The 71,034-nt window shown below is 37.9% G+C and overlaps 6 protein-coding genes, 1 long non-coding RNA gene and 3 pseudogenes across 9 annotated transcripts; 8 read left to right on the forward strand and 2 right to left on the reverse strand.

The window, feature by feature from the left end:
* Window positions 1–3,016: 3,016 nt before the first annotated feature.
* LOC117637535 lies at window positions 3,017–5,045 on the forward strand. The gene is made up of 3 exons (XM_034372444.1): window positions 3,017–3,299; window positions 3,796–3,955; window positions 4,582–5,045. Exons 1-3 carry the CDS (start codon window positions 3,162–3,164, stop codon window positions 4,773–4,775), a joined length of 492 nt encoding a protein of 163 aa, XP_034228335.1. The 5' UTR covers window positions 3,017–3,161; the 3' UTR covers window positions 4,776–5,045.
* Window positions 5,046–12,891: 7,846 nt separating this feature from the next.
* Window positions 12,892–14,932, forward strand: LOC117637663. Its single transcript, XM_034372621.1, has 3 exons — window positions 12,892–13,177; window positions 13,674–13,833; window positions 14,460–14,932. The coding sequence occupies exons 1-3, from the start codon at window positions 13,040–13,042 to the stop codon at window positions 14,651–14,653; spliced, it is 492 nt and encodes a 163-aa protein (XP_034228512.1). The 5' UTR covers window positions 12,892–13,039; the 3' UTR covers window positions 14,654–14,932.
* Window positions 14,933–15,914: 982 nt separating this feature from the next.
* On the forward strand, window positions 15,915–25,638 carry LOC117637118 (probable protein S-acyltransferase 23). 2 transcript variants are annotated; one of them, XM_034371918.1, is made up of 13 exons: window positions 15,915–16,434; window positions 16,881–17,021; window positions 18,037–18,149; window positions 18,641–18,720; window positions 19,643–19,806; window positions 21,734–21,872; window positions 21,972–22,071; window positions 22,432–22,489; window positions 23,755–23,832; window positions 23,965–24,063; window positions 24,167–24,245; window positions 24,327–24,475; window positions 25,245–25,638. In XM_034371918.1, exons 1-13 carry the CDS (start codon window positions 16,201–16,203, stop codon window positions 25,431–25,433), a joined length of 1,623 nt encoding a protein of 540 aa, XP_034227809.1. In that variant the 5' UTR covers window positions 15,915–16,200; the 3' UTR covers window positions 25,434–25,638. The 2 variants fall into 2 exon arrangements, with proteins under 2 accessions (XP_034227809.1, XP_034227810.1); XM_034371919.1 differs by having other exon boundaries at window positions 16,323–16,434; window positions 16,831–17,021.
* A 1,657-nt stretch (window positions 25,639–27,295) lies between these two features.
* On the reverse strand, window positions 27,296–29,658 carry LOC117636793 (annotated as a pseudogene). Its single transcript, XR_004587111.1, has one exon. The product of XR_004587111.1 is annotated as a putative pentatricopeptide repeat-containing protein At1g12700, mitochondrial (transcript).
* An 11,381-nt stretch (window positions 29,659–41,039) lies between these two features.
* LOC117636795 lies at window positions 41,040–44,039 on the forward strand. The gene is made up of 6 exons (XM_034371467.1): window positions 41,040–41,366; window positions 41,759–42,091; window positions 42,217–42,263; window positions 42,604–42,666; window positions 43,323–43,455; window positions 43,722–44,039. Exons 1-6 carry the CDS (start codon window positions 41,270–41,272, stop codon window positions 43,736–43,738), a joined length of 690 nt encoding a protein of 229 aa, XP_034227358.1. The 5' UTR covers window positions 41,040–41,269; the 3' UTR covers window positions 43,739–44,039.
* A 603-nt stretch (window positions 44,040–44,642) lies between these two features.
* On the forward strand, window positions 44,643–47,577 carry LOC117636794 (annotated as a pseudogene).
* A 294-nt stretch (window positions 47,578–47,871) lies between these two features.
* On the forward strand, window positions 47,872–51,509 carry LOC117636801. The gene is made up of 3 exons (XR_004587112.1): window positions 47,872–48,110; window positions 48,234–48,712; window positions 51,366–51,509. It is a non-coding gene; the product is annotated as an uncharacterized LOC117636801 (long non-coding RNA).
* An 8,911-nt stretch (window positions 51,510–60,420) lies between these two features.
* Window positions 60,421–61,023, forward strand: LOC117636796 (auxin-induced protein 15A-like). Its single transcript, XM_034371469.1, has one exon. The coding sequence runs from the start codon at window positions 60,573–60,575 to the stop codon at window positions 60,900–60,902; it is 330 nt and encodes a 109-aa protein (XP_034227360.1). The 5' UTR covers window positions 60,421–60,572; the 3' UTR covers window positions 60,903–61,023.
* Window positions 61,024–68,171: 7,148 nt separating this feature from the next.
* Window positions 68,172–68,675, forward strand: LOC117636799 (auxin-induced protein 15A-like). The gene has a single exon (XM_034371471.1). The coding sequence runs from the start codon at window positions 68,201–68,203 to the stop codon at window positions 68,471–68,473; it is 273 nt and encodes a 90-aa protein (XP_034227362.1). The 5' UTR covers window positions 68,172–68,200; the 3' UTR covers window positions 68,474–68,675.
* Window positions 68,676–70,257: 1,582 nt separating this feature from the next.
* Window positions 70,258–70,861, reverse strand: LOC117636797 (annotated as a pseudogene).
* Between the last annotated feature and the right edge of the window lie 173 nt (window positions 70,862–71,034).

Below are 71,034 nucleotides of genomic sequence, written 5' to 3' on the forward strand. Positions count from 1 at the left end.
CCAATTTTCATTTAAGTCATGCAAACATTTATCACAATCTCATCATATGTGTTCGGAAAGTGACTAAAAAACAAAATGAGAATACCTGTAGGATATCTATAAATGCCTGGAGAAGGTTAAACAAGCTACTTCCGATTTTTTACAATAAATAATGATCAACCTTTAAAGCAGGATTGATATGAGTTATCAATCCTGAGATGTGCAAAGCTTAAAATAAAAGAACACACAGATATTTATTTTACGTGGTAAAACCCCATCTATGAGGAAAATTCACGGGACTCCTTAGTCCAGAACGAATCCACTATATAATGGAGATTACAAGAAGTACGCATACACACTTGTCCTAGACTTAATCTAGACAATGTTTACCGACTTCTTCGTAACTCAGCTTCTGTCACGGGATGATCTTCGACACTCCTTATGTTGAATGCAATACTGGTCGCGATTGCTTCAAGCTTACCAGAGGATAAACGCACAAAACGTCTTGGTGTCCTCAACCATGTGAGACACCGACATGCATATGTATGCAATATGAATGAGGAATGAATTCGATTAATCACCAAGCAACCGAAGCACTTGATGACTTACCGAGTGAACTGAGTACAACAGCTTTTCCAAAATAGATTCAATATACCCCGATAATTTCAGACGTTGAAAAGCTGCCAATGAAAAGAAACAAACATCCTTTTATTCAAAGCAAGTTTCTCTCACAGGAGAGAAATTGCGAGACGACACTTCCAAAACAATTATAACTCTAAGACCAATTCAACTAAGACTCTTTGAACCTGGTGCAATATGATCTCCTCAATGAGACGCCACACAAGGGCCAAACAGTTATCCGATTAACAATATAAATTCTGATTCAATAAAAATACAAAGTCTGATTCATTAAGGACTCTTAATGATGTTACCAACCGTCCACTATTATGAAGAACCAATTGACTCCTAAAGCAAGGTAATTGGAATATAGGCATTGTGCACGTCACTTAGGAGCCGCTCATATTTTAACTTCAATCACAAAGACTCAAAACAAAACTTCAACTATAAGTCCTATCATGAATGCATGATATGTCATGATTTACCTGTTGTTAAGTTTCTCATATGGTCAGGGTATGCCTCGGAGGTATGAGATTGAAAGAGCAGTGCCAAAACGTCCAGTAGCAATTCCTCACAAACTAATTTTCAACCTATACTACAGTCTAGGAAATGCCAATACGATTTTCGTACTAACACAAAACAAGACTCAAATAATTATAAATATAAAAAAAAAAAACAAGCAAAAATATTGAAATTTTTTTTAAGAAAAACCAAATCTACTTGCTAAACTCCAATACCCCGAAACCTAGAAATGAACATTGTCCTCAATGTTTAAAACTTAGGAACAAGCAATGTCATAACCACAAAAGAAAGGTACTAAAGTAAATATATATCACAAAATACAATAAATACAATAATTAAAATACAAAAATAAAAATTACAATAACAAACAAACAAACAAACAAAAATGAAAGTAACCCTTAATCACACAGGCTTACGCAAACTGAAACTCGAACTATTTTTTAAGCACAACCCACTATGAAACCCAAACAATGGTGAAACCTGACCCATAATGAATTCTGAAGCCCACACGTTTTAATTTTTTTTTCTTAATTGAATTATTTATTTAAGATGAAACGTGAATTGGATTCTGAAATGTGGGTTCTAATGTCGTCTCGTGGTAAGTCATGGGCAGCAAGAAGGAGCCACGTGTCGACAGATAGAGGCACCGCAAATTCTGAAGCGAAAATTACGGGCGCCATGGAAAGTCGAGATGACTTTGCTGAATGCGTTCATTCAGAAAGGGTATGTCGCTACAAATTAGTTGGGGACAGTTGGAATGCCAAAAGGCTGTGAAGCTCGAGGAATGCTGGAAAATCAAAAAATGCTTAGACGCTGTAGTGGTTAGGGTTTGTAATAATTGACGTCTATAAAAGGAAATGGAAAAAAATTACAACCATGCAAAAGAGAGAAAAGAAAGAAGAAAAGAGAGAGGAAAGAAGAAAGAGAAAAGAGAGAAAAAGAAAGAAAATGTTGTATTCCTTCCCATTAACCTAGCTCCGCCAACATAGATATGGGGGCAAGGAGTTGCACTGGTCTGGTTGCCCTACTTTGCTTCCTGACGAGGACCAGTGACCGTAAACTATTCATTACTCCTTGAAAACGAAGTTGCCATTGGAGTTGCGAGGAGTTTGGTGACTCCTAGGGATGTGCGCATACTAGGAACGAGAGATGACAACCGGTTAGTGAGCGAAGTCATGGCACTGAGCGTGCAAAGTGCGGCATCTATCGCAAGTGTGGGGTATTGCTTCATTGCGAAATCTCATGAGGTGCAAGTACTGAGAGATCAGTTGGTGGCAAAGCAGAATTTGGTTGATGAATATTAATATTAATATTGTAGATGATGAGTCTATACTTTATAGGATATAATATGAACAAATATATACATGTTGTAGTATGAGTGGATTGGTAATATTATGTACGGTTTTATAATCTTACTGAAAAATTAATGATATCTGGCTGGCCAAGACGTAGGTGGGTTGTTATTTTTATATTTTAAAATTTCTTTCTCTCTCTGTATTTCCCATACAATGTCACAATCTTTAGATTTCTCAGTTACTCGCCACACATCTCTCTCTCAAGGTCCAAATCTTAAAAAAAATTTCATGGAATTATAGTTCAAGTGATTAAGAGAAGTTTCTTTTACACCCAAAGTCTTGTGTTCAAAATTCTTGACCTTCGCGCAGAGCAATAAAAACCTCCAAAACCCCACCCTCGGGGAATGTAGCTTGTGTTAAAAAAAAAAAAAAAAAAGAACGAAATTTTTTATCACGTTGTGCTTTGCGTATTGGTTTTGAGAAATGCTTTGTTTGAGGCTTTTGCTATCTTATTTTTTTTGACGAACCCAGCACTGTTTGGGTTGGGCTAGTTCAGCCCACCTACCCATGAACCCACGGACCTATGGATACCTCTTCATCTTCACCCAATTCGCAGCCACTCCACTCCGTCAGTTCTCTAACCTCTTTCTTCTTCTTCGAAATTCTTCTTTAAGCCTCTCTCTATATGGAAGTCACTGGAAGGCTAGAAGATTGGGTACAACGTGAGAAGTTAGTGGCGTTATAGAAATGAAGGTGAGGGTGGTGTGTAGGAAGCTGTACGATTACGTTCGCTATGATCTGAAAGAGATTGCATTTCCATCTTCGCTGCCAGACCCTCCTCATATCAAGAAGCGCCGCAAGCTCACATGGAATGAGCGGTTCTTGGTACGCCTTTCTTTGGTTCTCATTACACAAGTTGTGGGCTTTGCAGTTGATCAAATTCATACCCAATTGATTTATTTATCTAATTTATGATTATTTTGAAGTAATAATAAGTGAAGCTTGATTTATTGTTCATATACTTTATGAAGTAAAAGAAACAAGTCCCCGCGTACTCTGGATTACTTCTGGTGAAAGCAGTACTGATAAAAGTGTTATTGAGCAAAAGCGTTTATTTAAAAATGTGGGTTGGGTTCAATTTTTAGAATGCTTTGACATTCAAGGTGCTGTGTGTCAAAGTTTATATTTTGTTACTGACCATCTGAGCTGGTGAAATATTTGGCTGTTGTTTCTTTTATTCTTCTTTTAGGTTTAGATAGAGTTTTTGTTTTGTTTTCATTTGGATATGAACTTGTTTCAATGCTTGGAATATGTTAAAGCTCATAATGTGTGGTATTGACATGAAGGATGGTAATTTATACCTTCTTGTATTGGCTGTCAGGTGCTGAAGGAGGCTTCTAGGCTGTATGCTGCCAGCTGGGTTCGGGATATTGGTCCGGAACTGCGACCTAATGATTTTAAGGATGAAGAGAGTGAAGATAAACCTGGTAGACCACAGGGCCCGGCTAAAGAGAAAGAACCCTCAACATTAGAGGATCTTGGTAAGTAATGTCAACATTATGCTACCATATCAATCAATGTCATAATTATAACTTAATCAAAAGCCTAGTTGTTTTACATGGTGTATGCATACAGATGACTATGAAGATGACTATTGATGCATAAGAATCTTTGCTTTTGGTTTGTTGATTTGAGTCACATTTAGTGTCATGTTATATTTACACGCAAATTGGCATAAACAATAATAATTAAATCCTTTCAAATATTTTATGTGCACCAAATCTGCTGTAAGTACTTGAACTCAGTAGGTTAGAAAGTTACTTTTAAAAGTGGTTTGTATATCCAAATAACTTCGAAACATTATACTTATACTTGCTTCATCATGATTGAAAGTGGTTCATCTTTTTGAGATAATGCAAGGATGATGAAGTAAACCAGTTTGAGCAACAAATATCGTAAGGGTGGAAAATATAAAGCAAATACTTGTGTTATAAGGCAGTTCTTTCAGGCTGGTTTTGTGTCTGGATTTACTGTATACTGTGTATTGCCTGTGTCTCTAAACTTCTGTTTCTCCTTTGACCGTGTTGGAAATCTTTGAGTTTTACAGTTCAATGGGTTTGAAATCTGATTATGTTTAATGTTTTTGTCTGGCAATAAAAACTGATAGCTGTGGCTGCTAGAGGAGGAATGGAGACATTAAAGCCTGCTCTACAGCGTGTCTACATGACAAGAGCTTCTGCATATAAAGATGCTCTTCAAAGTTTTATACATGGGTACCAAGAAGGAATCCAGCAGGTTATGGAGAAAAAGGAAGATTCTAAATCTGAACAGGAAAGTGATAAGCCTGATAAATCTACTTAACATCTTCTGTAAGAGGCAGCGTTCTTAGGTTTCCTCCTGCACAGCTACTGAGGCAAGTTATTGCTGCACAAGCTAGACACAAGTTGTCGAGCGTTAGTTTTAGCTCAGTTTTAAGAACATCTGCCATGATCATTCATTTGAGTGTTCAACAAATGTGAATATAATGGAAATTTGTAGTATATTTCTCTTTTGGACACACCAAACATTATCTAGTTTTTCAGAGTTTTGTACTTTACATGTTCCTTTTCTCTTAACATATGATTGAAGCCATGTTGACATGCCTCTAGCTGTAGAAAATCTTGATTGTTGGCAAAAGTATCCTACATAGCTGGCTGATGGAGTAATTATTGAGTGCGGTTGCCACATTGGCCAGCCCTACAACATGCTCTCCGCCTGATTGGTACTGCCAGTTTCAGTTTCTGTAGCAAGTAGCATGTTAAAGAACACAAACAACAGCCCTTGATTCATTTTCCTCTTCATATTTCTTATTGTTGGTCTTTTTGTGTTTTGCTGGCTTTTGTCCTGGGAGTACCACACAACAGAGCAAGCTTTATTGTATGCAACTTACGTTTAACCTCGTGCAGAATGCACAAAATATAAAAATGGTGGGCATAAAAACGGATGAACTGAAATGAAAGGGTGAGCATGAAAACAGATGAACCGTCAACACCAACATCGGACTGAACCGGCCGCCTAGCTTTGGTTTTTAATGAAAACTTTTTTCTAATGAAAATATAACTTCCCAATATTAATTAAAACAACATTTGTAGCGGCCACCACCACTTGGCTTAGGGAATTTTTGGATTCAAGAGAGAAGAGTAAGAATTTTAAGGGAGAAGGGAGACATTTGTTGCAAATTATCGTAACATCCGTAAAAAAAAAAAAAAAGGGTATTCTGCTGAATTCCCCCCTGAACTTGTACATAATTCTCAATTTACCCCCTGACCTTTTTTTTTAGCGAATTAAAGGCTCGAATTAAATTTTATTATCAATATTACCCCCACCGTCAAAATTCGAACATTTCATCCATTAGTCCGTCTATTTGACCCACGTTGACGCTTGATTGAGGGTTATTTTCGGCATTAGGCGCGGGTTGAATTAGCAACCTCTCTTCTCTCACACACTTCGCACTTCTCTTTCACATTGGTGGAAATCGGTTAGAAAGGGACCGGAAATTGGGCGGAAAAAAGGACGAAATCGAAGGTTGGAATAGAACGAAATTGAAGGTTGCTGAGAGAGAGAGAGAGAGAGAGAGAGAGATATATATATATATATATATAGATGAGGACGAACGCACACAGAGGGAGTTCAGAGTTGGAAGATGGCAATCCATGGATGTTGCCATCACAGGTCTGCTACTGTGGGAAGGTTGCAAAAATTCAGACTTCGTGGACCTCTTCACATCCAGGACGAAGATTTTATGTTTGTGCACAGGTGAGTTGAATTTTGAAGTTTGGGTTTCAAATTTGCAGTTTTGAATTTCCACCTTTGAAAACTGTGTGTTTGCAGAAACGTTGTCAAATGTGGGAGTGGGGTGACCCTGTTATGTGCAATAGATCTAAGCAAATAATTCCAGGACTGCTGAGGAGAATTAACAGTTTGGAAGCAGAAAAAAAGAAAGGGAATTCGAAGCTGAAAAACCCATGGTTTTGGGTGTCATTGTGCATGTTTGGGGTTATTTTGTGCTTGATTTTGAATGAAGATAAAGGCACAAATGGGCAGCTGTAGAAATGGATGGGTAGTTGGCATTTTGTAAGGGCTAGAAAGGGATGAGTGCTTGGCATTATGTAATGGTTAGAAAGATGGGTAATTGGCAATTTGTAATGGTGAGAAAGAGATGGGTGATTGACTTTTTGTAAGGGTAAGAAAGGGTGTGTAATTGACAATGTAAGAACTGTTTTGGTGAATGAAAATGCAAGCTGTCATTTTGACCATTGAAATAGTAACTATCACACCAAATGAACTGCACTTCAAAGGCCAAAATATACAACATTTGAATTCACATGTGATTACATAAAAGCTTGTCCAAATTCTGTTTCAAAAATACATCTTCATCCATTCACTTCATATCAAAATCAGTTCAACAATATACTAGCAAATAGATTGCAAACCAAGATGATCTAGAACACCAAAATAAACATAACAACTCTTGAACCATTCACTTCAAATTACTGACTAAACTCTCCATGGCCTTATTCGTTTTGCTGGAGATTTTAACCTAGGCCTTTTTGGAGAAGTTACCATAGGTTGAGGTTGTGAACTTGAACCTTGATGAGCTTGTGAACTTTGGGCAGGTTGTGGAGGAGCTTGTGACCTTGGGGCAGGTTGTGAAGGACCTTGTGAATGTGGGACAGATTGTGAAGGAGCTTGTTTACTTGGGGCAGGTCCTGAAGGAGCTTGTGACCTTGGGGCAGGTCCTGAAGGAGCTTGTGAACTTTGGCCAGCTTGTGAATCAGCAAATACATTGGTCTTCCTTATGACATAGGGGGCCTGAGCTCCTCTTTTCACCTGTTCCAAGCATAGATCCCTTAAGCCTTCAATAATGCAATGATTGATTCAAAGCACACCACAATAATCCAAGTACTTACATTAAACTTTGGTCTGGCCTGAGTTTGTTGTTGTTCACCGACAACACCTCTGCCTCTCTTAACACCTCTGACAGTTGTTGTTCCACTTGCAGTTGTTCCACTTGCATTGACACTTGTAGTATCAACATCTCCATTAGCAGTTGCAGCTCCTTTTCCCCTTGCACCTCTTCCCCTCACAGCTCCTCTTCCCCTTCTACCGCATCTTGCTCTACCTCTAGGTTGCCCCTTCATTGTCAAGAACAACAAATCACATGTTAATATAGTAAAAACAGTCCAATCACATGTTAACATAGCCATTTTCAACAAAAGGAAATATGTAAACAAACAAATTAAGAACAATTAAAACCTGTCGAAGTTGGGGACAGCCAGCAAAATTGTGACCTTCTTGTCCACAGTTGCGGCACGTGATTACAATGCCATACCTTTTAAGTTTTGTTGCCCCTTTTGGTATTTCATCAGCTTCTCTATTTTTGCTAAGTTTGGGCCTTCCTGGTTGGATGCGATAAACAGGTGGCTTGATAGGTACATGCCCTGTTTTTCTCCAATATGCTTGACTAGGCATTGGAGATATATAGCCCTCATAAGCCCTATCATATGCCGGCCTTTTGTAAAGTGCATGCACAAAATCCAGAGGGCTGTGCTCACTCTTTGCTATTGAAGCCAAGGCATGTGGACAAGGAATTCCACTTAAGTCCCATTTTCTGCAGGTACATGTATGCCTTTCTAAATCCACAACAAACATAGCTCCCAACATGCTATTAACTTGATACTTCCCCCCACCAGCATACAAAGCTATGCAGTGGCCACTTTCAATTGAATTCTTCTCCACAATACCAAATATTCTTGGACCAACCTCATGGGGCCACACTGTCTCTCTAAGTCTAGCCATTCTAAGCATCAAGTAGGTTCTAATTCTCTCCAAAAGAGTAACAATGGGCTTATCTCTTGCTTCTAGAATTGCAGCATTAAAACACTCACACAAGTTGTTTAGAAGTATATCACACTTTGGGACTGTACTAAAGTGTGATCTACTCCAATGAGCAGCTGGTCTCTCCTGAAGCCACTTATAAGCTGCCTGAGATTGACCCAACATCTGCTCCATTTCAGCTTCAAATACAGGTATTGTTGTTGCCCTAGCTGCTGCCCACAACCTCTGCTTGAAAGCTGCACTAGTATGGCCTGCAAGCTTGAAATTATTGTGCAAGTGCCTCACACAATGCCTGTACTCAGCATTGGGCATCAAAGCATGAAGGGCATTCCCCAAACCCTTTTACTTATCAGTAATGAAAACCCATCCATTGCCATTTTCAATACCTACATCTTGAAAGAATATGTCAAAGAACCAACCCCAAGTCTCTGTATTTTCAACTTCAACAACCGCAAAAGCAATTGGATACATCCCATTATTTCCATCAATCCCAACTGCACTTAGAATCTGCCCTGGATGAGACCCCTTAACATGGCACCCATCAAAACCCACCACTTGTCTACATCCTTCCACAAATCCCTTTTTAAGTGCTCCAAAACATACATAAATCCTCTTGAAAATAGGATTCTCACCTTGCAATTCAGTTTTCACAATAACAGTACTGCCAGGGTTATTGCTCTTTAACTCTTCACAATAATCCCACAACTTACCATATTGCTCTTCAATACTGCCTAGAATTCTCTTTTTTGCAAAACTCTTGGCTTTATAAACTTGAGCCTCAGTTACATCTATGGCATAATGTTTCCTTATTAACTTCATGAAATCTGTCACTTTCATTTTGGGATTATCTCTTAACTCCTCATCAAACCTCTTAGACAGCCATGATGAAGTGGCATACTTGGTTCTTTGCCTCCTTCCACATGTATGCCTTGGAACATATGTCTTAATCCTTGTACTTGGACCTTTCCCCACATGAGAAGCATATAGCATCCAAGGACATGGAACCTTTTGTTTTTTATCTCCTTCACATTTCAGCCTCACCCTATTCGAATCATTCGTCACCCACTTCAATGGCCTTGCACATGAAACTGCATAATACCTTATTGCTTCCCTACACTGCTCCATGTTGGTAAATTCCATTCCCAAATGAAATGTTGGCTTCAGCAAATCAGATTCTCTTCTAAACTGCTTAAATCTAGGAGCTTTTCTTCTGCGATTACGGTTTTTCACACCTTCACCCTCATCAGATTCTTCATCAAGACTTACAAGATCGTCGGTATTGTAGTCTTCACTGTCAACCTCACCAGGTTCTTCATTGTATTCATCATTTTCTTCATCAACTACATGTTTATCAAACAAGTTATCATCCTCTTCCAAGACTCTCTTCAACCCTTCTTCATCTGACTGCTCAAACTCGGAGTCAATCAACTCAATGTCTGTCTCACTGTCATCATCTTCAGCCTCTTCTACACTATCATCATCTTCAGCCTCTTCTACACTATCATCATCTTCAGCCTCATCATCTTCCCTGTCATCTACCTCATTATCTCCCTCCTTATGTACCTCATCATAACCATCATCATCTAAATCAACATCCACTTCTACAAACTGGTTCCCCAACTCACCAACATCAGTTTCAGTTTCAACTTCTACTTCCAACCCCAATTGTGGAGTAGATGCAGATGCCTGGCTCTCTGGGAAATGCGGTTGATTCTTATATGAGAGATATAAAGGTTGAACTCTAGAAGTAGGTGTATACTCCACAAACTCAACTACATGGGCATCTACTTCAATTGGAACAAACCCCCTTCTTTTGTTCCAGTAGTGGTACTGTATTTTTTTATGGTCATATCCTAGAGAGATAGCAACATCAAACAGGTCAAGCATTGACAGGTGGTTAGCATTACAGTTGTCTGCCCAAGTAACCTTACCCCGAACATACTTCCCCTCTGAAATATAACCTCCATGGTGAATTTCTAGGGAGAACAAATCTGGATCACCTAAAAAAAACAGAAAATTATATATAAAACCACTATTTTACCACACCAAATTTTCTTTACTGCCCAACTACCATTCTAAACTTCAAATTCACTCAGGTCCACCTATAATTATGCAGACAAAACAACACAAATGCTTCGGGACCACAAGTGTTTCATATTCAAAACAGCATATCAGACAACACCACAAAATGTGCAAACAACCGACACCAAGGACCACACAAGCTTAAACAATTTGAAATTGGGAAAATCGATTACTTACTATACTTGGGAGGAGGCCCTCTGTTCCGCACCTGCAAAGGCAACACATCCAGACTCATGCTGCGTCGAATCAACAGAGCCAAAAGAACCTTTATGAAAATGCTTTCAGATTCCCTCGATTCCAACCTTAGATTTCGTCCTTTTTCCCGCCCAAATTCTAGTCCCTTTCTATCCCTACCCTACCAATGTGAAAGAGAAGTGCGAAGTGTGTGAGAGAGGAGAGGTTGCTAATTCAATCCGCGCCTAATGCCGAAAATAACCCTCAATCAAGCGTCAACGTGGGTCAAATAGACGGACTAATGGATGAAATGTTCGAATTTTGACGGTGGGGGTAACATTGATAATAAAANAAATTAATTGACATGTATGTATTAATCTGTGGCATGCCTGCAGCATGACAGATATATGAGTTCTAAATGTTCCAACTCCCCAAATGGAGATTATCCACGCCCTACTATAAAATAACGCTTCATTGGAGGTTATAATCCACATTCTCACATAATAAAAGCCCCCTGCAGTGGCTTGGGTACCCAAAAGCAAAGAAATACTTATAATTGATGTATGCGCATGCACATGAGAATGGTGGGATCATGAATTGATGAATGACAAATTTTGATTTTGGAGAAGCTACTCAAATCATCAATGGGCTGTGTTGATTGGAACCACGTTCAATTATTAAATGTCGACAATATCATTGGCCAAAATGGAATGAGGCAATTCCATTATAGATGAGAATGAACGTGAAAGAACAAACCCACCGTACGAACCCCAAAAGATGTTAATATTAAAAGTTATACTTGGGTGTTCGGAATAAAAAGGAATATACCTACTTTGCATGACACAATGTTTCAGGCAGAAACAAGGAATGTTGGGTTTTCTCCATATTTACAAATTCAATTGTGCCCCCTTATTGCATATTTACGGAGACCAACATGTTATCTTTAAAGGTTATTAAAGGCATGAAGCATATTGCCAGAAACAATTTTCTAAAGATGTATAAATAGCTAGGTTAAAGCTATATAATGTGTCATAAAGTTTAATCCCTTTAAACAAAATCCTTGAAAGGATTGAAATTGTATGAAGCAAGTCCCTGAATGACATGTGCCTGAAGCACAAAATCTGTACTCAATGTTAATGTATATAAATTGCCTTAATGAGTATATTGATTATAATGTGTTTGCAACACATTAAAGCTTCTCAAGAGTTCCAGAAATACTTGTCTCGACTTGAAGATCGAGCATTATGCCAACGAGATTATTGCTTATACTAAGAAAGTGTTGAAGCATTTTTATGAGGATTATCCGTTGGACACTTTAAGGATTTTCTGGAAGTATATTGGACAGGACATCATATTTTTCAGATAAGGCTCAACTCCATCACCATCATTTTAGGATGATGTGAGGTATATTTGATGCTATTTCCGCATAACACCATGTACGGGCATATACTTTCAAGTGAACTTACAAATAGCCCAAGTTTTGTTGGAAACGCGGACTCTGAAAATTTTTATGATTTACATAGAGATAGCTCACTGGAAATATATTTACTATATGAATTGTTGGTGGCTACATCATTCACTCACTCCGAAAGATTCTCACTCCAAAATATAGTTATGAAGACATCAGGGGGAGATATTAATCAGGGGGAGCATCCAGAAGTATGCTATACAGATTGTTGTACTCTTCTTTCTTCCTTCTATCAGTTTTCTACCTCACTAGGTTTTCTCCAAACAAAGTCTAATGAAGCAACTGACATATTATTTGTGGTCTCCAAGGGGGAGTGTTGTAAAGTTTTTGTGTGGAGCCCACTAACTATTCATTTGGAGACTTTGGGTAGAGTTTGTCGGCAACTTTTTCTTACTGCACACTCACGAGAGTTGCACCAATCTGCCTATAAATAGGCAACCTGCAAAGTGAAAGAAATGAGAAGACAGAAGAGAAAGGGAGAAACGGAAAGAAACAAAGAAGAGGAAAGAGAGAAGAGAAAAGAGGAAAAAGAGAAGAGGAAAGAGAGAAGAGGAAGAGAAGGAAGAAAGAGGGTGAGTGAGCAAAGAGAAAATTCAGTGAGCCACACATATTGTAAACACTATTGTAGCCATATTATTTTATATAGTGAAAAGTTACTGCTGCTGCTCTCCGAGGATGTAGGCATAGCCGAACCTCGTTAAATGCTGTGTCTCATCTCCTTTACGTGCAGCTCAAAATTCGTACATATCCCAGGTTATTTTATAACAGTTTGAGGCTTTTGCTATCTTATTTTTTTTGACGAACCCAGCACTGTTTGGGTTGGGCTAGTTCAGCCCACCTACCCATGAACCCACGGACCTATGGATACCTCTTCATCTTAACCCAATTCGCAGCCCCTCCACTCCATCAGTTCTCTAACCTCTTTCTTCTTCTTCGAAATTCTTCTTTAAGCCTCTCTCTATATGGAAGTCACTGGAAGGCTAGAAGATTGGGTACAAAGTGAGAAGTTAGTGGCGTTATAGAAATGAAGGTGAGGGCGGTGTGTAGGAAGCTGTACGATTACGTTCGCTATGATCTGAAAGAGATTGCATTTCCATCTTCGCTGCCAGACCCTCCTCATATCAAGAAGCGCCGCAAGCTCACATGGAATGAGCGGTTCTTGGTACGCCTTTCTTTGGTTCTCATTACACAAGTTGTGGGCTTTGCAGTTGATCAAATTCATACCCAATTGATTTATTTATCTAATTTATGATTATTTTGAAGTAATAATAAGTGAAGCTTGATTTATTGTTCATATACTTTATGAAGTAAAAGAAACAAGTCCCCGCGTACTCTGGATTACTTCTGGTGAAAGCAGTACTGATAAAAGTGTTATTGAGCAAAAGCGTTTATTTAAAAATGTGGGTTGGGTTCAATTTTTAGAATGCTTTGACATTCAAGGTGCTGTGTGTCAAAGTTTATATTTTGTTACTGACCATCTGAGCTGGTGAAATATTTGGCTGTTGTTTCTTTTATTCTTCTTTTAGGTTTAGATAGAGTTTTTGTTTTGTTTTCATTTGGATATGAACTTGTTTCAATGCTTGGAATATGTTAAAGCTCATAATGTGTGGTATTGACATGAAGGATGGTAATTTATACCTTCTTGTATTGGCTGTCAGGTGTTGAAGGAGGCTTCTAGGCTGTATGCTGCCAGCTGGGTTCGGGATATTGGTCCTGAACTGCGACCTAATGATTTTAAGGATGAAGAGAGTGAAGATAAACCTGGTAGACCACAGGGCCAGGCTAAAGAGAAAGAACCCTCAACATTAGAGGATCTTGGTAAGTAATGTCAACATTATGCTACCATATCAATCAATGTCATAATTATAACTTAATCAAAAGCCTAGTTGTTTTACATGGTGTATGCATACAGATGACTATGAAGATGACTATAGATGCATAAGAATCTTTGCTTTTGGTTTGTTGATTTGAGTCACATTTAGTGTCATGTTATATTTATACGCAAATTGGCATAAACAATAATAATTAAATCCTTTCAAATATTTTATGTGCACCAAATCTGCTGTATGTACTTGAACTCAGTAGGTTAGAAAGTTACTTTTAAAAGTGGTTTGTATATCCAAATAACTTCGAAACATTATACTTATACTTGCTTCATCATGATTGAAAGTGGTTCATCTTTTTGAGATAATGCAAGGATGATGAAGTAAACCAGTTTGAGCAACAAATATCGTAAGGGTGGAAAATATAAAGCAAATACTTGTGTTATAAGGCAGTTCTTTCAGGCTGGTTTTGTGTCTGGATTTACTGTATACTGTGTATTGCCTGTGTCTCTAAACTTCTGTTTCTCCTTTGACCGTGTTGGAAATCTTTGAGTTTTACAGTTCAATGGGTTTGAAATCTGATTATGTTTAATGTTTTTGTCTGGCAATAAAAACTGATAGCTGTGGCTGCTAGAGGAGGAATGGAGACATTAAAGCCTGCTCTACAGCGTGTCTACATGACAAGAGCTTCTGCATATAAAGATGCTCTTCAAAGTTTTATACATGGGTACCAAGAAGGAATCCAGCAGGTTATGGAGAAAAAGGATGATTCTAAATCTGAACAGGAAAGTGATAAGCCTGATAAATCTACTTAACATCTTCTGTAAGAGGCAGCATTCTTAGGTTTCCTCCTGCACAGCTACTGAGGCAAATTATTGCTGCACAAGCTAGACACAAGTTTGTCGAGCTTTAGTTTTAGCTCAGTTTTAAGAACATCTGCCATGATCATTCATTTGAGTGTTCAACAAATGTGAATATAATGGAAATTTGTAGTATATTTCTCTTTTGGACACACCAAACATTATCTAGTTTTTCAGAGTTTTGTACTTTACATGTTCCTTCTCTCTTAACATGTGATAGAAGCCATGTTGACATGCCTCTAGCTGTAGAAAATCTTGATTGTTGGCAAAAGTATCCTACATAGCTGGCTGATGGAGTAATTATTGAGTGCGGTTGCCACATTGGCCAGCCCTACAACATGCTCTCCGCCTGATTGGTACTGCCAGTTTCAGTTTCTGTAGCAAGTAGTATGTTAAAGAACACAAACAACAGCCCTTGATTCATTTTCCTCTTCATATTTCTTATTGTTGGTCTTTTTGTGTTTTGCTGGCTTTTGTCCTGGGAGTACCACACAACAGAGCAAGCTTTATTGTATGCAACTTACGTTTAACCTCGTGCAGAATGCACAAAATATAAAAATGGTGGGCATAAAAACGGATGAACTGAAATGGAAGGGTGAGCATAAAAACAGATGAACCGTCAACACCCACTGAATGGGACTGAACCGGCCGCCTAGCTTTGGTTTTTAATGAAAACTTTTTTCTAATGAAAATATAACTTTCCAATATTAATTAAAACAACATTTGTAGCGGCCACCACCACTTGGATTAGGGAATTTTTGGATTCAAGAGAGAAGGGAGACATTTGTTGCAAATTATCGTAACATCCGTAAAAAAAAAAAAAAAAAAGGTTATGAACAAAATTCAAAAGAAATACCACAGGCACATGGCTATTAGAACTATTAGAACTATTCTACAAAAGTTATATATTACCTTTTCCTTTAAAAAAAAAAAATCAGCTTAACAAGATTGCTTTTTACCTTTTTTCAATTTCTTTTTATTTATGAAAGTCGAACGAGAAAGATAGTAAGTAATGAATAAAAATACTTTTTTTAATATATTTTATGTTATATATATATATATATATATTTAAGTGGTCGTCTAAATTACTCAATATTAATCTAATTTACCTTTAGCAATTCGAACTTGGGTAAAAAATGTGAGTTTATTGGCCTGGCAAACTGGCCTAACCTAACCCACGTCTACTTCTACATTCCAATATTGGTAAAGTAATAAAACCCTAAAAGCCTTTATTCAATTATCTTTGATATATTCACCATGATTCATGCTGATGCATGATGCAACGAAACCATCACCATCAATTTCACCATTTCCAAATACACACGTAACATCAAAATACACAGTTAATTTTCGAACACCATTTCTAGAGAGGCAGAGAAAGCTCAATTCGCAAACACTAAATTCAGCAATAAACCGTGCCCAATTCACTTGGAAACTGTATAATCTCAAATTCTCGATCCCCCATACAGATTACTCTCCCTTATGCGGTTAGCTCTCAAGAAATGGCTTCTTCAGAGATAGAGGTGGTGTCATCGGACTCCAAAACCCAGAAAAACCCTACCGAGGTGCCGGTGGTCGACGTCTTCTCCGCTTCTGCTTATGGCGATTTTCAGAAACTGAGAAAGTTTGTCGAACAAGACGGTGCCTCTCTCTCCAACCCTGACGTCCATGGCTACTACGCTCTCCATTGGGCTGCTCTTAATAACTTCCCCGATATAGCTCAGTACATAATTGAGGTATTTATGCCGTTTCTATTTCTGTGAATTGCTTGTTTTTCTGTGTTGGGTTTGTAAAAGAAGTTGAGTTCTGTGGTGGATTTATTAGGAAAGATTGAGTTATGCAGTGGGTTTGTGTGAAAATGTTGAATTTTTGTTGTTTTGGGTAAATTCTGGGATTATGTTTGGTATAAGAGCTGGCTGAGCTCTTAAGGGGCTGTTTTATGTTTGGTTGGCTAGTTAGGTGTTGAGTGGCCTTGTGTCTGTTTCTTCGGCTAGTGTTTTCTTTTATCTGCAGTCTAAATGCCTTGTTTTGATCCTTACAATTTGAATAAAAATGTTTCTATTAAAAAAAAAAGAAAGAGCTGGCTGAGCTTGTTTGTTGTACGTTTGGTATTGGATTGCTGCATTGTGTAGCGCTGTCGGTTTGACTTGGATGAACATATTTTTTATTGATGTTGTCAAAGCATGGTGGCGATGTCAATGCGACTGAGAATATACAACAGACAGCGTTGCACTGGGCAGCTGTGCAGGGTGCAATTGCGGCGGCGGATGTGCTCTTGCAGAATGGAGCTAGGGTTGAGGCTGCTGATGTAAATGGATACCGGGTAATTTTCTCGTTTACCTTCTCTTTTCAAATGCATTTTCTTTTTCTTTTTCTTAATTCCCTTTTGGTTGAGTATTGGCCATTTCGAATAAGATAAACCTGGTATTTGATTATGCAAGGATTATGAATTTTTTTTTGTTTTTTTTTGTTTTTGTTGTAAAAATAATGAGAGAGACCCACATTCCGTGGATATAAACCTGCTTCTTCCTCAGTTCTCAACACTACACCACCTCTCCAATCTCAATTCTTACTTGACTTCCGCCCAAATAAACTGGGACTATCCAACAATTATTTGCACCAAATCCTCCACAACCATATCTTCTGTTCATCTGAAATGATACATCTCTCTCTACCTCAGAAGAATCTCCAAATTATGGTCCTCTGTGACTTCTTGGAGTTCTAAATGGTCATATCACCAGCCACCGCCTTTGATTTTTGCAAAAGAAATTAAAGAAGCTTGATGGTTGAAGAGCAGAGGAGAGAATTTAGGATGAGGCTGAAAAGGAAATTCCCTGAACGATGCTCATCCTGTGATATCTATTTTGGTTCCCTATGTCCTGCTCTTTACTCTTCTGACTTAAAGTAGTTCCCAATAGTTTTGTCCTACTCTTCTACACGTGTTTATGGGAAATGCATGTGTTATTGATTTTTTAATTTATTCAGTTCATGTGTCTGGGTTTATGTTTATTGATGTTATTTTCTTTTAAAAGACTTTTAACTTTCAGTTGATTGAGATTGAGATCATTTTGTAAGCACTAAACAATATGAGCCTTTAGAACCTTGATTCCACCATTGTATTTGGACGGAGATGAAGAATTGAGAGTGGAGAGGTTGGATGGTTTACGTAGGCGAGGAAGGAAGCAGGCTATTCATTGGTCATAAGTCTTTGTCATTAGTTTCGCTTAAATTAAGTATTGGCCATTAATGAGATCAAACGACTGAAAATGAAGTCCAGTCTTAAACACAAGTTGCTATGAAGTATATACATATCTAAGAAATTTCTTGAATTACTGCAGGCAGCTCACGTTGCTGCTCAATATGGGCAAACATCTTTCCTGAATCACATTGTTGCAAAGTATCATGCTGATTTTGATGCACCTGATAATGAGGGGAGGAGTCCTCTTCATTGGTATGCTAAAAGGCTATTAACTATGGCATATTGACATGGTTTTTGTGTACATAGAAATTCTGTGACATTGAAATCATGCTTTTAATCATTCAATTGCTCCAGTATCAACCTGCAATCTCATGAATTAAATTTGTTCATTCTCAAGTAGTTTTCTGCATATGTGGTAAGGAGTGTATAAATGATTGAACTAGTTCTTTATTGTTTATACTGAAAAGGGGAATAGTTATTTTTTCTGTACCTTTTTGTATGTACACTGTGATAGACACTAGTGGGGCTTTGGTTTGCATTATCTTTTCCAATTAGGTTGATTGGTCTATTTTGATCATCGGCTGAGCCTAAAAGTGACAAAATTGTCACATATGATTAGCAAAATTGAAGTCATTGATCAAATTATGATGTTCTTTGCAGCAATCTTACATATCTGGAAACATGAAATTTTTTGTTGTGAGATTCTCTACAGGAAAATTAATCATTATGATACTTTCAACCAGGGCTGCATATAAGGGATTTGCAGATACAGTTAGGTTACTTCTGTTTAGAGATGCAAGCCAAGGGAGACAAGATAAAGAAGGTATACTAAATGTGCTTATTCATTGTGTGCTTGTTAGTTTAATAGTACAATTAAATTTCTACCGTAGCCGTTTATGTAATGTGTCAAACTGCCTATGTAAAAGAGAGTGGTTATGCACGTTTAGTGGCGGGTACCAAAAAATGCTTGGTTACCTGTCAATAGTATTTTATCAACTTGACCCAACTCATATGGTTTTGGTTGGATTGGAATTTGGTTCCTAATTGCCATAATTTGTACTTTTCTTTTTGAAGTCTGAGCCAAATTACATTTATTATTTTAAATGTCGGCCCGATATGCAATGGTTAAGAATTCTGAGCCCAATTTATAGTTTTATAACCCTTTAAAGAAGATTCTAAGGCCAATTGGCCAATTTAACACATGAAAACAAGATCAGCACAAGTAAATAATTATTATTCAATCCAAAGCCTTAATAAATTAAAGAACAGACAAAAATAATAAAACCAGAAACATAAAAGGGATAGCACCATCACTGCAATTTTTGAAGATAAATCTTATACAATCCAAAGCCTTAGAAAATTGTAGTACAATAAAATGCCAGCAAAAAATTAACAGGAAGACAAAACGCTGTATGCCTGCATGCGCTTGCTAGTGACACATGCTCACATCATTCCTTCACTTTGTGGTTTTTTCTTTTTCAATTGAAAAGAGTTTCAGCCCATGTTTCTATACCCCTTATACTTAATTCTTTTTCAATGGTTAATAAATCTGTCTGCCAATCCTCAAGAGAACCATCAATTCCATGTTAAAAATGAAATTGCAACTTCTCAATGACTCTTTGTAACTAGTTGGTTGCTTATTTAGTCTTTTGTTTGATATTTTTCTTTTAAACGTGCTTTTGTTTTCGGGGTTATTTTGGTGGTCTTCTTTGTGGTCTGATGACTTGAGGATCCTATGCTATTAGGTTGTACCCCTTTGCACTGGGCTGCTTTAAGAGGAAATGTAGAGGCTTGCACTGTTCTTGTTTATGCCGGTACTAAGCAGGAATTAACGGTGAAAGACAATGCTGGTTTTACTCCTGTTCAGATTGCATCTGATAAAGGTCATCAGCGTGTCGCTCTTTTCCTTGTACGTAACTTTATATATCTAGCACTCCTGGTAGATTTCTCACAACCAAATCTAAACTGGACTTGAAAATTAGATATGTGAATATAAGGTTATGCTAGTATGGGGTTGTGTTGTGGGTTCTCATTGACTTTTCCATTGTTGTCATTCACATTTTCTTTTCTTTCTTCGGATTTTTCAGTATAATTTATGGTACATACACAAGGTAAACAAATTGGTTAGTGGTTCTCATGGTCTTTCCATAACATACGCACATGCCTCCCCAAAGGTTGAATTTCCATTCATATTATAGGCTTGTTTCTGGAACAATTGCAGAGAGTCATATGTATCCTTTTATATAAATTCTAGTGATGTGTAGGTTTCTCCTGTGCAATAGAAATGCAAAACATTATTTCAATTGAGTTTAACATTTTATCTTTGAATGGGAAAATTGTATTTTAATTTTTAAAGAGTTGATAACTTAATTTAATAGGAACGATTACAAAGTACTGTATAATTATCATCGGTCATGTATGGTGCCTAGGATTGGATAGGATTGGATAACTCACTAGATTCAAGGTATGTTGAACCTTGAATTTTGTGAGTTATCCACTCCAATCCAATCCTAGGCACCAAACGTGGCCATAAGGGTTTCAGGTGAAGTAGACTAATTTAAATATGGCTTGGCAACCCCCTTCCAGTGGATTCATTAAAATCAATACTGATTTCTGTAGGAAGGGATCTCAATGAAGCATTGCAGCAGGGGGTATAGTGAGTGGGTTGCTGGGTTTGTAGCGCACCTGGGGAATGGTCAAGTCTTGGATGCTGAGCTATGGGGTATATATTGTGGTCTAAGACTCTAGAGTTGGCCTAGGATGTGGGGTTTAAGCAAAGTAATTTTGGAGGCAGATTCTGTTGTGGCTGTTCATCTCATCTGTCTTGATGTGAATAACCTTCAGCCTCTTGGCTCAATTATTTTGGGTTGCCAAGAGATAATGAATGAAGTTTGGGACTGCAAAATAATCACACTTATCGGGAAAGGAATATGGTGGTTGACTGGATGGCTGACTTGGGCTCTAAGGCTGAGTTGGGTCTAAGTCTTTTCCAAGCGCCTACTCCTAGTGTTAGGTCTTTCCTTTTTGAGGATATGATTGGTGTTTGTAGGCCTCAGGCCATAGTTAGTTTAGTTTTCTGAATTTTTGATCTCCTCTTTACAGACCTTGTTGCACCTCTCACACACCAAAAAAAAATAAAAATAAAAATCCTTGCAATTTAGTAGAACTGGAGATAAGGGTAGAGGGATAGTTGGTAATATACGGTAATGGTGATACTTTCAGGATTTTCAGTTCAGTCCATAAAAACTGAAAACTAAAGAACATTTTTTACTAAAAAAATTAGAGCAAGGTAGATGGAGTGGAGAAGTGCGTCTAGGGTGTTCTGTTGATATGTACATTCAATCTTGCACAATTATGTGGCCACTTGGTGCTGAAGATACTAGGCTTGTAATGTAAAGAAAGACTTCATTTCTGATTTAAATTAGAGAAGAAAAAAAAAACATTCTTTACATGGTCACAAATATTGCAGAAGAACAAAAGAACATTTGAGGATGTGATAAGGCAAGAGATTGACCATTTGTGGACAGGGTTCAATTCTGGGCTTTAGTTTTCTTGGATTTAGGGACAAGACCTTTTTGCAATTTATTTTATTTTATTTATTTCAGATTGGAATGCAGTTTGTTTTCCTTTATAGTTTACAGTATTGGGTATTGCCAGTTCTGTTGATATTTTTGGTTCAAGTAGAGGGCCTATTCCGTTTTAGCTAGTTGGGTTTCTTGTTCAAAGCTCTATACACTTTCTATTTTTCTGTACTTCGGTAATGCTCATGGCTAATTCTCCTGTGGCCATTGTTACTGAATTTCTTATAAAAAGGATTATTTTTGTATTTTGTGCAGGCTAACCAGCAGCGGGCTCACAGTAACCATTGGAGAGACAAATTTTGCAGCGGGAAGATGGCAGATATTGGTTTCGCTCCTATCTTGTTGTGTACAATAATCTTTCAAACAATTCTCTTTATGAACTCTGTCCTCGCAGGTAGTTAAGCTATGATGTTCCAGTTTTCCTTTAGATTGCAGATAGATTTGTGTTCCCTCACCAATCATTCATTACTGACTTCATACTTACTCATGTTAGCTCCTAATCTGACAAAGGTTACTGCTGCTGTTGGCCTTTGGGGATGGGCTGCTATTTCGTTAGCTGTGGGTTCGCTAATTATGTTCTACAGGTGCAGTAGGTAATCCTTTTTCTAGAAGCCATACTTAAATGCCAATTGAAATTTTGTTTTTATCTTTTCCGAAATAGTTATTTTGTCATTGAGCCAGTAAGAAAATTTGAGCTCACATTGATACTTGAACATATGGTTTGGAGAATTTGGTAGTCATTTAGCACTTAGGGTTGTTCTTTCCCAACCACCAGATAACCCCCTGATCCTATTTTGGAGGAACCTAATATCTTTAATACATTTCCAAGTGAGATTACCAGCCTGGCAAAGTTATGCTTTAATGATACATGTCCTTGTATGTCTACCACGGTTCTGCTGTTCTATCCTTTATTCTGATATCATTAAACAATTATCTACCACAATTGGTTGCAGTAAAGATCCAGGTTACATAAAAAGAGCAGGGGAATTCAGCAGTCATACAGACACAGAGGTATGCAATGTTTCTGTTTAGTCTATTACCATTTCTACTGTCAAATAGGAAAGAAAGTTCATTATAAGTGGTTCTCAATGAAAGAACTTCCCGAAGTAAGGTTATGTAGCAGAATTCAACAAGGAAAAAGGTTGTGTAGCAGAAAAACCATAATATCTTTTTTATTGAAGCCATCGATGTCCATAAAACAAAAGGTGGTAGGTATGAAACTTGATTGGAACTTAGATTAGGTTGATAGTTTGAATATGATCTGATGACAACATTATTTTACTCTACGCTTGGTTCACTTTCAACCAGAGAAAATCAAGGAGAGAGTAGAAAAAAAAATACATAATTTTTTAAGAACAATAGAAAGGTAAAATAACCAGAAGAAAATAAAATTTTGGTAGCTTTTGTTAGTACAGTCAGCCTTTTCTTCAAATTTCACATATTTTGTAGAGAACCTTTTCTTCAAATTTCCCTCCCCTATCTTTCTCATCTTCATTACTAACCAAAAGGTGGAAATCAAGGGAATTTACTTATATTATGTTCTTTCCTTCTTTTCCATTGCTAAACCAAATGTGGGGTTAGATCTCATTTGAGTAACGAACATAATTAACCCGACGAATTTGATAAAGCTTTGCTGATTGAGGAACAATGCTTCTATTGAATTGTAAAAATACAAACAATTTGAATATGCAAAAATTTTAAATATTACTGTCAACTGGAAAAGAGACCATCAAATTATAGTTATCGTACCTAAGCAAAAGAGCATCTATAGTGACAGCAGCCCACCAATCTGCACAAATGTAGAAATGTCTATAATAACACTGGGAAGAAACGAAACCAATGGAGGTCCTATATAGCCAGAGCGAATGCGCCACCGCGCTTAAATTGAACTCATAAAACTCCACATCCTTCCCATGAAAATTTCAAAGATCCTTCTATTTCTTTCCTACCACACAGCCATCATTCTGCAATTACATAAGACTTTCATCTTCTTCCCCAAACTCGTGGCTCGATTCTTATTTATTAAGAACAAAAGGATGTGTTATTTTGGAATTAAGTAAGACAAGTCAGTCGCCATTATATAGTTCAGGCATAACCTTAATGCAATAGGGCATTGAAATAGCTGAGACACCTACATGCACGAAATTTTGAAACCTGCATATTCAATATGATAAAGAGATTGTTCTCTGTAGTGTTTCGAACACAGCTTCAGATGGGGTTTTGTTGATTCTTACTAGTGTAACTGCACTTTCTAATAGCGTACTGACATTTTTCAGGATCGTTTGTTGAATATTGATTTGAACAACAACTCTCTATGGATGGGAAATTGGTCTCAACTTTGTCCCACTTGCAAGGTTAACTTTAATGTCCTAATTGTTTTCAAAGATGATACTAAACGTAATAATATTTTTGGATACTTCTTTCTGGTACATATAATTATTGCATGTTTGATTAATATCATATTTTCTCACATTATTTTGCTTCAGATAATTAGGCCTGTTCGCTCTAAACACTGCCCCACATGTAACCGATGTGTAGAACAGTTTGACCATCATTGTCCATGGATATCTAATTGTGTTGGCAAGGTAAGTAGTGCTAACTTCTTATCTTAGTTCAAGTCAATGTAACTTTGTTATGGATTCTTGAGGTCCCATTAGCTTCACTACCTCGCCATTATGCTTCTTGCAGGGAAACAAGCGAGATTTTTTTATTTTTATCTGCATGGGAACTTTGACGTCGATAATTTCTGCTGCCGTTACAGTTCAAAGTATGTGGGTAGCAGACATTATAAGCTTTGCGATGCTTATTTTATTTGTGACTAGATGACAGCTGTCTTTTCATGATGCAGGGATTTGGAGTTCAATGCCAGCATGGAGAACAGAAGAAACATGGATTCATCATGTGGTAGTTCAACATCCTAGTGTTGTTGCTTTTCTGTTTTTGGACGTTATTATTTTGGTTGCTGCTACAACTCTGACGGTGGCACAGGCAACTCAGGTAATTGATGGAATCCTCACTATTTATATATTAACTTAATATAGCAAAGACAATATGTGGTCCTTGGAAAAAAATTGAACGTTGCATCTTCTGATATGGGAAGTATACACTTATTTTCCAATTACATCTTCTTGGATGGCAAACATGCACTCCTTTTCCTCTCTAAATGAATTAACTAGTATGCTGTTGCAGTCAAGGATCTGATTCAGTTTGTATGGTCTATAATTTGGAAGAAAATATATATATATATATATATATAATTTTTTTTTAAACCTCTTTTTCCGTCTTTATTGGGTATTTTTTTGTTTGTTTATTGGTGGGATAAAATAGCCATTAAAGAACCTGTCTAAATAACGGGAAAAGAATGTGGGAGCGGATACCAACGGACAAGTAAGTTTAGAGGAGCAGAATTGGACTGCCTTAATTACAAGCTTACATATTAAATAATTTGTAGGAAAGTGAAGGTACCATACATGTTCTTGAGTTGTGCCCCTTTTAGCATCATGTAAGCGAATGCTAACTAGAGAAACGAAAATGGCTGACATGGATTAATGAATCAATTGGATGATGCAAAATATGGCTCCACATCTCTTTTAGGTTTAAAGTTAATTTTCCTTGCTTTCTTGTTCCTTGACTTTGGTATTTTTTGATTTTTGATCCCTTCATAAGTCGTGAATTTATACAAGATGTATTTACAATTATCATCTTTTAAACTCCTTCAAAGTAGTAAGTATATATAGATAACATAGTTTTCTTATCTGTGAATCAGATAGCTCGAAATATCACCACCAATGAATTGGCGAATGCTATTCGTTATGGGTATCTTCGTGGTCCAGATGGGCGGTTCCGGAACCCATATAACCATGGGTGCAGGAAGAATTGTGCTGATTTTGTTATTCAGGGCCACACAGATGATGATGAAATTGCTTGGCCTCCATTGCAGCAAGTTACCAGTTAGGATTATGTGCTCTCCAGTGTCTTAGGCCGTGGATGATGCTGGAAATTCCATCTGTACCTGCTTGTACTTTTCCCACCATTTGTTACCCAATTTTTATACATAAATCCCTGGTCATTTTACTGGTACATGCTCCATTTTCAGTTAGCCATATGTACAATTGAAAAAAAATGAAATGGAAGAGAAATGAAATCTTTTTATTCTGTAATTGTGTTCCTTTTCATAATTCAAGAAGCAGCCTGTGTGTACGTTTCTGTTAAAAACGAAAAAAGGTAATGGGGTTTTTGGAGACACATCTATATGGTGATCCTAGTGTCGTACCAGGTCCTGTCTGGACTAGCCCTCCCCCAGCTTTGGTCAAGCTCAATTGTGATGGTGCATGGGTGGCTCAAACAGGCCGCGCGAGGGGTGGGTTGTGGGGGTTTTGTTTACGGGATGGCATAGGTTGTTTCTTTAGTGCGGGAGGCACTAGGGATATGCGTTGTGCTTCTGCGTTGATGGTGGAGGCAGAGGCAGTACGGGTAGCTTTAACTCGATGCTTGGAGTGTGGGTATGATAAGGTGGCGGTGGAATCATATTCACTTAGTTTGATTAACATGCTAAACCATGAGGTCGCCATGGACTTGGAGATTGAAGGGATTTTATTCGATATCCTGTGTTTGACTCAACATTATCACAAGGTGGAGTTTATGTATGCTCCGAGAAAATGTAACCAAGCTGCTCATTTGGTGGCAGCCCATGTTTCTAGAATTGGTGGTAGGCACAGCTGGGATCTTGTTTGTGTTGAATGGCCGTTTAAGTGCCTAGCCCAAGATGTAAACTGTTCTGTTCGTATTTAATAAATTTTCCTCTCTTTCATCAAAAAAGAAAAAAGAGATGTCAAATACCAAATATCAAATTTAAATATTAATATAAAAAAACATCAAATTTAAATTTGATGGTTGATGTGGCAATTTGTATTATTGTAAAACTCTTTATCCAACCAAGACGTCAAATATACATTTTATTTTATTATTTTTAAAGGCAAGTGGGCTTGGTATTTAAGAGTAAAATATTAAATTGGATTAAAAACTGTACATGGAGGAGAGAAGGAAGCGGGCTCAGCATTAAAAAAATAATAAAAAAGGAAAAGACGTCTCAACATGTGCGGGTGTCATTTTTGACAGCAAAAGTGAAGGACGTCAATCCAGCTAGGGTTTGGCATCATGGTTGGAAGGCTTAAAATGTCATTTTTTTGGGTTAAAACTTGCCACGTTGGACTTGGCATTTCGTTTGAAGATGTTCTTAATTAAAAATATCGACTCTGCCAAATTATATTAGCATATTAGTATTAAATATAGTTAACTGGTGATTTGTCCCCTGAACTTGTGCCTAGGTTTCGATTTACCCCCTATCCTTTTTAGAAAATTAAGGACCTAAACTAATTTTTTTCGCCAATTTGCCCCCGGACGTCAAAATCTACCACTTCCCATCCATCCTGTCGTCAAGTTTGAGGTTACTTTTGTCATTTCGCGTCTCGTCCAAAATACCAACTTGACTGCGGAGTGGATGGGAAGTGGCAGATTTTGACGTCGACGGATAAATTGGAGAAAAAAATTAGTCCGAGTCCTTAATTTTCTAAAAAAAAAGAGCAAGGTGTAAAACGAAACGTAGGTACAAATGCAAAGGGCAATTCACCAATTAAGCCTATATTTCATTTATGTATGTGAGTTTATGGTCTCTTTTGAGATACTGTTGTTTTAATAACATTGCGGATTGGCTATTGCTAAGTCATAAAGGGGTGTTTGTACTGAAAAGGATTTGGGATCAATTAATGTCTAAATTAGAATTGACATGAATTCAGACCCGAACCTTCATAGTTCACATGCTAGAAACCTTCAATGTGTTATAACCAAAATGATACAATATAACCCTTAATAAATGCAATGTAATGCACAGCTGCATTGGGTTGACCTTCAATTGCGCCTTTGCATCAGTGAACAATGGTTTGCATGGGATCTTTTTGTTGAAACAGAGGTTCTCCTATTGTCCCATACAAATACAACAGAAATCAAATTAAACAGAATTAATGCCAGAAATTAAGGATTCAAGTGAGAAGGCATTTTCACCTCCTACCATACGCACAAACCACTGAAATGCCTTCATGGTCGTCAAAGGTGCAGCAGTTTCAAATTTCATTGTCCACAGATGCATATTAATTTCACAGTGATCCTTTTATCAACAAAGCAGGTCTTTCGACAGTAAATTAACTATTAACTCTGTTGTTGATGCATCTGCAGAAAACCCCTTCTCTACCATTGTTTGAATAAGTACCATCGCCCTTGATGTCTGTTTATTATGGATGAACCCTCGGATAATTGTGCTATAGGTGCAATCATCAGGAGAACAGCCTTTCTCTTCCATTTGGATAAGAAACTTTTCTGCTTCACTTGTAAAGCCCGTGATACAGAGTCCATTAATCATTATAGTGTATGTCCTCACATCAGGTCGAAAACCTTTTGATGATAAACCACAAAAGAGATCCCTTGCAGATTCAATTTTTCCAGTTATGCACAAACCTTCAATAAGAATACTGTAAATCACAATATCAATATCCAACTTCTTCACTTCCATCTCTCCAAACAATTGCATTGCCCTAGAAAGTTGTCGGTTTTTACACAGGCCATCCAGTAAAATAGAATAAGTTTGAACATTTGAAGGCTAGCCACAAGCTTGCATCTCGGAGAACAACTTTTGTGCATCATCTATTCTACCCACTTTGCAAAAACCATCCACAAGAGTGTTATAAGTAATGGTATTTGCAACCAGTCCCTTATGAGACATATCCAGAAAAAGCATCATGGCCTCATCTATATTTTTAAGCTTACAATATCCATTTATCAATGTGTTATAACAAACAACATTCACCACCTCGCCCTTGCTAAGCATTAGTTCAAAAACATTTTGTGCCTTGCCTATTTCTCCTCGCAAACAGTAACCATCCATGAGTGAAGTGTACGTAACTGCATTAGGATCAATATCTCTTTGAATCATCTCAACCACGCCTTCTGCTTCCACAACCATTCCCTCCTTACAAAGTGTGTCTACCAAGACGCTGAATGTGAACACATCTGGAAAGATATTTTTACTCACCATTTCATTCAACAACCTTGTAGCTTCTTTCCACTTGCCTAATTTGCAAACTCCATGAATCAAGGATGTATAGGTAATGACATTTGGCGCAATACCCTTACACATCATTTCTGAGAAGAGGTTTAATGCATCATCAACTAGTGTATCCTTACAAAGACTGTCGATGATTGTGTTATAGACAACAAGGTTAGGCTTGCAAGGCCCTTCGTCCATCTTCCTAAGCAATTGAATAGCTGCACTGTTGTTAACTTTCATGCAAAAGCCCCTTATTATTGTGCTATAAGTAACCATATTAGGCTGACAATTACCTCCCGCAATCATTTTGTTGAAAATTCCTGCCGCCTCTGCCACTCTATTCTCAAGAAGAAAGCCGTTGATCAGAGAGTTGAAGGTAAAGAAAAGACATCTGGTTCAAGACCAAGTTTGAAGAAATTTCCCAATACAGATAAACTAAATCCCATTTGGTTTAGATGACAATAACAATTCATGAGAATGTTTAGAGTACAAACATCATGTCCAATTCCCGACACATCCATTTGGTTATACAATGAAATGACGGCCGAATAATGTTTCAATTTCGCAACTTGACCCAATATTTGAGTGAAACGAACAATTGAAGGCGGAGGAGGCATTTGAAGCATTCTATCAAACACATTGAAAGCATCCTCAACAGTTGTGATTTTGGGTGAGTTTCTCACTGGCTGCTCTAGTTGGGTTCTTGTAGATTTGATTTGTTTAGAAGGTTGAGAGTGAAGGAAAGCAAAGTAATCGTCGGCGAAAACAACAACAGTGCAGTTAGAGTGAAGACAAGGCATACCTCTCCGTCGCCTGCTGGTGCAATAAGAAGAAGAAGAAGCAGCTATATTCCGCATCATCATCTTCAGCATCCCAGTGAGTCAGTGAGTCTCAGCCAACCTTCAACATTTGGGAAGCGAGACCAAATCTCGAAAGGGAGCGGCGGAGCTCTCAAGTGCGTGGATGATGATCCAGTCGACAATAACTTTGTTTCGATGAGTTTCGAATTAGATTTCCTTTCTAATTGCATTTATAGGCAACAAAGAGAACAATGCTATGTCGGGAAAGGGTTGGGCTTTTCCTTTTTTCGTCATTTTTACAAAAAAAATTATTTCAGTGGGTTAATTATTACCAATGAATTAAATAGAGAGAATTAAAAAGAGAGGGTTTCAGAATTATCTCGAGTCCTCGATGAATTAAAAAGTCCTCATCAATATTTTTAATTTGAGTATATTAGTAATTTACCCCTGAAATTGTACATAATTTTTTAATTTACCCATATTTTTTCTTTAGAAAATTAAGAATATGGACTCTTTTTTTTTTTTCCTTCAATTTCACCCATATCGTCTAAATCCTCAACATTTTATCCAATTTTTGATTATATTATTTTTAAAAATTATTTTTAAAAAAAAAATTGAAGAAAAAGAGTAAACCTAGAGCCAAACCCTCCTTCCCCAACCTGAAGAACCCAGTCCTCCTTCCCCTTCCTCCTCCATTTCCCCTTCCCTCCTTCCCCTTCCATCTCCCCCACCCTCCCCCTTTGATCTATCTCCTCCTTCCCCTTCCGTCTCCTCCCTCCCTCCCCCTTCCTCCTCTTCTTCCCCTTCCCCTCCTTCCTCACCATTCTAGGATCGACCTTTTCTTTTCTCTTTTCTCTTTCTCTCTTTTCTATATACACTGCACTTAACCCCATACCCAGACCGAGATTCCCAACCCCGATCCATGATTCAATTGACAACTTAAATTGTCACCTTCCTGGACGCTCACAGAAGAAGATATTGTCCGCTGTGGCTTTGGGCAGCTATTTCACCAAAAAGACGGCGTTTTGTTCTGGAGTTTCACGAGCAACTTCCCGGGGTGGTCACCATATCGACGGGATTGCTCCAGCCTCCTCAACTCTGGCAACTTCGGAGTTCTGGTGAACTCCGCCGGCTTGATGAGCTCCCAAAGGCCTCATACTAGATGGATGCAGGTGTGCCATATAAGGCACATCACCCCTCTCCGTTGGTCGATGTGGGATCTCAATCCACCCCTTAGTGGATCCGACGTCTCGTCAAGACACTTCCGCGACCACATGCGGTGGGCTCGATACCAAACTGTCACATACCCGGACTCGGACGCTCCGGCCGCATGATATTGTCCGCTTTGGGCCTGGCTACATTCTCACCAGCCCTCACGGTTTTGTTTCCGGGAGCTCACGAAGCAACTTCCCAGGGTGGTCACCCATCCTGGGATTGCTCCAGCCTCCAACTCGCTTAACTTCGGAGTTCCTACGAACCCAAAGCCAGTGAGCTCCCAAAAGGCCTCACGCTATGAGGATGCGAGGTGTGCCATATAAGGCACATCACCCCTCTCCGTTTGGTCGATGTGGGATCTCACAATCCACCCCCCTTAAGGGATCCGACGTCCTCGTCGGCACACTCGCACCACACGGCAGCGTGGCTCTGATACCAAACTGTCACACCCCGGACCGGCTCCGCCGTAGCAGGATATTGTCCGCTTTGGGCCTGGCTACATTCTCACCAGCCCGCACGGTTTTGTTTCTGGGAGCTCACGAAGCAACTTCCCAGGGTGGTCACCCATCCCGGGATTGCTCCAGCCTCCAACTCGCTTAACTTCGGAGTTCCTACGAACCCGAAGCCAGTGAGCTCCCAAAAGGCCTCCTACTAGATGGATGCGAGGTGTGCCATATAAGGCACATCACCCCCTCTCCGTTTGGTCGATGTGGGATCTCACAATAATCAACTTCACAAAATCAACTTAGTTCATTGTAAAGCAGGGATAAAACTCTAAGCTCAGTGAGTTTTCCAGCTAAATTTCCACTACTACATGAACTAGTCCTCCAAACCCCAAACCCACTAAATTTGAAGTTTCAAAGTCCTCCAAACCCCAAACCCACTAAATTTGAAGTTTCAAAGTCTTAGAGCAAGAAAACTTGAGAGAGAGAGAGAGAGAGAGAGAGAGAGAGAGAGAGAGAGAGAGAGAGAGAGAGAGAGAGAGAGAGGAGTATTATTTCAATTTTCATTATTTTATTTTTTTTTATTTTTATTTTTATTTTTAACGTACAAAATGACCATTTTGCCCTCATATTAATGGCAAATTGGATGAAATGTTGCAGATTTAGACGGCAGAAGGGGAAATTGGAGAAAAAAAAAAAAGTTCATATCCTTAATTTTCTAAAAAAAAGGATAGAGGTAAATCAAAAGTTATGTATGAGTTTAGGGGACAAATCACTAATTTACCCGTATTAAATATCAATACTACATAAGACTTCAACAAATTAACAGCAAAAAATTTCATGTTTGTATCAAGAAATTTAGTATATATATACTTGAGAGTAAGATGGCTGGCTGGTCACACTATGATTCTCTAATTAAAAAGGTTCTACGTTCTTCATTTACATAAGGGGACAAAATTTCTCCCTCCTTGAACAAAAAAATGTACAAATTGTAGAAATTGTTCGCTTTACAAAATTGTATCGATCACATTGTTCATGCAATTGCTCTCCTCCATCACCCCTCACAATGAATTCAAGTGAGAAATGAGATAAATGAAGGCATCTTATCTGCCGGGAATTGTTAGACCACCCATTGGATGGTCGAATCCGAATTCTTCTTCAGCCTCACTTAGCAACTCTTGAAATGCAGGCTGGTTGAGGAATGATGTTGGAACCACGAATCGCTGCTTTTCACTCTCCCCAACATGAACTGCAAAATACCCTTTTGAGACATCCGCAAGATTAGTTGAAGCTCTTCTGTTTGTATGCCGAATAAGCTTCTTCGCAGGAATTACAGCGAGCAGACAGAAACCCATTGTTGAGAATCTGGAGCAGAAAGACTAGAAAATTAATCAAGTTTGTAAGTTCTTCTAGATCTTAAAGAAGATGTGCAAAACAAGGAAAGCTATGTATTTGATAATTTGTAGTAGACTTAATCTGGTGGTCATAAACCCAGCCATGTTGAAAGGTCGTGAACTTCGCCTTTGTGGAAGGAAACATATGGTGAAGACAAATACACCCTGGATGGGGCATAGAAGGGAACAAAGGTTTATGAGGGATTACATGGCCTTGTCTTCCAAATATCATCAAGCATTTAGGCAAACGAGGTGGAGCAAATAAACTGTTTCTCTTTCCATCATCAAGCAAGATATGATTCAACAGAAATGAAGTTCCAAAAGGATTTAATTATTATAGTCCATGTGATTTTCCATGAGCTATTGGGTCCAAAAGAAACTAGTACAAATAGAAGGGAGATAGCTTTATGTAGCTCTCCTGTGCTAACAGTTCTTAACAGATTTTGTAACTAAACTAAGAGGCTCATAGCTCGCAACCTAATATATAATTTATAGTCTTCTGCTTATTTTGTATTTGTATTGTATCTGACCACAAAGTACTATCTACCTTGATCAAGGGCACGTACATGGCTTCGACAGAAGAAGCACGTAAAAGTTCAACAGGTGAGAAGAATAATATTGAGATAGCTCTGACTCAAGTTCAGATGCTAGAGTCCCACATGGAAAAAAAGTTGAAAGATATAAATCCTTGTAAGTACTTACACCAAGCATTGTAATTGCCGAGCCTTGTAACGTGGTCTTGTAACTAAGTTGGGCATTAAAATAATTGGGTATGATGGAATCCAAGTTGGGTGAATGAGGTGGTCTTCATCTTGTCACCACCTACATGGGTGGTGAAGCGATTGGATGTATAGACCATAAGAGTTCAAATAAGGTTATGATTTTTCTTAAGAAACTTAGGAGGGATCCCCTGGGCTAGGCTTAATCTTTAGTCATGGTTTTCTCTCTTCTTACCTTTATATTTGAGTCCAAACCTGTATATAAATGTAAATACACATTATTATAATAATGAGAATATACTTCTCTGTTAAGGGTGAGCCCAAGAATGCTAAGGCAACAAATTGCAGAAGACAATTCAAGCCCAAGGGAGGCCTACTTGGCCTACTTCCATAACATAAGTGGCATGTTCATAATTTTCTACATAAATTAATATTGAAGGAGAGAACCACCAATGGGATCAAGGGAAAGCCAACTAGAATATGGCTACCACTTTGCATGGCTTGCATGACCAAACCACCGTCTCAATTCAAAGTGCCCTTCGGCACCCCTTTGAAGAAAAAGTTTGGGGGCCCTCATATATTCTACATGCCTTTGGCAACCTATTGGGTACCCAATGCTCATGAAGAGGGACATGCCAATCCAAGTGCAGGCTACGTGATTCACTTCTATTCAATTGCTAATCGGCAATTCAACAAAATACCCACCTTGCATGGCAAAAAGAGGCAGATCACCATCAATCTAAGGATGGGTCTTCCATTGTGCACCATTTCCAAAAAGATAAGTGGAATAGTCCTCATCTTTCTTATATTTTCGTTATTTTGTTGAGATCTTATCAAGCTCACTTGTGGTTTAGAATATTGCCCATTTTTTGTGGTCCAGAATATTGTCCATTTTTTGGATGGTTTTACATGCACCAGCAGATGTACTACGACACATGGCAAGGAATATTCAAGCCAATATCTCCTACAGTCCTCTACACACCCACCTTCAAATCGGTGGCTATCATAGGGGTGCTGACCAATCCGAGTAGTAGTAGAATATTTTTTCATGAATGAGTGCTGACCAAAAATTGATCTTGTTACATACCAATAAAAAGCACTTATATGTGTTAATTTGGGAAGCATGTTGCTCAAGACGTTTCAGTGTTGCTGTAAGAACTTTCTTCGACTGTTTTCGGTGGTATGCATTCAAACAACTTAACGCCTTTCCTCAAGCAATCTTTCACAAACTTGTTCATACACTCCCCGCATTGAGTAGTACACATACCACCGACAAACTTGGGTCTAAGGCGTGATTTCGCCTACATCTCGTTTTGCATACATCATTTGCAACCATCCTTTTGTTTATGTGTAGTAACTATGTCCTTCAAAAACTTTCATTTCTTTTCAAACTCATTCACTGTAATTGGTTCCCAAAGATATTCTTGAAATGATAGTACAAATTCTTTATCCTTTAAGTTATTATGTGCATTCCTTGCCGCATGCCATGAGCACAACTTATGATTGCACATGGGCAACATATACGCAATTGCTTTATGCTTATCACCTCATCCCCATCCGTTCAGTATTGATGTAGGCTTCTTGCCTTTCATGGAGGATTTGAATGTCTCCAATAACTACTTTTATGTTCCAAATGTCTCATCAAGCAATAGGGCACAACCAACACTCTCCCGGTGGTTGTTTGAACCAACAAATAACACTAGAGGTTTGTCATACATATTGATTTTGTCTATGCTGTCGAATATGAGGATGTTTCCAGAGGCAACATAATCCAAAAGTGAAGTAGAGTCTCTCTAAAACAAGTTAGCAAGCCTATTCTCCTCATCAACACTGAACTTACCAAAAAAAAAAATAAATAAATCAAGATCCATTGACGCTTTCACTTTCATGTAGGCGAGTCTAGCTTCAGTGTCGCTGTCTAACAATATTTTCCTACGTGATGCATCCAACTTCTTCCTTAAGGATCCAAGTCCTCTGCTCACGCATTGATGGAGGCTTAAATCCTACACCATATGCGGCAATCCCTTCCACCATAGATAGCCAAAATAGATCATTTACAATATTAAATGGGAGTGTTCTAGAGAAAAAAAATGACCAATCTTTCGACAAACTTCCTTTCTTTCTTCTTGTTTGTATGCGGAATTTAATGTACTTTGACAAGCTTCTAAAGTGACCAATCTATCCATTGGTCCTTTTGATTTATTTTGTGCTCTAAGAGCCACATCAACTGCAACATTTCTAGTACCGGGGATTCCATATTCTTTATCCAATGAAGTTTCCATATTGACCCTTCCTCTTGGACCATCCCCAATCTCTCTAACCATTTCATTTTTCTTTCTTTTTTCAAGTTGAAAATTTTTCAAAGTTGCGGCACACTCTTTTTTCACATACTCAGGAACTTTCTTACATGGTTGCATATCATGATGAGTTTGACCCAAATGACACTTAAGTCTAGAAATTTCTCCACTGCATCTTTAATCACAAAATGTGCATCTCAAGTATTTTTTCCCCCTCTATTTCTTTTGCATACTTCCACGCAGGATCTTTTCGATTCATAGTTATAAAACAACACCATTAATATTTCTAAGATACAAGTATGATGCATGTACGTCAAATTTCTACTATATCACATAAACGTATAAGATAACTAATATATTGAAAAAAATAAAATTATACGGAACCTCAAATAACGGTTGCGAAGAATTAGAGAGGAAAATAAAGGACCTAAAAGAAGTGCTAAGCTGATTTTCTATTAGTGCTAACAACTACGAGCGAACCCTTATTGCTTTAGTTTATTTACGTAAATTATGGAGATTATGTTGTAAGCCCATTCAGAATGTTGAAGAGTCCAAAGTTCTGGACTTTTGGAAAAAAAAAAAAAAAACCCAGTAATGTTGACATAGAAATCGATATGTAAAGGGGAAAACCGGAAAATATTATTAAGTTCAGTGACCTTAATTGTGTTGACAGAAAAATAAGTTATTAGGACAAGTTTTCTAGGTATTGAGTTGTGACAAGATTATGCAAAAGTTGGTACTTAGTTGAACTGCCAATATAGTTGTTGATTGTCCTAAAACTCTCTGTTGTTGTACTGTTGGATATACTATTGAGCAAAAAGAGCATCTTGATGGCTCTTCCAGTCCGTATAATCTAATCAACCCTATTTGACACTACAGGTGAGTAGCCAGAGACTGTCTATTGGGATGACACCGAAGACGCGAAGGCTCCCGAAGCCTGGGGAGATGCTCTTATCTGTCCATGGCTCACCCCTTGGTGTTTACAAGGAAGACAACATGGAAGCCATACATGGTATGAATCCCTTCCAATGAGTACATGTTCTCTCTCTTGTTTATAATATCAACACTACAACTAGCACATGCTTGCCATTTATCAAGTGAAATTTATTTGGGCCTTTGAATTTCAAATTTATTTTTCTTACCTTTGTGAGATTATGGCAAATATACCCTTTTATGTAATGGATGGACTCATGCTATTTACGGGAGTGAATAATATGTCCCTTAAACTGAAAATTTTCATTTCTTTTGGTTTCATTCTAATTTATGGATTGATGGGCAGAGTCGGAAGAGGGATGACTGGCTTGAAATGGCTCAAGTGGTCAATCATGATTCATGGCTTACTTGCAATCGAAAAATGAAGAGAATTTTTAAAGGATAACATGGGTAGTTATTATCTGATTTCGTTTTTAATTTTAATTTTTTTAATATAAAAATGTGAATTTATCATATTATCCTCATTTAATTAATAATTTCAATTCTTAATGTTTGAATTAACTAAGGGCATTTTCTAGTATTTTAAATGTTTCACAATTCTCTGCCTATTGCAGTTTGTAGAAAACTGATTTGAAAACGAGGCATAATTTTGAAAGCTATCGAAAATCAATTTCAGATTTTAGTTTTCTATTTTCTTTTTCACGCACACTCTCGCTCTCTAAACTATTTTTCTCTCGCTCTCACACTCACTCGTGCTTTCTCAACCCTCTCTTTCTCACAACTCTTGATCTGCCTCTTCTCTCTTCCTCTGGACTTTCATCAAAGGTATGAAATTCTCCGACTTGGACTATTTGGGTGTTTTAGATTTGGTGTTTTTAGGCTGTGGGTATTTGATATTTGGACTGTTATTGTGTTTTTCTGTTACCGTGTTTCTGGGTTTTGTTGTGGTTTTGTTGTAGCTTTGTGTTTGACTTGTTTTCTATCAAATCGGCCATTAGTTTTATGTTTTCAATCTTCTACAACTTTGAACCGAAATTCTTTTTTACCATTTGAAAAGGAAAGAAAGAATTGAAAATGTGCCTTTAAAATTGGGTGTTCCAACCTTCTTTTTGGAGTATGAAAATTTGGTTGTTTGACATTTCTAATTTAAGTTTAACATACTCTGGTTGCTGTTTCATGCCTGAAGCTAACATTGAACACAAATCAAAAAAATTGACAATTTTGTGTGTCGTGTATAAATTTTATAGTTGATTTATGAATGGTTTTTGGATGTGATAGTAGAATTTACCAGTTCAAATGGCAAGAAAAAGAGCTAAGAAAACCTTAAAACAAGTTGCCGTGTCACTAGAGACCAATTCTTTGAAAGGCAAGGCGTTGATGTGAGGCGTTTAGTCACGTTATGCGAGGTGTAAGCCTTGAAGCAGTGAGACGTAAGCCTTTTGAACATTAATTTTTTTATAAGAAAATTTTATGAATAATACTATACCCATATGTGCTCTTTGATGTATACAAACATACTTTGTTGGCAATATACAACTTAAACTTTTGTATCTCGCGATTTGTACGACCTCATTACTTCCGCTTTATGATATAAATGCATATCCAACGTCCATTCAGGCAATTTTTGTCAGTCACTTCATTATGAGTGATGCGGGAATTTCCACAACATGCTTCCACTTCATCACAGAAAACAAATGGCAACATGGGATGCATTCGCTTTCAAATTTCTGACAGTTGCACTCTATTCGAACATCTTTCCAGCCAAGGTACACACAACTGCAAATATTTTGCAATTCACCGTATTTCACTAAAATATACAACCGTCCTCTGAAATTATAGAATATTTTTTCATGAATGAGTGCTGACGAAACATTGATCTCGTTACATACTAATAAAAAGCACCTATGTGTGTAAATTTGGGAAGCATGTTGCTTAAGACTTCTCAGTGTTATCGTAAGCACTTTCTTTGACTGTTTTCGATGGTATGCATTCAAATAACTTAACGCATTTCCTCAAGTAATCTTTCACAAACTTGTTCATACACTCACGCATTGAGTAGTACACATACTACCGAAAAAACTTGGGTCTAAGGTGTGATTTCGCCCACGCATCTCGTTTTGCATACATCATTTGCAACCATCCTTTTGTTTATGTGTAGTAACTCTGTCCTTCAAAAACTCTCATTTCTTTTCGAACTCATTGATTGTAATTGGTTCCCAAAGATATACTTGAAATGATCGTACCAATTCTTTATCCTTTAAGTTATATGTGCATTCCTTGCCACGTCCCATGAGCACAACTTATGATTGCACATGGGCAACACATACTCAATTGCTTTATGCATATTGCCTCATCCCCATCCGTCAGTATTGATGTAGGCTTCTTGCCTTTCATCATTTCATGGAGGATATGAATGTCTACAATAACTACTTCTATGTTCCAAAGGTCTCGTCAACCAAACAACCAACACTCTCCGGTGGTTGTTTGAACCAACAAATAACACTAGAGGCTTGTCATACATATTGGTTTTGTATGTGCTGTCTAATATGAGGACGTCTCCAAAGGTAACATAATCCAAAAGTGAAGTAGAGTCTCTCTAAAACAAGTTAGCAAGCATATTCTCCTCATCTACATTGAACTTACAAAAAAAAAAAAAAATCAAGATCCACTGACACTTTCACTTTCATATAGGCGAGTCGAACTTCAGTGTCACCGTCTAATAATATTTCCCTACGTGATGCATCCAACTTCTTCCTTAAGGATCCAAGTCTTCAGCTCATGTATTGATGGATGCTTAAACCCTATACCATATGCGGCAATCCCTTCCACCATAGGTAGCGAAAATGGATCATTTACAATATTAAATGGGAGTGCTCTAGAGAAGAAAAAACGACCAATCTTTCAACAAACTTTCTTTCTTTCTTCTTGTTTGTATGCTGAATTTAATGTACTTTGCCGAGTTTCTAAAGTGACAAATCTATCCATTGGTCCTTTTGATTTAGGTTGTGCTCTAAGAGCCTCATCAACTGCAACATTTCTAGTACTGGGGATTCCATATTCTATATCCAATGAAGTTTCCATACTCTGACCCGTCCTCGTGGACCATCCCCAATTTCTCAAAGCATTTCATTTTTCTTTTGTTTTTTAAAGTTGAAAATTTTTCAAAGTTGTGGCACACTCTTTTTTCAGATACTTAGGAATTCTTACATGATTGCATATCATGATGAGTTTGACCTAAATGATGCTTAAGTCTATAAATTTCTCCGTTGCATCTTTAATCACAAAATGTGCATCTCAAGTATTTTTCTCCTTCTATTTCTTTTGCATACTTTCACGCAGGATCTTTTCGATCATAGCTATAAAACAACACCATTAATATTTCTAAGATACAAGTATGATGCATGTACGTTAAATTTCTTCTATATCACATAAACGAATAAGATAACTAATATATTTATAAAAACTTGAAAAAAAATTATACGAAACCTCAAATTACAATTGCGAATAATTAGAGATAAAAATAAAATGGTCTACTTGTAGTCAAAAGATGAAGAGAATTTTTGAAATTGATGGAGATTATCTTGTAATGGTAGAAATTAGAGTTGTACTGTACCATATATATGTTTGTACCATATTTGACCCCCCCACTCACATCATGACACTTGGAAGGTGAACGAGGCTATGACCAACCCGGTGAGCCACGCCGAACAGTCAAATTGGCATACAACACTAATTCACACATGGTCGTTAAGTCGGTAAGTGCTAATGCCCGACTCACTTGCACCAATCTTCGGCACATGATGCCGAACGACCATTCAGCACATCCGGCCGATTCTGACAGATAAACCACGGAACTCTCGCCCGAGCCTGTCAGTGCACGTGTCGACCGTCGAAGACTCCATGAGTCCCATATCGAAATTAAGTACTAAGTGATCACCCAACGCCCTCTATAAATAAAGCCCCTTGGCCCAGCCAAAAGGTAAGACCGTTTACTTGGCTTGTGCTCTCACCGTCAATAGAATTGCTCCTAGTTACTAACTTTGACATCGGAGGGTCTTCGGCCGGCACTACACTGGTGCTTCAGACCTCACCTGTCGTTTCTCTCCTCAGGCTGAAACCAGCATCGCGCCCCGAAGAAGGACGCCACGGACCGAAGGCTCCTCGAGTCCGAGCCATCCACATCACCTGCAAGTTAGCCTTATCTCTATTTGTTTAGTTTGAGCGTGAACAATATATATACTAGCTCCTTGGCACATGCTCACGCATGTGCTAATTGGTTTATTATTATTATTATTTTTTTAGTATTAAGAAAAGATAATATGGGTAGTTATTATTTGATTTCGTTTTTAATTTTAATTTTTTAAAATATGAAAATGTGAATTTACCACATTATTCTAATTTAATTAATAATTTTAATTCTTAATGTTTGAATTAATCAATGATATTTTCTAGTATTTTAAATGTTTCATCATTCTTTACTTTTTACTTTATATATATAAAATTAGTCCATATGTTAATATATTAGTTTAGAAAAGAAAAAAAAAAAGTAGAATAAATAAACAGCCGGTTGGATTTAGAAAAGGCAATAAAGATATTAATTCTTCTTGCCTTAAGTTTATTACAATAAAGGTAAGAAAAAAAAAAAAAAAAAAACCGAAAAAAAAAACACGCGAGTCGTCTTCCTCGCAGAGTCGCAGCCATTTTGCATACTCGCAAAATTTATTCAGGTTCAGAAGTGTCCAGATCTGGCACGCCTTGCTCCGCCTGGCCACGCCTTGCAACACCTCCTTACGCTTTCCCCGCGCTAAACGTGCAGCTCGTGAAACATCCGACCGCCTCTGGCGATTTCCTGCCGCCTCGCTCCGACGCTCTCGCCGACGCAAGCGAAGGCATGCCTTTAAGAACACTGCCAGGGACCGATTTCAATGTTGCGGAGGCCAAGGAGCCCCAGAATGCGAAACAAGAAGCTCAATTCACAGACCCAGATGGTATAATTTCACTTCACGCATCTTATATTTGTGTTTCTACTGACAGCATTTGTATTTAATTTATTCAATTTTGGGGATTTTTTTTTCTGTTCTTTTCTTTTTATAGGTTGATTGTTAACGTTCAATGGGTAGTTGTAATACGGTGTCCATTTTAATGAGAAACTCTGCTTCTGATTCTCTATCGGAAAAGAATGATGTCTTTATTTGTCTTTTGATGTTGGGCTGTCCATCCTTCTTTTAGTCTTAAAAAGTTTTGATTTTCTAATCCCCTCTTTATTGTCATATGTCCAAAATCCAGATTCAATGAGCAATTTTCGGGCATTATATTTTAGAATTCAAATTTCAATTAATTTGTGACCAAATGCTCGTATTGTTTGTTTGTCTTTTCACAGTTAAGCGGCAAATTTCTGCCATTAGGGCTATTCGTGATGTTGAGACTGAACATCTCCTGACTAATTTGCGTTTGCTTCGCTCCTACTTCAACAAGGAACAGCAGCGAACCCCTCTATTGCAATATTTTAAAGAGAACTTTCAAAACCTGTTGAATGTAAGAAATGGAGAAAATGGACAAATGGAAGTGCAATGGATTGATAAAGATGGCAATGTATCCATGAATGATGGAATGGATTTACATGAGACTCTTCTTCGCCGGTTGTCCATTGCTTATTCTGGTTGTTCAGCAGCAATTCCATCTCTTGGTGGCTTTGAGTTTTCTAGTAAAGCAGGTATTAGCAACTTTAGAAACTCCTATTTTTTGGACACGGGGATCAGGAATTTGAGGAATAAGTTTGTACCCCTCATTGTTTGTGTGTTTTTTTATATCTCACATGATTGAGTTGGTTGGTGGCAGATAAAACAAGCCTTCTGGGTGTTGATAATCCGCAGATCAGCGACTTTGTATGTTCTCTTCTTATATACACGTCTATATTAGTGGAGTTTTCAAATGTGTCTAACACGAAAATCAAAATGTTTAAATACATTTTTATATGCTTATGTAGCACACATGCAATTAATATATAGTGAAGGTTCAATTCCATGTTGTGCATACAAACAGACACATGACGCACACACACATACACATATGCACACAGACACACATGTATATGCACATACACACACATGCATATGCACATACACACACATGCATATGCAAATACACACACATGCATACATAAATGCATACATCCATCCATTCATGCACATACAGATATTTACCTTGCTGAAATTTCTATTGTAGGGTTTAGAGGAGCCATTTGATAGTCTGATGCTAGGGAAGCAAGATACTCTCCAAACTCCTGGGGTTTGTAGCTTCTTGATTGATTTATCATATTTGGGTCTATTTGGGCTGCAATTGGTTTTATTATGACAATTTGTGTTGTTCTGTTGATAGCTTTTGGTTAGATTTCAATTTCTTTTACCATAAATTTGAATAAGTAGAAGGCCTAAACGGCTTACTGAAGTGCATGAGCTCCAGAAGTATAGATGCTATCAGTGTCTATCCTTAGGACCTAAAAGAAGTGCTAAGCTGATTTTCTATTAGTGCTAACAACTACGAGTGAACCCTTGTTGCTTTAGTGAATTTACGTAAATTAGGGAGATTATGTTGTAAGCCCTTTCAGAATGTTGAAGAGTCCAAAGTTCTGGACTTCTGAAAAAAAAAAAAAACCAGTAATGTTGACATAGAAATCGATATGTAAAGGGGAAAACCGGAAAATATTATTAAGTTCAGTGACCTTAATTGTGTTGACAGAAAAATAAGTTATTAGGACAAGTTTTCTAGGTATTGAGTTGTGACAAGAGCATGCAAAAGTTGGTACTTAGTTGAACTGCCAATATAGTTGTTGATTGTCCTAAAACTCTCTGCTGTTGTACTGTTGGATATACTATTGAGCAAAAAGAGCATCTTGATGGCTCTTCCAGTCCGTATGATCTAATCAACCCTGGTTGACGCTACAGGTGAGTAGCCAGAGGCTGTCTATTGGGATGACACCGAAGACGCGAAGGCTCCCAAAGCCTGGGGAGATGCTCTTATCTGTCCATGGCTCACCCCTTGGTGTTTACAAGGAAGACAACATGGAAGCCATACATGGTATGAATCCCTTCCAATGAGTACCTGTTCTCTCTCTTGTTTATAATATCAACACTATAACTAGCACATGCTTGCCATTTATCAAGTGGAATTTATTTGGGCCTTTGAATTTCAAATTTGTCTTTCTTCCCTTTGTGAGATTGTGGCAAACATACCCTTTTATGTAATGGATGGACTCATGCTATGTACGGGAGTGAATAATATGTCCTTAAACTGAAAATTTTCTTTTCTTTTGGTTTCATTCTAATTTATGGATTGATGGGCAGAGTCGGAAGAGGGATGACTGGCTTGAAATGGCTCAAGTGGTCAATTAGGATTTACGACTGTGCATTACTTGCCAATCCAAGGTTCTTTACTCTACTTCTAGCATTGTGCTAACAATCACTGTAGTGCCTGAAAATGCTCTTGTATCATTGTACTGACACCTTTGAGATTGGATTTATGTGAAATATATTCTATCATTTTCCCTGTATATAATTCATATGTAATTTTCGTCATTTGTTTTAGTAATTTCCCAAGAGAATCGAACATGAACGTTGATTTAAGCCAGAGAATTGTGATAGACTACTCTGTTTTACTCTCAATTCATTTCTATCCACCAACATTGCTTTGATTTTTGCTTCGTAGTCATTCAAATGTAGTCAGCCCCTTTCAGATTTTCCATAAATGCCAAATAACTTTAACTTTTGGTTTGATGTAATTCTCTGTGTTGTAGAAATGTGTGTTTGTGTCATGTTTAGGCCCATGTCATGAGTAAGATTTTGGTATCTCATCAACTTATATTTCTTGCCTTTGCCGGCCCCATTCGCGTCAATCTGCCAACAGAGCAGGCGTTGCTGTCTTAAAGTGTCATTTGGTCTATATCCCATGCGTTCTTGGTCTTCCTCTTGTCCTTTTAGTGGCTTCCCTTTGAATTGAAACAGATAAGAAGTTTATTACTTTGCCTGGTAATAATTTCTTCTGCCGTTTTCATCTTCTTGCAGTTCTACTGCTATTATAATCTTCTTCTCCGTTTACAGTAAAAATAAAGGCCTGTACTCTTCTCACAATTGTGTGTGATTTCTTCTAATGTAGATGAAGCAAATTTCTACATAAGCGAATGTATGGTAATTATGCACTCTTTTTCCTTTCGTTTTGGTTTTTTGGGTGTGATTTCTTTTGTTCTGTTCTGTTTTGCTAATGGAACCCTTTCTGAGCATGTTAAATAAATTCAAGTAACTCGAGTTCAAAGTTGTTAAATGGATAATTTTTTATGTCTGAAATTCTCCTGCGTCATAAAAAAAGGGACTGAAGTTTTGAGGACAAATAAAATTGGTCTTGTAGGCCTAGAAAGAAACTGATGGAATCCTGTCATAAGCCAGTGGGGAATTCTTCACTGCCGGCTGAATATACTCCATCATAAAAACGATCGACATCATATTTTAATTTTGAAGTGTGCCTTGATATTACATCCATCCTAATATAACAAAGATTAAGTAGAATTTACCAAACACAAGGAAACAAAGAAACAAAGAAACAAAGAAACAAAGATTAGGACCCTTGTTTATTAAAATTCCTCCTTGATATCCACTTCACAATAATTTAGTCGGCAGTAGCTTGAGACAAGAAATTCCATAAACAACTAGGAATTATTTCTCATCCATATCCTTGAGAATTTGGGAGTAAATAATTAAAGTTTTTTCATTTATTAATGAATGCGAAAATATAATTTAAGCTTAGCTAAGAGTGCTTTTTTCTTGATATCCACTTCAAAATAATTTCAGTTCCAGAAACAACTTATCTCATCCATGTCTAGGAGAATTTGGTATCAATTAAAATAAAGTTACTCATTCCGTAATTAAAATAAAAATTAGAAAACAATAAGGCATAGCCAAACATTAAACTTAGCCAAGAGTGTGTTTTTCTAGGGTGGTGTTATTTGGACCACATTTACTGACTATTCATTGCTGACCACCTCTCAAATACAAATACAGGTGGATTCCACATACACTATATAGAGAGGTAGTCAACAAGGTAGTCAGTAAATATGGTCCAAATAGCATTATTGGTTTTTCTAATTCCATCTTCAGTGCCGGATAAATATTCAAATAAAGCTTGGCTCCTCAGACAAGAGGTTGAACTTGCCCCTACTCATGTCAATATTAAACCCAAAAAATAAAAGAAAAAAAGAATTCAAGTCATTGATATTGTAACTAATCGTGAGATCAAAGTGCTCCTATAAATATTTGCAGTGCAATATTAAACCAGTACACTCTAGCACTTAACCTACTCAACCATTTAAGCACAACCAACAAGCTCAATCACCAACCTTATAGCTGTGTAGTAGAGTTAGCCATGGATTGGGTTGGGGCAATACTTGGGTTGCTTGCTCTTGTTTATGTACTGCAAGCATGGCTGTCCAAAAGCAAGAACAAGAAGAGATTGCCTCCTGGTCCAAGAGGGTTTCCACTTTTCGGAAACCTGCACATGTTAGGGGAGTTCCCTCACCTGTATCTGCATCGACTAGCCCAAAAGCACGGTGACGTCATGTATCTGCTCTTAGGCCTTGCTCCTGTTGTTGTTGCCTCATCCCCTCAGGCTGCTGAGCCGTTTCTCAAAAGTCATGACCTTGTTTTTGCAAGTAGGCCACCTCTTCAAGCTGCTGAACATATTTCCTATGGGCAAAGGAATTTGTCCTTCGGTGCATATGGCTCTTATTGGCGAACCATGTGAAAGATGTGCACCCTAGAGTTGCTTAGCAGCCACAAAATCAATTCTTTCAAGCCCATGAGGAAAGAAGAGCTTGCCCTCTTGACTAAGTTTATTCAAGAGGCTGCTCGTGATCCTGTTACTGTTGATCTCAGTGGCAAGGTTGCGTCTCTCGCTGCCGACATGAGCTGCCTGATGGTGTTTGGGAAGAAGTACATGGATAAAGAATTTGACGAGGGGTTTCAAGGCTGTGATCCAATAGGGCATGCATTTAGCAGCCACCCCAAACTTTGGTGATTTCATTCCTTTTATTGCTCCACTTGACCTCCAGGGGCTAACTAAGCGCATGAAGGGTGTTAGGAAGGTGTTTGATGCATTTTTTGAGAAGATCATTGATGAGCATATTCAATCTACAGATCAAGAAAGAACTAAGGACTTTGTTGATGTCATGCTGGGCTTCATGGGGTCAGAAGAATCCGAGTACCGAATCGAACGCTCCAACATCAAAGCTATCATTTTGGTAATTATACATACCCTATATATATTAGCATGCATATTTTTATATTGTTAGATTGTGAATCTGGACAAAACATGCATCAATCCATATGCAACAATCAACCTAATCAAAGGTCCAAATTCACAATTTGTCAAACCCTACTACATATCTTACAATAAATGGTGTTTCTGTCCAAAAATTTCCTCGCAGGACAAGCTCGCGGGCGCAATGGATACAAAAGTGACAGCAATCGAGTGGACAATCTCTGAACTCCTCAAGCATCCACAGGTGATGAAGAAAGTCCAGAAAGAGTTAGAAAACGTAGTGGGCATGGAGAGGGAGGTGGAAGAATCATACTTGGAGAAGTTGGAGCACTTGGACATGGTAGTGAAGGAGACCATGAGGCTTCATCCAGTGGCACCTTTGCTGCTTCCCCATGCAGCCATTGAGGACTGCAATGTCAATGGCTTCCACATACCCTGAAAATCTTGTGTTATGATCAACATATTTGCAATTTGGAGAGACCCTGGTATTTGGACTGATGCAGAGAAGTTCATACCCGAAAGGTTCGACGGTAGCAATATTGATTTTCGGGGACGTGACTTTCAATTTATTCCATTTGGGTCTGGCCGGAGAGGTTGCCCGGAATGCAATTAGGGATTACTATGGTCCAGCTTGTGGTGGCACAACTTGGTTCATTGTTTTGATTGGGATCTTCCAAGTAATATGTTGCCATCTGAGTTGGACATGACGGAGGAGTTTGGTCTTACAGTTCCTAGGGCTAAGCATCTATTGGCAGTTCCTACTTATCGCCTTCAGCAGCAATGATATCGATAATAATATGTATGTGTATAATTTCCATTTTCATAATTTTGATATTTGGTAGTGTTAGATGCTTTTTCAGTTAGGACTATCTGTTGCGGGGATATCAATGAGCCAAATTAACAAGTTCTATTATCCATGATTTACTCATATGTCGTTAAGGCTATATAATTTTTTCTATGTAATATATATATATATATATATATATATATATATAAAATACAAAATTAGTGAAATACTCATTTATAGACATGAAACTATAAATATACCATATAGTATTTAATCTTTATAAACATACCCAAAAGAAACTCAAAAATAAACAATTGTATATTTTTTAATTTAATTAATAAGATGAAATACCTTTATAACCCTTTTTAGCATTAAATTAGTTTTGGATATGCAGAGAACATAATTCGACAAAATCACTCCTGAGGTTTGAAGCAAGCCCCTCTCCTCCTTCAAACCCTCATATCTCCTCTGTTCTCTCCCTTCTTCCCTCTCTCTCCCTTCAAAGTAAGCCAAACAGTCTTAGAGCCATGGACCAACACAAGACCAACGAAAATCCTCCCTCGTCGCACCGACGACAATCTCTGTTACGTTGGTGGGCTCAAATGTGATCTCGTAGGCGATGCCTCCATTTCCTTTGCAGGTTTGTTCCATTTGCTTCAATTCGTTAATTTCCTTTCTATTTTTGCTTAATTTACTTGAATTTCGACTCGATTTTAGTTTCTTCGTTGAATTTGGTGCTAATTTTCATTTTTTATATGAACAGAGCTGATGGTTAAGTTCGCAGAATTCTGTGGCTACTACTGTAGATTTGAGGTGTCAATTACCGAATGAAGGTGTTCAAAACGCCGACGTCAGTGGTGATTGTGAGAAGAACGAAGATGAAGACGATTTCTCTTTTGCACCAGACGGATCGCCGATTTCCACCGACGATATATTCCAAATTGGCCAGATCCGTCCAATGTTCTCGATTTTCAACCAGGATCTCCTGTTCTCCGATGCCGACGACGACGAAGCTTCCAGAGCCAAAGGGGCTGCCGCTTCGTCTTCCTATATGCGACCGCCATTGAAGAAGCTTTTCTTTGAAGAGCGGGATACACCAACCTCGGCAACGTCGTTTTACAACTCAGGAGGTGGACTCGGGTTGTGATCTATGAGATCAACCCGCTTCTAAGTTTGATCATCAACACCTTTTACAACAAGAAGGAAATCATTCTCTGTGAGCTCATTAGTAATGCCTCTGATGTACGTATTTTCACCTTTTTATTCTTATCTTATTTATCATTTCAACATTTTCTAGTATTTATTGTATGACTCTTTGTGTTTGGCTTGTGAATGTTTTAAATTCAACGATTTAGTTGGTATGCTTAGGTTAGAAATCTAAACATGTTAACTTTTTATGCTGTGGTTTATGATTGTTTCAATATTGAAGGAAACTAATTTATTTGTTCTTTAGTCATCGTTACTTTTTTAGTTAAAAGTTTGAGAATATTAGGGGTTTTTGACTTAGTTGTTCTCTTATGGCTTAGAAACACTAGATAAGGTTTGCTGGAAACATTTTATGGAGTTTAGAGAAGAATCTAGATAAGGTTTTTTAATCGTTTCCTTTCATTTTAATTTTTGAAGGATAGTAGCCTCTGGTCATGCTTAGGGCTACAGAATTAGTTAACTTGAATTAATTATACGATGGTTTCATTTTGTGTGTAATGACCCAAACCAAAAATTCATATTTAATTAGTAATTTATTATGAGGAAAGACAATTTTGCCCTTGGAATAATTTATTAACGAAAGGTTGACTTTTTGACCAAAAAGGAATTTGACAATTCGACATACACCGTTACGTAGAGCACGATGAAATGAGTTTATAGACACGAAGTGGGCTCGAATCGGACCTTTAACGAAGAAAATACGGTTAAAATATTATGAGGGGCAAAATGGTAAATCAGATTAAAAAACCTTTAGTCTCTCTCTTCTCCCTCATTTTTTTTCTCTCTCTCTCTCCCATCGTGAGCACCCCCCTCCCCCGACAGTTTTTCTTCAGCTGATTGGCCATCGCCACCACAGGCCGCCATCGGCCGCAAGAGCGGACCCAAACGAACGGCCACCACCTCCTCTTCCCTTTCCGATCGCTCTTAGCCCGTGGAACCGTCGGTGCTGGCCGGAAACTGCAGAAATCCAAGCTGTTTTGACAGAAACTTCAACCCGCTCGTTCTCCCCCAATTCTTCTCCAAATCGGACGAGCCAGGTATGGATTTTGAACCTCTCGAGCTGTTCTAGCTGCCTGTTGGGTAGGAATTAATCGGTTCTCAGTGTAGATATTGAATTTTTGAATTGGAAATTCGGCTGGTTTTTGGCCTCCGTGTTCGACCACTTCCGGTTAGTTTTTGGTGTATGTCCAAGAACAAAAATGGTTCCAAATATGGTGTTATACCTAGGGTAGGAGTTTGGAACTATGATTTTCAGATTTTCCGGCGATGCATAATCGCTTTGGACACCCAGCGCTGCCGGCGGGGCGTGGGCGAGGGTAGTGCAGTGGCACTATGTCTTGATGCGATCCTTAGGTTGTCACGAGCGCGTAGGAATTTGCGGATCTCAATTTGGATGCCGTTTGAGCCTCGAACGGATTTTCCATATTGTGCTATTTCCGGGTTCAATACTGTTGAGTCGTTGGATCGTAATCTTTTTCAAATATGTTACTCTAGATAATTTTAGAATCGTGTAGGATTCAACGGATTGTGAATCGGAGTCCCGGATACTCCGAAATCGCGAACCCTAGGGCTAGGGTTTAGAAATTATGCGATTACACGAATGTGATCAATCCGACAGTCCGATTAACACCAATACCCTCGGGACATGTGTCCTAGATATATTGGATCTTCTAGCGGCTTCCGGATCATATTGTGAGGTGATGGACCTGTGGGGTCCCAGATTGATTTTTGGGACTTTAATGCTTTTTGAGTCCTAAGATACTGCTAAACTGGAAGGAACGCTTTTATGGGCATATGGATAACTTTAACTTGATGCACGTACTTTTAGGGGCCGGGGGTCAAGGTTTTTAATTTAATACTATATGGTATTAATAGAATATTATGGTTATTGAATCAGGCACCCGGACACCTGTTGACCCGCAGGAGGGACCTTCAAGAGGTCCAATGAGCTCGGACTATCAGTGAGTGGACTCTTTGTTTTAATAAATGAATTTAAACAGTTCAGTTTCAGTTATAAGCTGTTTTATTCTGTTAAATATTTTATGTTGCATGCTGCCGAGTGAAATCTCTTTTAAAGAATATAGGAAAAGATATTCTCGTTAATTAGCAGATAAATGGCAGCAGAATTTTAAAGGTTACAGAAAGTTAATTATTCAATAGCTTTGCTTCAGAAACTTTATATTTTCTTAAACCACCTTGTACCCAGATATTACATGTTGCCTTCGGATTGTATTGGTTGCCTTCGGTTTTGTCAGCATGCTTGACAGTTGCCCCACGAGTTCTTTGGTACTCGAACTCGTGTGGAGCGAGTAATGCGGATCAGGTGGACTACGGTCCCCTGAATCCTTGCGAGTTGCGGCTCGGACTGACCTCGTGTCACTGAGACCTGCGAGTACGTGTCACCCATGGTGATGCAAGGAATTGACGGATATAAGGAATTGACGGAAATAAGGGTACACCTAGGTGATAGTTTTAAACTGTTTTCAATGCCTTAAGAAATTAATGTTTGTTGACCATGAGTATGCTTGGCTTATATATATGTATGATTATATACATGCATTGAATTCTGAAATAAAAAGAATCATTTAATTTGTATAACTGTTTTTGCAGTGGGGTTAGTATGTTCATATGCTATTTTCTAAACTTTGTTTTGGGTCCACTCACCCTTTTTGTTGTTTTGCCCCCCCAGCCAGTAGACGTGCACAGGAATCCACCACCGGGCTGTTTCCCGTCTTCCGCGCCTTTCTTTTGATGTAGGATTTTTGTTTTGTAAAAGGATTGATTCCTTTGTAAATTCTTAGTAGTTGCTCTGATGTTTTGCCCTAGACTGAGACTTGAACTGTTGGAATGTATATATATGTATGCTGGCAGTTGGTTAGATATATATACACTTATTTTGGCAGGTGTAAATGATTTGGTATTGAGCCAGTTACAAGGGAAATTCTGTCGGTTTTTCGGTAGACGTTAACCTTGTTATTTTATCATGTTTTGTATAGAAGGGCAAATAGGTCATTTGTGCCCGACATTCGCTAGGTGTCGGACACGCACAGGGTCTGGCTTGGATTCCAAAGCGTAATTTGGATCGGGTCCTGTCATTGTGTCTATGATCCACCAATTGTGGGAAACAATTTATACTGGTGCAAGTCCTTTAGGCAATGATTTAGATGTTGTTCTTGTGTTTACTGGAAATATGACAGTTGTAAGACGAACATAACTATTCTTTCTTAACATGTGCTTTCGATAGAGAGGAAACAGAAAATTTGAATATAGCATGGGTCCCTTTTTCGCTTATTTATATTTTTGTTTAGTCGTGTTTTTTTTGGTTAAAATTATAGTTCCCTGATGTTGAGCAATTCAAGAGCTACTTGGCCAATAATGCTTCTGTGGCAAATCAAAATTATATAAATATGACTGCTAGTGATATACAAACTTGCAAAGTGCAACATAAGACCAACTATATCATCTTTTGGTTTGAGTGGAGTTTTTGTTTAGGTTGGCCTGCTGTCATGCTTGCGTTAGTTATGAACGAACGAACGATTCTATTATTTCTATTGTTGTAAATTGTCTTATGGGCTGGGGCATAATTTTCATTGACTTGGCATGTTATCCTTGGATGTAAGCAAGATGTTAGGTTAAAAAATTCCTCGTGTACTTTTATTAGTGATTCCAAAGTGAGAGGTGGATAAGTCTCAGCAGAAGAACAAGTTTAAAATCTTTAGTCATTTTCTTGAAGTATTTTCTGAATGCTCAAATTTTGCAGTTTTGATGAGCGTCTTGCTGCACAGAAAAAAGAGAAAGAAATGGCAACAACCGAACTTGGGTTTAAAAAGCCATTGAGCAAGGAGGAAAAGATAGTGAACAAGAAGGAAAGGCTAGCTGCAATTGGTAATTCACCTGGTTTAAAATGTAGCATCCATGATACGGCTCTATACCTGACTATAGTTATGGAATTTTGCAACCAACTATTTGATTTGGAGTCTCAACTCAGTTTGCAATCAATAGCATGATAGGCATTAGAGTTTAAGTCAAGTCCTGCGTTTAAAGACATTTTTTTGCGGATAGAAATAATTGTATATACCTTTACCGTGTCCAGCTTCTTGTTTAGTTTAGTAATAAGAACTTGACAGCTTACTCATGGCCGATCATTTATACTGGGAACAGTTCATTGCATGTCGAGTTTGAGACAGAGTCAGGAAAGTCTCTAGGATTAACTAGTAGTTTAAAAGACTTCTTAAGTCCATATGTATGTATGAGTTAGTATGTAATGTGGCCCTCTTACTTTATTTGGTTTACAATTGAATATGTAAATTAATGAACACTGGATCCTCTATTCATATCTCAAATATTTTCTGATTTGGTTAGACTTTATTTGGTTTATCATACCTATTATGCAAATGAAATGATGTTGTTATTAACTTTCAATAAGTGGTATGAACAGTTGTTATACTATTCATACCCTGAAACTGAGTTGATTTCTATAACATAGTATTAACAGTGTACTTTTATGACATAGTATTAATAGAATTTCAGTAACAAAGCATGCTCTATAATTTGCTACATATATAGCTGTGCACTTGAAGTTTATGATATGTAGAATGTGATTTTTACTAGGAAGATAGTTCTATGACATAGTATTAATGGTGTACTTCTATGACATAGTATTAACAGTGTACATTTTTTTTCTTCTTGTAGAGGCATTTCCTTTTGCTTTTGCGATTATTTCTGGTGAAACTTTGGACAATTGGAGGTGGTTTCCGCAAAGGATATTGGATGTCTTGCTGGGCTTTTTTGAGTTTTTTTTTGTTGTTGAGTTTTTTGTATGAAATGGTATTAACAATGTATTTTTATGAGATGATATTAACAATGTACTTCTATGACATGGTATTAACAATGTATTTCGGGCTTGCTGGGCTTGTTTTGGATTTTTTTTGAGTTTTTTGTGTTGGACTTGTTTTAAGTTAATCATTGGCAGTCATGTAATTTATAGGAACTTCAACACTCATTTCTATTGTAGTAAATGAGTTTTTGGTGTGTTTCTAAAGTGCATTCCATGTGAAGTTTTTTTTATAATATCAGCCCCTATTTTGAGTATATTACTAAAGCTCCCAACTTATAATTACTTATGTCGCGGGTGGGTATTAATTATATATATATATATCTATTTTTATGACAGTAAGTATTTGATCGATACACGTTAGGTTTACTGTGTACTATTACTAGCTCCAACTATGCATGTTTTATATATCTGGAATTGTTCTGTATGCTTTTCAATTTAAAAAAAAAAAAAAACACAACCAATGGAAAAATGTTTGCCCTATTCTAAAAAATTCTAAAAAAATATGATATTTTTTTTTCTATAAATACCTATCAATACCCTTCACTTTCAACACCAATACTCTTACATTTCATTATACTTCTACTATAATTCACTCTTTTTACACAACATTTTCCTCTTTTTCATCTATCATTTTGATTTCATATTTTTATGGCTTCTTCTATCGAAACCGGAGGGCTTGGAGCACCATGGAAGATGTTTCCTTGTGTGAGGTTTGGCTCCAAATTTGTCATTGTCCCGTGTCCGGCAATGAGATGAAATTTTTTCATATGTGGAAAAAAAACTCATGCCGAGTTTTGTGAAAAAATTCCGGGGACTACTCGTACGGAGATGGCATTATCCAGTAGGTGGAAAATTCTCAATAAAGAGTTGGGAAAATGGAGAAATGCCCTAGCAAAAGCGATGGACAACTATAGAAGTGGGCAAAATCGTACTAACGAGGTAAGTATTTTATAATTTTTGTTTTATTAAGTTTAATCTCCTAATATATATATTTTGTTAATATTGCTTGCATTTTCAATATTTTGTACATATTGCTTGCATTTTCAATATGTTGTTAATATTTTTTGCATTTTCAATATTTTGTTAATATTGCTTGCATTTTCAATATTTTGTTCATATTGCTTGCATTTTCAATATGTTGTTAATATTTTTTGCATTTTCAATATTTTGTTAATATTTCTTGCATTTTCAATATTTTGTTAATATTTCTTGCATTTTCAATATGTTGTTAATATTTCTTGCATTTTCAATATGTTGTTAATATTTCTTGCATATCCAATATATTTTAAATATTTATTGCATTTCCATTTTTTTGTTAAATAGATGATTCAAGCACAAATGTGGTTCGGTGCAACCAGGGGGTGGCAAAAAAAGTTTCACCCATCATGAATGTTGGGAGGTGGTGAAATATTGCAAACGCTTCGTTATTATTCAGACGGGTCCGGAGGTTGTGTTAAACGAGACGCCACTCCGTGATTCAATGACATCGGATTCACCTCTCGATTCTCCTATGAGTCAAGACTCACCCATCGAAAAGGAGCCGAGGCCCATTGGCCGAAAGGCAGCGAAGGCAAAGAAGAAGGGTAATTCAAGCAATCAAAATTCACAATTTTTGGAGGAAATTGCAAGGCAAAACGGCATAAGAATAGAAATGGAGCAAAAACGCCAAGATCATGAGTTGGCCCTTGAAGCTGAGTATGCACGAGAAAGGGAGTATTTGCGCAAAAAAGATATGGACAAGACAGATCGGGAAACCATGGCGATGGATACAAGTCATATGTCCCCTGAAACAAAACAATTTTGGAAGCTAGAACGAAGGGATGTTATGAGAAGAAGACTTTTTCGGGATGATGGGCCTAGCAACACGGATTGGTTAAATGATGGAAACCATTAAATTAGTTAGCATATCTTTTATGTATTTGTATTTTAGTTGTTTTCTATTAAAGTTGTTGTAATTCATGTATTTTATTTTAGTAGTAATTCATAATGACTTGTATTACATTTCATTATTTAATAAACAAAGCATTCAATAAATTACCTTTTTATTCAACATATTCCATACTTCAAACAAAACATAATAAAAATAAAAATAAAAGTACAAACAAGGCACAATAATAAAAATAAAAGTACAAACAAGGCACAATAAAAATAAAAACACAACCAAACCATACTAAATAAAACATAAGCAAAGCATCTATTCTCCATCATTAATCTTCATTGCCTTTCACCGCCCATAGATGCTCCATCAAGTGAAATTGACGCATTTCATGAATATACGAAGATTGCATCTCCGTATATCGATCTATCATTCGGGTCATCAAATGACCATCCCTCACCAACGGTTCCGGCTCAAACGGTTCTCCATTTGGCCCCATGGGCCTTTCATAAATCCGTGTCAAAGCCGTGTTCATTGGATCCGGTTCGTAGACCTCTAAAGCATCATAATCGTACTCATCCTCCACAATCATATTATGGAGGATGATGCAAGTCATCATAATGCTTATGAGGATCTCCTCATCAAACATACGGGCCGCACCTCGAATAATCAACCACCGAGCTTGAAGGATGCCAAAACACCTTTCGACATCTTTCCTGTATCCCTCTTGATATGTAGCAAATAATTTTTGCTTCTGGGATCGGGGATTTGGAATGGATTTGACAAAAGTCGTCCACCTCGGGTAGATTCCATCAGCTAGGTAGTATCCTGTCTGGTATACTGTATTGTTGACTTCATAGGTGACATTGGGGCCCTGGCCTCTCAATACATCGTTGAAGACGGGGGATTGACCCAGCACGTTGAGGTCATTTTGTGATCTTGCAACTCCGAAGAAGGCATGCCAAACCCATGTGTCGAAACCAGCAACCGCTTCAAGGATGATACTTTTTTGGCCTTTTCGATTTCCATAATCACCTTGCCAGGCAGTTGGGCAATTCTTCCATTGCCAATGCATGCAGTCGATGCTACCAATCATTCCAGGGAATCCTCGAGCTTCGGCTTTTTGTAGAAGCCGTTGGAGGTCCCTGGGAGTAGGTCTACGCAGGTAGTCCCTAGTGTACAGAGTTTCAACAGCTTGACAAAATCTTACCAAAGCCTCCAACGTAGTGGACTTCCCCATCCGGGCAATCTCATCCACCTGATCAGCAGATGCTCCATACGCCAACATTCGTATAACAGCTGTAAGCTTTTGCTCCGGAAGAAGCCCCAAAACCCCAGTAGCATCACACTTTTGAACAAAGTATGCATCATAATTGCAAATATCATGCATGACTTTATTGAACAAATGAGGTTGCATTCTAAATCGCCTTCGAAAATCAACATCAGAGTACAAAGAAGTTGGGATAAAATAATCTTCCAAAAGATTCTTACCCCTAGAATGCCTATGTCTTTCCACATTCCGGCGGCGGCCGGCTTGTGAACTATGGCGGCGACCTTGGTTCTCTTCTTCTTCCAAAGCCACTGCTATGAGAACTTGCTCATCGACTTGTCTCTGCAACTCATTGACTTCATCTGCTCTACGGTTTCTCTCTCTTCTTTCTCTCTCTTGTCTCTCCAAGCATCTCCTAAATTCTTCCATTAAGAATGAATGAAGTATGAATTATAAACTCTCAGAAATGAAAATATAGAAAGATGTGGTGTGAAAGGTATGAGCTGAGACTCTGGTTTTATAGAAAAATTTGGCAAGATAGACATGCCACGTGGCTTGATTTTATTGGATGAAAATCTTATCTGAAATTTGAAATTCATCCGAAATTTGAACCCTAATTTGTATGAAATTCAAATTTTGAAATTCATCCGAAATTTGAACCCAAATTTATCTGAAATTTGAATTTTGAAATTCATCCGAAATTTGAACCCAAATTTATCTGAAATTTGAACCCAAATTTATCTGAAATTTGAATTTTGAAATTCATTCGAAATTTGAACCCAAAAATTTATCTGAAATTTGAACTTTGAAATTAATCCGAAATTTGAATCCAAATATCTTATCCGAAAATTTTATCTGATTATGAATAGTCTTGACACGTAGGAATCCGAAAATCTTATCTGAAAATATTACCCAAATTAATTATTTTCATTAAAAAATAGGAGGAAAAAACAAAAAAATGAATAGTAATTGCCATGGCTAAGGGCAACGGGTGGAGACACGATTTACTATTTGCAAGGGCAACCACTATTCACGTGAATAGTACTTGCCCTAGCTCCACCCTTGCCATGGCTAAGGGCAAATGGGTGGAGTTGCTCTAAAGGCTGGTGAAGTAAAATTTGCCGTGTCGATTTAATTGTGCACCATTTTGTCCATATACTTCACATAAAATGAGTCATTCATGTTACAATTCCTAAGACTCATCATATTGACCCTAGCTATATTAGTAAATCAGCCTTCTTTTCTTTGACCAATATATATATATATATATATATATATATCACCTTCTTTGTTTTTGTCGAAGAAATCTATGGAAGAAAAAAACAAATCATTAAAAAGTGAATTACATAAAACGCAATCCGATTTTGTAGTAGCACACATAGTAGAGATATACCGGTCGCATGAGAGGAAGAAGATATATTTTCTGATTTAAAAGGGAAGGGTGAAAAAGTGATTGTAGGACGAGGGGTCAAGCCAAGCAGCATGCTAGGCGAGGTATCTTCATCTTCGGGGTCGGCCCAATTGCTTTCATCCCCAAGTCGCATCCCAATTTGGGACAAGTCTCAATATGACTGCCCCAAATGGAGACTTGTCAGTCATATATCTTTTTTTTTTAATGATATAGGGATATTAACTTTGCTCATATGTGCAATAACAGACCTTTGTAGACTCTGTTAATTTACAGTGAGATCTCAATAGATGGACTTTATCAACTGTGGTCATGTTATGGTTGTGTATCTCATTGAATCCTACAACAATGTACTTATTCTTGTCTTTTTTACCTTCAAAATTGCAAGTTTAGCCTTGCAACCAGTTCCAGTACAACCTCGCTGTCTTCTCTTACGACTAACAGTGCTTGTCAACGAATACCCTTGTTTACAACATACATATTCTTTCCTTGTTACCTCTCCTGTCAATGTGCACGTTCTCGTTGTCGAACACCAAATGCCAAATCCGCCTTTCGCGGAATACATATTATAGAAATTGAACACATCCTCACAACAATCAAATTCAAGTCCCAATTTTGGTTTCAACTCCAAACTTACTTCCGGTGTCACCTGTCCTTCACACTCCATTTCACAATTCTTGCAATTTAACCATGAATATCACATGACCACCATCATACCAATATTGGCACATTCTTTCAAAGAGCTTTAAAATATACATTAACTAACATATGATATGAAAATGAGTCTATGGTCAAACATTAAAGACCTACATACAAACTAACGTAACTCATGCTGATGCCTAATGCAAAAATTGACAAATACAGTATATCACTTACCTCATAAGTGATTTCCAACTTCAAAATTTCAACAAATATGACAATGTCGCCCTTTTAGATCTGGACGTCAACCCCAAAAACTTTCATCTTCCTCAACCCCTGTTTCGACCTTGCTCAAGGATTTCAAAACTAAGATAACAGAACCACAACAGTCCCGGTCACCAGTTTCCAACTCAATGCCAGTTTTGACATTGCTCAAGGATTGACGAATGTTCCGACTAGAAATACCAAACCACAAAGATGGAAATATAAAATCCAAGATTGCTTTGTTTCGCCTAAATGAGAAAGCCAAAAAAATGAGGGCGCTCTTCAGTGTTCTTCCTTAAAGCGTATAAGGAATAACAGGGGCTCTCTCTTCAGTGTTAGTATTCTTCCTCAATAAAAAGCTGATAAAAAAATTAGCCTCCTAATTGAACAAAGCGAACAGCTGGTTTGGTGGGGACGTCTGTTTTGGAAGGGACGTTTGTTTTGGAAAGGACGTTCTGGAGGGAGGAGAGAGAAGAAGGTCTTGTTCTAATACAACACTTTCACTTACAATTTCTTTTCATGCAGCCGTTAGATTAGATCCAACAGTGTTCTCATGTAATGTTCTCATATAGGTGTTCTCACTAGATAACCGCTCGCCACACACCCATATTTTGGGTGAGCTATTATTGCATCCACAAGGTAGGTGAGGTGTCCTTGGAACCCAAGGCCATGGTGCCCATCTATCCTCAAGGCCCAGGGCATGCTTAATGGACCTCACCACAAGTGGTGAAAAGATGACGACCACCTCATCCACTAGGCTTGGACTCCATCATACCTAATCAATTTAATGCCCTGCTTAATTACAAAACCACGCTACAAGGCTTGGCGATTATAATATTTCATGTTAGCCCTTATACTTCATATCATTTGTTATTTTTTTTTACACGTGGGATTCTAGCATCTGAATTGTAAGCGTTAGTGCTTGCTCATTATTTTCAAATATTCTGCTCCTCTACGGCTCTGGGCAGTTGATAGGACATTGTGTTTCTTTGTTTAGGTTTGACTTGTCAATTTTGCTTCATATACGATGGAAAATAACATGGACTTGTCTTTACAAACCATGAGGCCAACAGATTAAAATTAAAACGATTAAATCCTTTTGGAATACATGCATTTTCTTCTGCAGGTGACTAATTCAACCATGTGGACCCAATACTGATTTGTGGATGAAGTACAAAATTGAGAAAAGGATGTGTGGGAAAGTTCACACCAACTTCTTGGAACTTCCTATCTGTTGAATCAGATGTCTTGCCTAACAGTTGCTCACCACTTAAAATGAAAAGAGATGATGGAAAAGTTTATCTGTTGAATCACATAGTTTGCCTAATGCTTGATGATATTTGGAAGACAAAGCCATGTGATCCCTCATAAACCCTTGTTCCCTTCTATGCTCCATCCAGATTGTATTTGTCCTCACCATATATTTCCTTCCACAGAGACTATCCTTCATGACCTTTCATCTATATATACCATATGACCACGAAACTAAGTCTACTCCAAATTATCAAATACATAGCTTTCCTTGTTTTGCAACTTCTTTGAGATCTTGAAGATTTTACAAACTTGATTAATTACTAGTGTTTCTGCTCGAGATTCTCAAAAATGGGTTTCCGTCTGCCCGCTGTAATTCCTGCGAAGAAGCTTCTTCGGCGGTCTTTTTCAAATACAAACAGAGGAGCTTCAATTAATCTAGCGGATGTCCCAAAAGGTTATTTTGCAGTTTATGTTGGGGAGAGTGAAAAGCAGCGATTCGTCGTTCCTATATCATTCCTCAACCAGTCTGTGTTTCAAGAGTTGCTAAGCGAGGCTGAAGAAGAATTCGGATTTGATCATCCAATGGGTGATCTGACAATTCCCTGCAGACAAGATGCCTTCCTTGATCTCATTTCTCACTTGAATTCATTGTGGGGGCGATGGAGAGCAATTACATGAACAATAATGTGATTGATACAATTTTGTAAAGCGGATACTTTCTACATTTTGTTCATTTTTTTGGCTCTGGGAGGGAGAAATATTGTCCCCTTACGTAAATGAAGAATACAGCAACTTTTAATTAGAGAATCATAGCTTCTTCATACAAATATGAAATTTTTTGCTGTTAATTTGTTGAAGTCTTATGCAGTACCAATATTTAATACTAATATGCTATGATAATTTGGTGGAGTCGACATTTGTAAATAAAACATTTTGGACAAATGTCGCCTTAATTTTTTAACGGCTCTATTGAAGCATGTTACACCATGTAGATACCTCCATGGTACAAAATAATTTACCGAATTTTGGACTTGTGTTTAGGATATGATCAAATCAAAAATGCATCCAGATGACATATTGAAGACAACATTTGGGACACATCAAGGGCATCATGAATTTTTTTGTGATTCCAGTAGACCTCCAATACTCATTTCTTGATCTCAGACTGGATTTTACAGGAAGATTTTTGGTTTTTGTGGTCAATAAACAACTTAAGACCGAAGTAATTTGAGCGTGGCTTACTTTTCCTGATGCTTAAAAAAGTGATTGTGGGATGAGGGGTCAAGCCAAGAGCACGCAAGGGCCAGGTACCTGCATCTTCGGGGTCAGGCCAGTTAGAAACTGTAATTGCCTTCACTCCTCAGGTCACATCATTTTAATTCTCAATTTGATCTTGCCACCCACCCATTGATGGTTAGGTGCCCTTGTAACCCAAGGGCAGGGTGCCCATCTATCCTCAAGGCTTAGGCTTAGGGCGTGCTAAATGTGGACCTCACCACCCATGTAGGTGGTGACAAGATGAAGACCACCTCGTCCACTCGGGATGGACTCCATCATACCCAATCATTTTAATGCTCTACTTAGTTACAAGCCCACGCTACAAGACTCGGCAATTACAATGCTTGGTGTAAGTACTTACAAGGATTTATATCTTTCAACTTTTTTTCCATGTGGGACTCTAGCATCTGAACTTTAAGAGTCAGAGGTATCTCTCTATATTATTCTTCGCACCTGTTGAACTTGTACGTGCTTCTTCTGTTGAAGCCACCTACATGCCCTTGATCAAGGTAGATCGTGCTTTGTGGTCAGATATAAATACAAGATAAGCAGAAGACTCTTTATAAATTATATAATAGGTTGCGAGCTATGAGCCTCGTAGTTTAGTTACAAAATCTGTTAAGAACTGTTAGCACAGGAGAGCTATATAAAGCTAACTCCTTTCTATTGCAATAGTTCAGAGTGAATAATTATTATCTTCTTTTTTATTTTTATTTTTTTTGAGAGAGAATTCATTCATAAAACCAAAGACGTACAAAGAGTGACATGATACAGTGGCCTCGTTAAAATCTTCCTAGGACAACCTCATGGGACAAATTCCAGGGGAGGAAAGGGTACCACACATGTCATGGACTAACATGAGAGTCCAATTCAGGTTACTTTGGACCATTATAATAAAAGACCAAATCAAAAACTAAAACTAACATAAAGACCTCCGATGAGAACCGCAACTAGAGACCAACACAGTAGACCCACATGAGAGGACCGCAGAAACCCCAAATAGTAAACCCACACGAGAGGAACGTAGAACATCTCAACTATCAAAAGAAGCCTTCTAGGAGCAAAATCATAGTCCTTTGACACCCACACAAATTGCAAGGCATACCATAGCAGGAATCAGGAGAGAACACGGAGGAGGAACAGAGAAACAACAGTAAAAAAAAACCCTTGAGAAGTACTCCACTTCAACTCATAACCTGACAAACCAAGCATAATTCTTCGGTCGGCGCAGAGTAGAGAAGAGCACCACATCCCAACAACTACCACCAGGGCTGCTGATGCTGCCCCCGTTAAAACAGAGACAAAACATCAGCCACCAGGTATCACAACTCTCCCGAGGAGAAACACAATCCAACATCACTACTATCACCGTAGCCGAGACAAAGAAAACACCAATCATCTCGAACACTACAAAAACATCCGAACAAAACAAACAGACAAACATACCTAGATCCAAATAGATCTAGACTATTTGGGGAGGGGAAGGGGAGGAGAAGTGGGGATAAGAGGAAGGGAGAAGATGAGAGAAAAAGAAGGGGAGATGAGGAGAGAGGAAGGGGAAGATGGGCAGAGGGGAGGAGGGGCAGTGGCCACCTCCACCCCTTAGCTTCCTTGCGGTTGGTTGTCAGTAAGGAGAAAGGGGACCATGGTGCAGCTAGGATTTTTTTTTTAAAATCATGAATCCTTTTTCATTATTATCCTTATTAATTAAAATTGCTGTTTAAGTATTTGATGTGTACAAGTCCAAGTTATGATTTGTAGTTGTTTGGGCCTAAATTTAGCACGCCCAAAAAAAAAAAAAAAAAGTTCAAAAACAAGCCCATGATGAAGTTACTTGCCCAGCCCAAGAAAGACCAAACATGGAAGCTGTCATTGAGGCTTCAAGGATCAGCCCACAATTTTTGATTGGCCTCAAACCCAAGAGATTAAAAACACACCCACGTGGCTACCTCAGCTTTGAAAAGTCAGCAATTCCAACTAAAGTTTTTATATGAGAAGAGACGTCTCTGAAACACTGCCAACAGAAGATCAAAAGCCCATCTGTATTCAGAGATTTTGCTCCAGAGCAATACACCATCTTCCAAGGAATTCACGGGTCACGCTTTCAAAAGCAAGAAACAGGGAGTTGTTCAGAAAATACAAAAGAAAAACCAAACCGCCATAAAATCAGCCCACACAGACGATGGCATTGAAATAGAAAGCTGCCACCCAGGAAACCAGGGAAGGGATTGCTTTAGGAGGTGACTACTGAGAGCCTATCTGCCATGATTGATAAAAATCCTTTCTACTTTACATTTTAGGAGATCTTTTTGCCGCCCATTATTAAAATTAAAACCACCTCCCCAAGAAGGTCTCTTATAAAAACAGAAGTAGGCAAGAAAGAAAAGGACACTCAATTCATCAATCAATCAAAAAAAAACAACAAGAAGAAAACAACCAAAAGCTCACTTGGATTCCAAGAGAAACCAGCTTTAGATCAGAATTCCAAAGTTCAGACTTAGAAAATAAGTCTTCTAAAACGAGATCTCTCGTTACAAATTTGGTTCAGCAAAAGCCAAAACAAGCAGAGTTTGAGTTTTCACAAACGTGGAGACCTCAGCGAACCCATGAAGAGTCCTGCTCAAGCAGAACAACGCTCGTAGTGCAATCTCTAGCCCATCAAACCCTCGAGAATAGCCACTTCTGTCCCCTTCAAACTGAAGAAGCTGCAGTTCTGCCCATTCAAAGGCCTCACGAAGCGTGAAGTAAACATAAAGCTCTGCCAAAATCGAACTTTGGTATCGATTTATAGGTCAGCCTAGCATCTGAAGTCACGAAGCAAGTACGGACCGGCCCAGGCGCGTCCAGTCCAGCCCAAAGTAGAACCTTCCATCCAAACAGAAACGGAGTTCCGGCCATCTTTTGACCTTCCTAACGTCGATATACCTATTTATTGTTTTGTAAAAGGCAGTTCTGCCTAAAACAGTCCAACTTCTATCAAATATTTCTGGCCAGAACAGCCATTTGATACTGAGATAAATTATGAAAGTCCTCACCAGTCTGAGGCAAGAAAAGAACTTACTTGGGAGATATTCCTCACCCAAATTCACAATCATTTGTTTTAGAAGTCAGTAACTTGGGGCGCAAGTTATCCACTCTAAAAAGAAGTCTGCTAGGATTTACATTGCTAGCAGTGGCACGCTCGCACACCAAAGAAAGCTGACTTGTTGACCAACACATGGTCTCCAAGCCAGTGGGGAACTTCGCCCTTCCATCCCAGGAGTAAACACGAAAACGGGTGAACAGTAGTTCATCCAAATAAAAAGTTCTAATTTATAGATCCCAAAATATTTCAAAATGTGGGAGAAAATAGTTACACGTCAATAACGCCGCACCACTTAAAATGAAAAGAGATGATGGAAAGAGACAGTTTATTTGCTCCAATGTGAGACAGTGAGAAAAAAAAAAAAGAGACAATTTTCGCTCCCAAAGAAAAATTTACACAATGTGGAAATCATGCCTGAAAATATTGTCCTATTCGATTTATGAAATTGCTCTCCATTATCACTCTCACACCTTCGAGTTAGAAGATGAGGGATCTATTTCAATTGTAAAAAACTATGAGTATTTCATGAAAATTTGCTATAAGCTCCATTAAAATCTCTCAAGAAAAATACATCTTTCACTCCCCAAGGGAAAAAAAAAGAAAAAAAAAGAAAAGAATTTCTTGTATACACAATGTTGAAACTGTTGGCTTTACAAAAATGTGACAACCAATTTGTGAAATTGTTGTCCATTATCCACTCTCACAATGAATTCAAGCGAGAAAGGAGATCCATGAAGTCATCTTGTCTGCATGGAATTGTTAGACCACCCATTGGATGATCAAATCTGAATTCGTCTTCAGCCTCACTTAGTAACTCTTGGAATAAAGGTTGGTTGAGGTATGATTTAGGAATGACGACCTGCTGCCATTCGCCGTCTCCAACATATACTGCTAAATAACCTTTAGGGACATCTGATAAATTAGGCGAAGCTCTTCGCTTCGTATTTGAAAAGGACTGCTGAAGAAGCTGCTTACTAGGACGATGGAAACCCATGGTTCTATTTTCCAGAGAAATGTAGGGTAGAAGATTTTGAAAACAAGAGGAAGAGATCTCAAAGCACTTGAAAAAACAAAGAACTGAAGCAGTTCACTTTAGAATGTGAAGACAGTTAAATGGATGGAAATGAACTCAGTCAAATGGGATATATATAGTTGAAGAGTTATGTATGATATCCTCTGTGGAAAGAAATATACAGTGGAGACCATCTTGACAATGATGGAGTATAGAAGAGACAATGCCTCATGAGGGATCACTTGGTGCTGTCTTCCACCTTTACATCAAGGTGTTAGGCGAGAGATTACTAGCCATAATGTAGTTCAACAGATATTTAGTCCCTATCACAACCAAGGCTGACTAGACGATGAATCGAAAGACAGAGCCATGTGAACTCTAAAATGCTTGTGTCGCTTGCCGGTCCTCATTCAATTGCCTGCAGGCCACTCACTCCAACTTGCACAGATTTGTACCTCAAATTGCTTGGCAGACCCTTCTATAATTTAGTTCGTACATATTTTATCCAAACAAACAAAGTCTTCACGTTTATGGAAATTTGGTCGAAATGTCACCATGACAAAAAATAGTTGTCTCAAGCATGTCCCTGATTTTGTAGGGCCAAGCTTTTTTTTCAAAATCAGATTTATTGTATATTTTCGTTTTATTATTTTTGTCTGGCGTGGGCAGCTAATCAAGAGGGGTAGGACATTGTGTCTCTTTTGTTTGGTCAATGACTCCTGAGTTTCAAGTCCATGTAATTTTGCAAGAGGAAATGTCTAGGTAACAGACGGCTTTCAGCTTACTGCTTTATCTACATATATACACACACATATGATCGGATTCAGGTGCAAAAGCAACACAATTTTTTTAATTCCCAAGCATATCTTATCAAACCTTTCTTTGTTTCTCAATTCCTTTGGTTTGTCTGGTCTTCTTATTGAGAAATTTCGAAACCAGGGGTTTCCGATCTGGTTGCTTGGTATTGCACATGCTAAGAAAAATCAATTTGTTTCAAAGTCCTTGGATGTCCCTAAAGGCTTTGCAGTCTATGTTGGGGAGAATCAAAAGAAGCATTTTATGATTCCGCTATCATATACTTGAACCAATCTTCTTTCCAGGAGTTGTTAAGTCCAGGGGAAGATGAATTTGCGTATGAACATCCTGTGGGTTGTATCACAATCCCTTGCAGTGAAGACACCTTCCTCTATCTCACGATCATCTCTCGCCTTGGTGTATGAGCAGATACTATTACTGATCATACATACATATACACAATATTTAACACCAGTTGATGCGGCTGTATACCGCAGTACTTATCAGCACGGAGAAGTTTTTACCACAATTTGCAGCCAAAGCATCCTTCAGGTGATGCCAATTCACAGGCTAGAACATCACATCTCATGTGAACCAAGAATCAAACTGGCCAGCGCAGAGGGCATAAATCCTTTTGTCCTGTACATTTTAACTTGCTTATTAATTTCTGGCATCCAAGTAATGTAAGAAATCACCATAGGCAGCAGATTTGCACACCAGTGGCTAGTGAAATGCCTAACTAGCATCTCTTGTAGTAACGACCTTTTGAATTCACCGTATGAATATAGTACTAATTTGTGCTCAACTCTACGTAAAATCCATCGATTTGAGCATGTTATTCGTACACTCCTATTAAGGGTAAAATATTTTTTTATCTTTTCCATTGTCAAAAAGAATGAATCAAATTAGACCATCCATATATGGGAACAGAGTAATACTACATATATCATTTTTACTCACCCAATCCCCCTACCCTACATATATATGATGAAGACAATTTTAATAATGATGCGGGGTTATAAAAGGGACACTGACTCATGAGAGATCACAAAGTGCTTTCTTCCACTAGAACAACCAGATTTGAGGTGACATATTATTGGGCATTCACTGAGAAAATACCTTGAGGTATTTACACCAAAGAATTGATATATCTGTCGATACATACAGTTGCACAGATATATAGTCTCAATCACTACCAAGGTCAACTAGATATGAGTTGGAAGACATAACCATGTGAACTTTCGAACGCTTGTACTCTATTCCCAAGCCCCACTTAAATACCACTCATCAAAATTCTGTAGATTTTGTTGAAAACCCTTGTACAATTTTGTTCACCTGTATTCTACTCTAGGAAACAAGTCATCGCATTCTCTACTAGCAAATCTATTGAAATTTCAACATCATGACAAATTTGTAGGCCTAGCTCTTAAATAAATAGGTTTATTGTTTTAGTTTTGATAACGTCTGCTGGTCTGGCCAGTCAATCAAGAAATGTAGGACATTGTTTCTTGATTTTGGTAAGTGCCTCGTGAAGTTTTCTTGATGAATTGGAGACATGAGCACGTGAAGTTTTCTCGATGACTTGAGGACAAGTCAATGTGAAGTTTTCTCTCAGTTACTTCCACCGGTGCTTCATCACCAATCATTTAGGTAACTGGCTTACAGCACTTTATCTCTCTATATATATACTTGATCATATTCAGGAGCAAACCACCACAAGTCTTTTAATTCCAAATTCCCAAAGCAAAGCTTTATTTCTCTCTTCCTCATTGTTAATTTGCTTTCTTTTTTAGAAGTTTTAAAACCATGGGTTTCCGGTTGCCTGGTATTGTACACGCTAAGAAAAATCAAGTACCTTCAAAGGGCTTGGATGTTCCTAAAGGCTACTTTGCAGTCTATGTTGGGGAGAGCCAGAAGAAGCGGTTTGTGATTCCGGTTTCATTCTTGAACCAACCATCATTCCAAAATTTGTTAAGTCAAGCTGAAGATGAATTTGGGTATGATCATCCAATGGGTGGTATCACAATCCCCTGCAGTGAAGACACCTTCCTTCATCTCATCTCGCGCTTTGGTGTATGAGCACAACATGCTAAAGTTCACCATACATGCACAATTTTGACACCAGTGTCTACGAGGACAAATTTTTGGATCTGAATTTGCGGCCAAGACATCCTTCATGAGGAGGTGCTAACTGCGGATGAATTGAAGACAACTTCGATCATTCACAGTTTATAACTTCAAATCGCTTGTGGGAGCTGAGGAGAAAATGGCCAGCCTAGCAGATAAAATTAGCCGACACCCTTGTCCAAGAATGTTATTGCTTTACTTGGAATTTGAAAGCCGGCAAGATCAGTTATTCAACCCTATGTACTTAGTTGTCCTAAAAGAAAAATTTAGATTAGCTATTTTCCTTTTGATTTTAATTAATCAGCATAGGGGAGCAGATTTACACAAAACGACTAATGGAATATTTGACAGAAGTTGTTTCTAGCAGCAACGAGCTTTGAATTCGCCATGAATAGCTCTATAATCCATGCTTAATTTCCAATGAACATACTATTGTTGTCCCACTCTCATAAAAGTCAAATATCTGATTTTGGCTTCCACTATATCAAATTCATTCGACCATCCATAAATTGAACTATCCACCTTGTAATCATTTGTCTTTGAACCTAAGATCTAGGAAGCACTTTGCCACCCTTTCCCATTGCCACTGGGCAAGGTCAAAGAAAAGTATGGAAAGGCAATAAAATCCTCCCTATAACAAAAAAAGAAAAGAAAAAAGAAAGGCTATATGTTTGGTAATTCGGTAAAACAGGCCAGGCCTCTTGTGAAGAGACTGATCAGGTCTACAAAACTGCCATTGATGTGTACTTGTCAAGGTATAATAATAAGAGATGTTTGGATCAAGATATGTGCTCGTCATGCTGATGCAGCTTAATTAAATTACAGACTTTTCCTATCCACAACTAGGTACATTCTGATTGCCAGAGTGCTTCAACTGTAGTAAAATTAGTTTTTGCTTTCAGCAAAGACAGAACCATCTGATCTTCAAATGCTTATGTCTCCCAAACCGTGATTATGAATCGAACGAGCTGCTGATGGCTAGAGACCACAAATTCATGCATGGAAATGCAGATGCCACATCACTATCTAGCTACAATGTTCAAGAGATACCAAGAAGCCTTAGGAGAACATGCACATACAGCACAGCATCCTCTTCACAAGTGTTTGTCTAGAAGGTTGATGTACTATGCATATGCAATGACCCTTGGAACGTTAGGTAATACCAGCTAATGCAGGTTTTTTCCGATGAGAATACCTTATATATGCAACTGCAACTGTTCACATCCTTTTTTTCACCTGCAGATCTTCAAAACTTGCTTGGACATGTAATGTAATTTACTTTTTAACTCCAGAGAGGTTTTCTTTTCAATTGGTTAAGATAAAACATCTATTCAGACAGAACCTTTGTAATTAAAGACATGCATAAGACTTGATAACTATGCAAAATTTTGCAGATTAACAAAATTATAATTATTGAATAGTTCAAATTAGAAAGTATCAAGCAAGTCATCCACTGCAAGAGGTCAACCAACTTATTAAGAAGAAAGAAGCATGCTCTAATTGATGTTACGGCAAAGCATGGATTAGTATTATATGTGGAGAATTCAGTACTCACATATGTTTAACTCCGATACCTATAGTGATTGCTTGCATCACTTTGCTACCATAAGATAAAAATGAAATTAATTATGAATCAGAATAGTAAATATCATCTTATAACGTGTTTGAGTTTTTGTTGAACAACTAAGTACATGGTTTGACACTAAACAATATTGCTATTTATCAATCTCTATTCAAAGCAACATTTTGGCCAACGGTTTGCAAGTTTATATCTGCAGGGCTGGCCATTTTCTCTCCAGCACACAAGCGATTTGGAAGTTCTAGCCCATCAATTAGCCAAGGTGTCTTCAATCAAGGGATGTGAGATGTCATTAGTAACGCATGATAAACCCAAGCCCTTTCTTCATCCAGAGATAACGATCTCTTCAATCCTCATTCTCCTGCTTTACTTGCAAAGTTAGATCCAAAAATTGCTCTTTAAGTAGCTCAAGTACATATGCAGCCAATGGTGTCAAAATTGTGTTTATATGTCGGCCTCAACTCATAGACCAAACTGAGAGATGAGATCAAGAAAGGTATCTTCGTTGCAGGGGATCGTGATACCACCCATTGGATGATCATATCCAAATTCTTCTTCAGCTTGACTTAACAAATCTTGGAAAGAAGGGTGGTTCAAGTACGACACTGGAATGACAAACCTCTTCTTCTGGCTCTCCCCAACATAGACTGCAAAATAGCCTTTAGGGACATCTAAGGCTTTGAATGTACTTGGTTTGAAGTTGGTAAAGACTGAAGAAGATTTTTCTTAACATGTAGAATACCAGGCAACCGGAAACCCATGGTTTTGAAATTTCTCAATGACAAGAGAACGAAAATGAAGATTTCAAATAAATTGCAAAACAGAGAAATCTTTGAATATGTGTGATCAATGAAAGACTCGTTTTGCTTTGTTCCTCAATCTGATCATATGAGTATATATAGATGAGTTAGAACACTGAAAACAATCTGTTACC

This window comes from Prunus dulcis, chromosome 8 (genome assembly GCF_902201215.1).
Source record: "Prunus dulcis chromosome 8, ALMONDv2, whole genome shotgun sequence".
Taxonomy (NCBI): domain Eukaryota; kingdom Viridiplantae; phylum Streptophyta; class Magnoliopsida; order Rosales; family Rosaceae; genus Prunus; species Prunus dulcis.

Coding starts and splice junctions, on each gene's coding strand:
- LOC117637118 (XM_034371918.1), top strand. CDS start 16,201: ATGGCTTCTTCAGAGATAGAGGTGGTGTCATCGGACTCCAAAACCCAG. Junction 22,490..23,754: donor GCAGTCATACAGACACAGAG/GTATGCAATGTT, acceptor GACATTTTTCAG/GATCGTTTGTTGAATATTGA. Junction 24,476..25,244: donor CGGTGGCACAGGCAACTCAG/GTAATTGATGGA, acceptor TCTGTGAATCAG/ATAGCTCGAAATATCACCAC.
- LOC117636795 (XM_034371467.1), top strand. CDS start 41,270: ATGCCTTTAAGAACACTGCCAGGGACCGATTTCAATGTTGCGGAGGCC. Junction 42,264..42,603: donor ATCCGCAGATCAGCGACTTT/GTATGTTCTCTT, acceptor TTTCTATTGTAG/GGTTTAGAGGAGCCATTTGA. Junction 42,667..43,322: donor ATACTCTCCAAACTCCTGGG/GTTTGTAGCTTC, acceptor TTGACGCTACAG/GTGAGTAGCCAGAGGCTGTC.
- LOC117636796 (XM_034371469.1), top strand. CDS start 60,573: ATGGGTTTCCGTCTGCCCGCTGTAATTCCTGCGAAGAAGCTTCTTCGG.
- LOC117637663 (XM_034372621.1), top strand. CDS start 13,040: ATGAAGGTGAGGGCGGTGTGTAGGAAGCTGTACGATTACGTTCGCTAT. Junction 13,178..13,673: donor CATGGAATGAGCGGTTCTTG/GTACGCCTTTCT, acceptor ATTGGCTGTCAG/GTGTTGAAGGAGGCTTCTAG. Junction 13,834..14,459: donor CTCAACATTAGAGGATCTTG/GTAAGTAATGTC, acceptor AAAAACTGATAG/CTGTGGCTGCTAGAGGAGGA.
- LOC117636799 (XM_034371471.1), top strand. CDS start 68,201: ATGGGTTTCCGGTTGCCTGGTATTGTACACGCTAAGAAAAATCAAGTA.
- LOC117637535 (XM_034372444.1), top strand. CDS start 3,162: ATGAAGGTGAGGGTGGTGTGTAGGAAGCTGTACGATTACGTTCGCTAT. Junction 3,300..3,795: donor CATGGAATGAGCGGTTCTTG/GTACGCCTTTCT, acceptor ATTGGCTGTCAG/GTGCTGAAGGAGGCTTCTAG. Junction 3,956..4,581: donor CTCAACATTAGAGGATCTTG/GTAAGTAATGTC, acceptor AAAAACTGATAG/CTGTGGCTGCTAGAGGAGGA.